The 69,986-nt window shown below is 46.4% G+C and overlaps 1 protein-coding gene and 1 long non-coding RNA gene across 3 annotated transcripts; one reads left to right on the top strand and one right to left on the bottom strand.

Moving 5' to 3' along the window:
- Positions 1-15,091: 15,091 nt before the first annotated feature.
- On the top strand, positions 15,092-27,636 carry LOC146045519 (uncharacterized). The gene is made up of 3 exons (XR_014465456.1): positions 15,092-16,347; positions 16,945-17,048; positions 27,421-27,636. It is a non-coding gene; the product is annotated as an uncharacterized LOC146045519 (long non-coding RNA).
- On the bottom strand, positions 15,134-49,766 carry SPI1 (Spi-1 proto-oncogene). Of its 2 annotated transcripts, none has more exons than XM_083164394.1 (5): positions 49,534-49,766; positions 25,409-25,517; positions 19,945-20,135; positions 18,247-18,397; positions 15,134-16,285 (listed from the first exon to the last, which is right to left on the bottom strand). In XM_083164394.1, the coding sequence occupies exons 1-5, from the start codon at positions 49,576-49,578 to the stop codon at positions 15,969-15,971; spliced, it is 813 nt and encodes a 270-aa protein (XP_083020520.1). In that variant the 5' UTR covers positions 49,579-49,766; the 3' UTR covers positions 15,134-15,968. The 2 variants fall into 2 exon arrangements, with proteins under 2 accessions (XP_083020520.1, XP_083020521.1); XM_083164395.1 differs by having other exon boundaries at positions 15,137-16,285; positions 25,427-25,517.
- Between the last annotated feature and the right edge of the window lie 20,220 nt (positions 49,767-69,986).

The following is a 69,986-nucleotide window of genomic DNA, read 5'->3' as shown; positions in this document are numbered from 1 at the left end:
TACACTGGGCATGTGCAGTAGCTCTGCCCCTTACACTGCATGATGTGGTGGCAGCGCTATTGATCTTATTATATACCAGTGCTATTGTTGTGATCATTTCAAGCCACTTGCCAGGAGGAGGGGGGTTTCTGGGCAACCAGAAACCCCCCTGTGTTTGCCTATATAGGTCTCCCTCTTTCAGCTGTACCCGCTGTCACTGACTGTAGCTGCACGAATTGGTCAGAAATACATAGGAGGAACAAGTGTCCTACGTAAAATGACAATCACATGTAGTGGTCATTCTAGCACCCTGCATCTTTCAAAACCTGTGCAGTTCCTCTGCCCTGTGTGGGGTATCGCTCTCTGCTGCAGTGCATCTAGCACAGGTCTAGTCTGCATATCAGTGCTGAAATACAGACCACACTGTGCTGGAAACCCCAGTTTTATTGTATGTTTTATTCTTATTGATATTCTGCTCTTTCAGTAATAAAGTCTCCTATGTGTTCTCCTATCTAGCAAAGTTATACAAATTAATTCCATCCTCATTACTAGCCAAGCATTCCCCGCAGCGGGAGCCCCTGGGGCATACAGCTATGCACAGCAGGAGTATACTGTAGCTCAGCCTCTATTAAGCGGAAGTGAGCCTTGGATGGACTCCACGCCGCGATGCTGTGTGAGCTTCCAGGCTTAGCCTGTGGTTAATGAGTTATGCATTGAGATCAATCTGGCATAAAAAGAGAATCAAGAAGCACCTGACACAGGCATCCCTGGTACGGACTGCGATCTATCAGTGGCCGCACACATCTCCCTAAGGATTGAGTTATGGCCTCTATATTTAGGCTGCAGCTCACAGCTCCAACTGAAGCCTGGAATATTTTGAGCTTGCCAAGAATGGAGCGCACATCCCCTCACCCCCTCCAGCCCTGCAGCATGTGATGATGTGGTGCTACAAACAGGGATTCTGCTGAATATACCGGCCGGAGCTGTAGCAATACCCTATGTAGTTGTGCGCACCTATGGGGCCTGATTCAGAACTGTTCGCTAGGCTGCATATGTTCGGAGGCTGGCAAACAGGTAAACACCGCCCAGCCAAACGTCCGGCACCCCCGACACCTTCAAGCATGTGAGGGGATGTGTTCTCTAACCTTGAGCACGCACATTATTTCGATAATCGACAAGGCGGCAAATTTGCAGCCCTGCGTACAGGTCTGAATTGGCCCGGAAATTCAATTGCGGTTACCTTGCTGGTCACTGTTTAAATGCATGTCTGCAAAATGGCACTGTGTGTACATAGCTTATGCCTTGGAAAGAGATAAAGTGGAGATAGATACGGTACGGGGTCAATCAGCCCCTAGCTGTCATTTTTCATATACAACCTGTAACGTGACAGTTAGGGGCCGATTGGGTTTATCTCTTTATCTCTCTCTCTCCAACGCTCAATACATAGGCCCCTTCCGAGGTTTGATACAGCTGGGAATTGGTGCAGTAATAGCTGTTCCCCAGCTGTCTCCAGCTAACATTATAGAACACTGGCAATAATGCAAACAGAACAGGTGACAAATGCATTGTCCTGACCTGCAAAGCTGGCAGAGACTTCCCCAGACTCACAGCTCCCAGACTCACAGCTCCCAGACTCACAGTTCCCAAACTCACAGCTCTCAGACTCACAGCTCCCAGTCTTTACCATGTATTATAATGTTAGGATTAAACTCTCCTCACAGTCACAAATTGGTGCTGGGCCCTCTTAAGCTGGGTACACACTTCACCCGCAGACTGATCTGTCAATCAGCAGCGGTTCCTGTCCCAGCTGTACACAAGCATTAGGTCGACAGTGGGACGGACATAAGGTTTTCAAATTTTTTTTTTTTGAGCAACATGTGCCGACAGGTGGTATTTCCTACCCTACCATCCACTACCGTGTGGTGGGAAAATACAATAATGCGCGAGGCACTGTTCCTGCAGCATGGCGAGCCATTTACAGCGTCTCATATAGCGCAGCAGATTCTGTTACAGTGTCTTATATAGCGCAGCAGATTCCGTTACAGTCTCTTATATAGCGCAGCAGATTCCGTTACAGTGTCTTATATAGCGCAGCAGATTCCGTTACAGTGTCTTATATAGTGCAGCAGATTCCGTTACAGCGTCTTTTATCGCGCAGCAGATTCTGTTACAGTGTCTTATATTACGCAACAGATTCCGTTACAGTGTCTTATATAGCGCAGCAGATTCAGTTACAGTGTCTTATATAGCGCAGCAGATTCCGTTACAGTGTCTTATATAGCGCAGCAGATTCCGTTACAGTGTCTTATATAGCGCAGCAGATTCCGTTACAGTGTCTTATATAGCGCAGCAGATTCTGTTACAGTCTCTTATATAGCACAGCAGATTCCGTTACAGTGTCTTATATAGCGCAGCAGATTCTGTTACAGTATCTTATATAGCGCAGCAGATTCCGTTACAGTCTCTTATATAGTGCAGCAGATTCTGTTACAGTGTCTTATATAGCGCAGCAGATTCCGTTACAGTGTCTTATATAGCGCAGCAGATTCCGTTACAGTGTCTTATATAGTGCAGCAGATTCCGTTACAGTGTCTTATATAGCGCAGCAGATTCCGTTACATTGTCTTATATAGCGCAGCAGATTCCGTTACAGTGTCTTATATAGCACAGCAGATTCCGTTACAGTGTCTTATATAGCGCAGCAGATTCCGTTACAGTGTCTTATATAGCGCAGCAGATTCCATTACAACGTCTTATATAGCGCAGCAGATTCCGTTACAGTGTCTTATATAGCGCAGCAGATTCCGTTACAGCGTCTTACATAGCGCAGCAGATTCCGTTACAGTGTCTTATATAGCGCAGCAGATTCCGTTACAGTGTCTTGTATAGCGCAGCAGATTCCGTTACAGTGTCTTATATAGCGCAGCAGATTCCGTTACAGTGTCTTATATAGCGCAGCAGATTCCGTGACAGTGTCTTATATAGCGCAGCAGATTCCGTTACAGTGTCTTATATAGCGCAGCAGATTCCGTGACAGTGTCTTATATAGCGCAGTATATTCCGTTACAGTGTCTTATATAGCGCGGCAGATTCCGTTACAGCATCTTATATAGCGCAGCAGATTCCGTTACAGCGTCTTATATACCGCAGCAGATTCTGTTACAGTGTCTTATATAGCGCAGCAGATTTCGTTACAGTGTCTTATATAGCGCAGCAGATTCCGTTACAGTGTCTTATATAGCGCAGCAGATTCCATTACAACGTCTTATATAGCGCAGCAGATTCCGTTACAGTGTCTTATATAGCGCAGCAGATTCCGTTACAGCGTCTTATATAGCGCAGCAGATTCCGTTACAGTGTCTTATATAGCGCAGCAGATTCCGTGACAGTGTCTTATATAGCGCAGTATATTCCGTTACAGTGTCTTATATAGCGCGGCAGATTCCGTTACAGCATCTTATATAGCGCAGCAGATTCCGTTACAGCGTCTTATATACCGCAGCAGATTCTGTTACAGTGTCTTATATAGCGCAGCAGATTCCGTTACAGTGTCTTATATAGCGCAGCAGATTCCGTTACAGTGTCTTATATAGCGCAGCAGATTCCATTACAACGTCTTATATAGCGCAGCAGATTCCGTTACAGTGTCTTATATAGCGCAGCAGATTCAGTGAGAGTGTCTTATATAGCGCAGTATATTCCGTTACAGTGTCTTATATAGCGCGGCAGATTCCGTTACAGCATCTTATATACCGCAGCAGATTCTGTTACAGCGTCTTATATAGCGCAGCAGATTCCATTGCGCTTTGCAATTGGGAACAACAGTGATTAACCCCTTCCCGACACATGACGTATATATACGTCATGAGTCGGTTGCGGGGGAATCAAGCCAGCTCACGGAGTGAGCTGGCTTGAAAGAGAGCAGGTAATGACTGTATATTACAGCCAGGTACCTGCTCTCACGGCCACGAGCGGCGAGTTCGCCCATCGTGGCCGTTTAACCCTTTAAGCACCGCGGGCAAAGCGCCCGCAGTGCTTAAATAGCTGATCGGAGGGGGGGCGCCCCCCTCCGGCGCCGATCGGGGCCCCCCGCGGCGAGATCGGAGGGTGCCAATCGGTTGCCATGGCAGCCAGGGGTCTAATGTAGACCCCTGTGCTGGCCATGTCAGCATACCTATTACATCCTGCAGGATGTAATAGGAAGTGCTGAAAATCACTATGTTCAGCCATAGAGCTCTATGGCTGAACCTAGTACAGGCGATCGCGCCCCCTAGTGGTCAAGTACACTAGGGGGCCTTGTAGTAAAAGTAAAAAAAAAAAAAAAAATAAGTTTAAAAAAAAAAAATATTAAAAGTTCAAATCACCCCCCTTTCCCCATTTCACAAATAAAAATAAATAAAAAAAAAAAAATTAAACATATTTGGTATCGCCGCGTTCCTAAAAGTCCGATCTATTAAAATATAACATTAGTTATCCCACACGGTTAAAGGTGTAAACGGAAAAACATTCCCAACGCCAAAACTACGTTTTTTGGTCGCATCGCCTACCCAAAAAAATGTAACTAAAAGAGATCAGAAAGTCGCACATATCCCATAATGGTATTAGTTAAAAAAGTTATAAGCCGCAGAACATGGCGACGCGACGCAAATTAGAAAAAAACGTAAAATTTTCTATTTTTTTTTTAGTGGTAAAATGTAACGAAAACTATATAAGTTTGGTATCACCGGAATCGTAACGACCCATAGAATAAAGATAACCCATCATTTTAAACGAACTATGAACTCCAAAAAAACGTAACCAGCGCAAAATTGTGGAATTGCGTTTTTTTTCCTTTTTACCCCACATTGAATTATTTCCTGATTCCCCAGAATATTATACGGTATAGTAAATGGTACCATTAAAAAGTACAACTTGTCCCGCAAAAAAAAAGCCCTCATGTGTCTATATAGCCGGAAAATTAAAAAAGTTACGCTTATTTGAACGCGAGGAGGAAAAAAAAAAAATTAACAAAAAACGCCCGGTCGGGAAAGGGTTAAACAAACTGGGTAGAAACCGACATAGAGGTAGGAGGGCCCTGCCCGCAAGCTTACAATCTATAGGATTTCAGGTGTTGACATATGACCTGTTGACCTTCAGTGGTCGTCCAAGGGATAAGTGGTAAGTGATAAGTGTTCGTCCAAGGGATAAGCGCTGACACAAAGTCGGCATGTTTGGCTAATATTGTTTGGATTTTGCCTAGATAAATGTTGGTATCAGCTAATAATTCAGGAGTATATGTGCACTCATAATGGTGTCATTAATATTACAAAGATCATGATTTGTAGCCGGATAATTTATAGTGATTAGTTATTGTTATGTGTTTCCTGGGCGAGCTTGCTTGTGGCAATCTGGGTGATTCATACTTGGCTTCACCAAGATCTGTCCACCGCAGTATATATTATATACTGTAGAATACATCGGTCCCTGCAGAGAATTTGAGTCAACCAGAATCAGGCCCCTATAGACAGACTAGCTAAAAGCCCATCAAAATGCCGGCTTCTGCGATGTATAAGGCAGGGCTATTTTTCTGCAGGCTCCAGCAGGAACTGAGGCCCTTATTCTAGTTCACTCTTTCTGACAAAATATTACTTATGCTGTGTACACATGGGGGCGATAGGGGCTATAATCGCTGGGAATATGGTCGCAGGCGACCATAATGCCAGTGATGGGAGTGTGCCCCGACGATAAATCGCCGGGTGTGCGCTCCCGTTTTCTGCCCCATTGTAATCGCTGGTCGCAGGAGCTTGTTCCTGCGACCAGCTAATTACCTCTGCGGTACCCCCAGCAGAGGTTCCTTTTCATCAGCGACCATCTCTGGTCGCTGATGAAAAGGAGACACTGAGCAATATATCTCCCCCGTGTGTACGCACCTTAAGATGGACAAAACCATGTGCACTGCAGGTGTGGCAGGTGTAAAACCCCACCCAAATCTAATTATCTCTGCACAAGTAAAGGCCCCCATACACTAGGGCGACTTGTCCTAAGGACAAGTCAGCCCCGATTTCCCCTGAGCTTCCCGGGCAGCTCCCCGGGGGAGCTTGATAAGATTTGGCACTTGATGTGCCATTTTTTACATGTGATAAATCGGATGCGAATTATCACATGTAAAAATCCTGGGGGGGGGGGGGGTATAGTGGCAGGAGCAGGCTGGGAGTGGGGACCGTCCGGGGAGCGGCAGGAGCAGGCTGGGAGTGGGGACCGTCCGGGGAGCGGCAGGAGCAGGCTTGGAGTGGGGACTGGTCCGGGGAGCGGCACAAGATGTATTGGCAGGCAGGGAGCGGGGATCGCGGCGCAGATGCTGAGCACTGAGCAGAGACCGGGGGCGCGGTGGGAGAATAGAAAGAAATCCTTTTCAAAAGACTGGGTGGCCGCTGAACTCAGCCAATCAGCGGCCGACCCGGTCTTTTGAATAGGATGGTTTCTATTCTCCCGCTCGCCGTGGGGACCGCAGCGGGAGAATAGAAAACCATCCTATTCAAAAGACTGGGCGGCCGCTGATTGGCTGAATTCCCAGCCAATCAGCGGCTGCCCAGTCTTTTGAATAGGATTTATTTCTATTCTCCCGCCGCGCCCCCGGTCTCTGCTCAGTGCTCAGCATCTGCGCCGCGATCCCCGCTCCCTGCCTGCCGCTACATCTCGTGCCGCTCCCCGGACCACTCCCTGCTCCTGCCGCTCCCCGGACCGGTCCCCACTCCCAGCCTGCTCCTGATGCTCCCCCAGACGGCTTCACATGATTAATCTTATGCGCAGCCGGTCCGACATCTGGATCTGATCCGGTGCGCACGGGACCGCGCATCGGATCAGATCAGATGTCATACCCTACGCAATTTGGCCAATTTCACCCAATTTCTCTGCCCAATCCTCCAGAATCAGGTGAAATCGGGGTCAAATCGCGTAGTGTATGGGGGCCTTAACACCTGCCTCACCTGCAGTGCACATGGTTTTGTCCATCTAAGAAATATTTTGTCAGAGTGAACTAGAATAAGGGCCTCAGTTCCTGCTGGAGCCTGCTGAAAAATAGCCCTGGTATAAGGTGTGCGCAAATGAAAAAGAGACTATGGTTGTATGTAAAGAATATTTTGCTAAAAGAATGTTTGATTACAGTTCATGTTTAACACATGTTTAACATGCTACTGACATGGATGCACTACCAGAGCGTAGGAAAGGGAGTGGATGGCTTCAGTGTAGAAAGTCCTGGGTTGCTGATGGATCCACAATGTCCTAGGGATGGCCATCGACCATCGATGATTTAAAATCATCGATGGTTTGTGGCCGATGTTAAATACTTTTGCCATCGATGTGGGAGTACCAGATAGTTTACCTACATCGATGGCAAAGGAGTAACGATGTTTCCTCAAGGTGCCGGGATCACGGAGCATAGCTCTGCCCCCCGACACCCAGAAGTCCTGCCCCCGAGTTCTGATTGGCCCACGAGCCATTCAGTCATTAATAAGGGATGACCATCGATAATTAAAACTATCGATTGTTATCCATTAAATAGTTTGCCACTATCGATAGCTGGGTGCAGAATTGCCATAGATGGCAACCATCGATGGCATTTGCACCAATGGCCATCCCTACAATGTCCTGCACTTTTTACAGGTGAACCATTGACCTTTCAGTGAAGTAGCCAAAGATATGGGAATCACATGGGGAGATATTGGGGCTGGCGATTCTGATGAATGACATCCTCCACAGCCAAAAACATGGCAGAGTTGGTGGCAACGTGCTTCTGCCCGGGCTGTGGCAAGTCCTTGATGCTTTCGAGTCCCGCCTCATAACGCTGATACCACCGGAATATGGTGCACTGTGCGAGACATTGCTCTCAGTACACCGTCTTCATCCTGCAATACATTTCCGAAGCATTTGAAGAAATAGTTTTGCGCGATCGGATGTATGATGGATTCCTCTTCGCACTGATCCGGAAAGAAGAAATGCGAAGCTGTTCACTACACATGCACAGCTGGAATAAACTCCACGCCATCTTCCGGCAAATAAATTAACCCCCTCCAATTAGATACAGCAAGAGTCTCCTTATCATTTGGGCACACCTTATACTTTCACTTCGAGCTGTGGCCGTTTTTTACTTTCACTTGGAGCTGTGACAGTTTTTAGCCCAAAATCTATCCACCCCATCCCCAGTCCCTGGGGGAGATTCTCTAAGCGAAAAATGCGGTAAAAACCCCGTTATCAGGGTTTTTACCGCATTTTGGGATGCTGTAAGCGGATGCCCCATAGAAGCCAATGGGCTTCTACCGCAACCCCGCGCCGACCCCCCGCCGCCCCGCATCGCCCCCTCACCTGTGTCCGGGCAGCACAGAGCTGTGCTGCCCGGACCTGTGACCTCCTCCCTGCACTGATCCTCTTCCGGGTGCAGGGAGGAGGAGAGCCCGGCGCAGCAGCAGCAGCGCCGGGTGTGTGAGGGAGGGGGGAGCCGCCGGGACCTGCTGGGACCCAGCGACTCTCACCGCAAAGGACAGCTCTTAACGCAAGAGCTGTCCTTTGCCTTAATTATCGCATATGTTACAACATATGCGATAATTAAATATGCGATGGGCGGCGGAGGGGGGCGGAGATTCTTAGAGAATCTCCCCCCCCCTATCTGCTCCTACCTCCAATCTCTGTCTTCACAGCTCCCTCTTTTCATATTCAGCCATTTTGAAACAGATCGGTGTCCCTGCAAAAATTGCTTTCACTTTCTGTTATGACATCTTTTAGCACACAAAGGAGTCATTTAGTTCGTCGAGTGGCCTCTAATAGTCAGTGGCGGTACTTCACCTCATAGAGGTGAGGAGTAGTTAGCCTTTTATATACACATAGAGATTCATTCTTTGAATTCTTATTGTGCATCTATATTTGGGCGATTATCAATATTTCCTTCAGTGATTTTGTGCTGTGGGAAACCTGAGGTAAAAAGTCCCCCGTGGACACTGCCATGGTATTTTATATGCATTTTGGAAGTGGTAAACATTGTAGAAATACAGAAATACATTCGGGGCCTTATTCTAGTTTAGTCTTTCTGACAAAGGGCGAGATTCTCTGTTACAGAAATGCGGTAAAAATCCCGTTATCGGGGTTTTTACCGCATTTCTGTATTCTCTAACCTCCCTCCGCAGTGTCACCGCGGAGGGAATCGCCAGCAAAAGCTGGCGGTTCCCTGCAGAAGCCTATGGGCTTCTTACCGCAGCGGTGTGTGAGGGATCCGTCACGGATCCCTCCCAGCATGCCCTGCGGCCGGCGCGTCAGTCTGCGCATGCGCAGATGGACTCCCTGGTCATAGACCCAGAAGTCCAGCAACGGCGCTGCATCGCAAGGGACAGCTCTTACCGCAAGAGCTGTCCCTTGCGTTAATGACCGCATATTTTAGAGAATATGCGGTCATTAGAAATGCAGTGGCCGGCGAAGAGGGCTGCGGATTTTAGAGAATCCCGCCCAAAATCCTTCTTAGATGGACAAAACCATGTGCACTGCAGGTGGGGCAGATGTAACTTGTACAGAGAGAGTTAGATTTGGGTGGGGTTTTACTTCAAAGTGAGATCTATATTGCAGTGTAAAAATAAAGCAGCCAGTATTTACCCTGCACAGAAACAAAATAACTCACCCAAATCTAATTCTCTCTGCACCTGTTACATCTGCACCCCTGCAGTGCACATGGTTTTGTCCATCTAGGAAGGATTTTGTCAGAAAGAGTGAACTAGAATAAGGCCCTCAGAGTGCACAATGGCATCTCGTCTCGATGTTAGACCACAGGAATTGCCAGTTGGAGCTTCCCATTTATCCCAGGACGGTGGCCGGAAAAGTGTCACAGTGGTTTTTCTAGATCTAAGGGACGACAACAGGTCGGTGAATCACACAACAATGACCCGCGCTCCCTGTTGTCATAATGACATGTGGGCGGTGGGGAAATTGCCTAACTTGTTCAAACTTTCCAGATGTCTCAAGAAGGATTGTGAAAGACTTACAGATCTCTCTGTGTGCAAACAGCGTAACCCCAACCCCCATGGCCTGTGACATAGCTTGCCGCAGCTGAATTAATGAGGTTTAGGGGTAACTATACAGCCCCTTTCACAATCACCGGTTCTCTAGATTTAAAGGGGCAATACGATTAACTACTAAGGGGCCAATTAAGATAAATTTGTTATCGGCCAAATTCGTAAATTTACCCCTTAGAGTCTGGAAGATATTATAGATGAGGGGCCGGGAGAGTTTACCTAAACAGTAGACTATTAATCATTATTAATCATTAGCCGCGTCGGCTGCAACCAATAAGCCCACGCCCAGACTCCCATTGGCTAGTCTCAAAGCAGTCTGGGAGTTGGCGTAGGAGTGTGTGAAGCATGCTGATTCCTGATGCCACATGTATTTAGCGCTACCAATCCTTGGGGTAGTCATCGAGATGTTGGAGAGGATACATGTCTGCAGAGAACCACGATGGCTCCCATGGTGATGCTACAGTGTCATGTGTATAAGGGGCTCTCTTTTGTGCCATAACATGAATGATGGACACTACTGTGTGGCGTAACATGAGTAAGGAAGACTACTTTGTGGTGTAATGTTAATAAGGGGCACTACTGTATGGTATCATTCTGAACATTGAATGAGTTTAATGCTTGTAACTCAAGCTGTACAATAAGTCCCACTGAAATCCCACTTCATCACTTATCCATCGGCCAGGATGTCTCTATTTACACCATTGCCATAGCTGGGACATCATTTAGACAAGGCTGCAGCATAATACAAATACTGCATCCCCTGACTCGCTATCCCAATCATTTTTATGATGATAATAACAAGTGTGTCCGTTGATAAACTTTTCCAGCCAACGCTGTGGCAAGAGCCTCATTCTCCCCATGTTTCTCCATTCTCTACTGCTGATCCTTCCCCCAACAGGCCGACTTCTCACAAACAAGTGTGTCAGAGAATCACAAGAAAATGCAACTGTGGTTCTGGGAGCTGAACTGTGGGTCTGTGTGGTGTTTGTCATGGTCACATTTCTCAGCAACACAAAATGCACCGTCTGGGGGTTTTGTGTCTGTAGAGGTTTCTTCCAACTCTTTCAAATGGGTAAAACATTTCTATTTATGATAAGATATGTTGTAACAATTTGCTTATAACTAAATATAGCTGAGATGGGCCAGCAGAATGTTCAGGAACACATGACCACACACATTAGGGGCCCCTACACTCCCCCCCCCCCCCCCCCCCCAACCCCCACATTGCGTACGCTGCTGCTGGTACTTGCCTGGGGCGCTGACGGGGCTTGCACCGGCCCTGTATGTATATATGTATGTATGTCCTGTATGTATGTATGTATGTATGGTCTATGTGTGTATTGTTTGTTCGTATGTATGTAAGTACTGTATGTATGTATGTATGTGTCTGTATGTATGCTGTGTGTATTGTATGTTTTTATGTATGCATACCTCCCAACTGTCACGATTACAGCGGGACAGTCCCGATTTTCGGGTCCTGTCCCGCTGTCCCACCCACGGCAGGCATTGTCCCGCTGCGGGGGGTGGCAGTTGGGAGACCCCCCAATCTAATAGAATAGACCCCCTTTTCGGACGCTCGCGCGAGTGTCCCTATTTCCCCAACTCAGAAGTTGGGAGGTATGTGTATGTATGTATGCAGTGTGTATGTATGTATGTATCAGTGGTGCAAGTAGAAAAAATGTCTTAGTGGTACTGTGCCGTGGGCCTTAAATGGGTGTAGTTAGGGGCATGGTCAGGGGCTTGGTCATATGACACGAAAGGGAGTGGCCACATGACAAAACTTTAAAACACAATGACATAATGCACATATTTGCCCCCACAGTGCCAGATATCATTTACCCCCACAGTGCCACACATATATGCCCCCACAGTGCTAAGTATGCCCCCAGTGCCAGATATGCCCCCACAGTGCCACACATATGCCCCCACAGTGCCAGACACATGCCCCACAGTGCCAGACACATGCCCCACAGTGCCAGATATGCCCACACAGCATACCTCCCAACTGTCACGATTTTAGAGGGACAGTCCCGATTTTCGGGTCCTGTCCCGCTGTCCCACCCGCGGCAGGCATTGTCCCGCTGCGGGGGGTGGCAGTTGGGAGACCCCCAAATCTAGTAGAATAGACGCCGCGCGAGTGTCCCTATTTCTTCAGGTCAAAAGTTGGGAGGTATGCCACACAGTGCTAAGTATGCCCCCAGTGCCAGATATGCCCCCACAGTGCCACACATATGCCCCCACAGTGCCAGATATGCCCACACAGTGCTAGGTATGCCCCCACAGTGCCAGGTATGCCCCACAGTGATAGGTATGCCCCCCACAGCACCACACATATGCCCCCAGCCATATGCCCTCACAGTGCCAGACAGTACCAGATATGCCCCCAGTGCCAGATATGCCCCCACAGTGCCAGATATGCCCCCACAGTGCCAGATATGCCCCCACAGTGCTAGATATGCCCCCACAGTGCCAGGTATACCCCACAGAGCAAGATATGCCCCCAGTGCATGATATGCCCCCCCCCCACAGTGCCATATATGCCCCCACAGGGCCCCCACAGTGCCAGATATGCCCCCACAGTGCTAGGTATGCCCCCACAGTGCCAGATATGCCCCACAGTGCTAGGCATGCCCCCACAGTGCCAGATATGCCCCCCACAGTGCCAGCTGCAGCACAACACAACTCACCGTGCTGGCTGGCTGGCCTGGGCGGCTCAAATTGTCCTGCTGCAGCCTGGTCTCTCCCCTGGGTCCCTCCAGCCACTGCCTCCCGCCGCGGCACCACTGCCGCTGCTGCTGCTGAGGGAGGGGAGGGAGAGGAAGGACAGACGCGCAATGCGCTCCCTGCACGCCGGGGCACACTCCCATCTCTGGCAATATGGTCGCCAGCGACCATATTCCCAGCGATTTCAGCCCCTATCGCAGCCGTGTGTACACGGCTTAACTGATAAGAAAGTGTTTCACCACAGGTGATGGCAATCCTACATTACCAGGGAAGCCCAGGAACAGAGCATTGTGTCCTCCTGGAGAGGGGCATGCTGGGCGGTATGGATAATGTATGATTGCCAGCACCTGTGGGGAGCTAGGTAACTGATAAGAAAGGTGTCACCACAGGTGCTGGCAATCATACATTACCAGGGAAGGCCAGGAGCAGAGCATTGTGTCCTCCTGGAGAGGGGCATGCTGGGAGGTATGGATAATGCATGATTGCCAGCACCTATGGGGAGCTAGGTAACTAATAAGAAAAGTGTCACCACAGGTGCTGGCAATCATACATAACCAGGGAAGGCCAGGAGCAGAGCATTGTGTCCTCCTGGAGAGGGGCATGCTGGGAGGTATGGATAATGTATGATTGCCAGCACCTGGAGGGGTGGGGAGAGTAGAAGGGAGGAGGGCGGTCGGAGGAGGCGCCGCAGAGGGGAGGGAGCGGGGCAGCGGTGAAGCTGCCTGAGCTCAGTGATTGCACTCAGCAGCGTAAACAGTGGCAACCCCGAGAATTTTCCGGGCTTGCCAGACTGGGCACTGAGGCACAGCCCGGAAAATTCTCGGCATTGCCACTGAAGGGGTTAATGCAGCTGGAGGTGTCTTTTACCATCAGCACAGTGATCTGACCTGCATTCCAGGATGCAGCATTGGATCAATGCACCCACCATGAGAAGGCTTGTGGCCCGCCCATCACAGAGGCCAGGAAATCTCCATTCTGTGACGAAGATCCCTGGCCTCTTCCCACTCCATAAATGGCGATGACATTGCTGTATTTCCTAATGGATGCTGTTGACGCCCACTCCTTGCCCCCGAAACCTTTGCCACAGGACCCATTCACGCATGTGCCAAAGGGGTCCTGGGCAAGTATAACAAACTGTTACTCCATAGTATACTGATATACAATATATATAGTAACCTCACTTGAATTACCCCTATAGACATTCTATTGGGCACACTGGGCAGCTGCCCAAGGCTTCACAATTCTTGAGGTCATGAAGCAGAGGCAGTTGGTGGTCATACATTCCAGCTTGAAGCCATACATTTATAGGCTGTCATCATTCTGATTGGTGGTTGTCTGGAGCTATCGGCCAATAAGAGTGCTGGCAGCCATTCACTGTATGGCAGTATGTGGAGAAACAGTGTAGGACTGCAGGATGGCACATTATAATTTTGTAATGGTTCCTATGGGTGTGTAGGGTCCCATATCCACATGGAACATTAGAAATGGTGTTCATTAAATCATCTAAGCCTGGCACTCAACTGGCACCAGCCAGAACTACTTTATATCGCAATGGCGTACGTATACCTTTGTCTTCATACAGTGGCTTATATTAGGGATGGCCATCGTTGCCATTGCCATCGATGGTTGCCTTCGATGGCAATTCTGCAACTGGCCATCGATAGTTCTAAACTATGCTATGGATGACCATCGATATTTTTACATATCGATGGTCATCCATTGTGTTTGTGGGCCTGTGGGCCAATCAAAACACGGGGGCCGGGCTTCGCGGGTGTCGGGGGGCGTTTTGCTGTTCCATCGATGGAGGGAAACCATCTGGTTCTCCCCCATCAATGGCTAAAGTATTCAACATTGCCATGAACCATCGATGATTTCGAATCATCAATGGTCGATGGCCATCCCTAGCTTATATTTCATCCTGTACAAACAACCGCGTATGCTTCCCGTGACGAGCGGGTCTGAATCGGCTCCTAATTGCTCATAATCGGGTCTATGTAAAAACTGGACCCGGACAAGACCCCGGACCGCCGGACCAGACCTGAAAATCTGCAGCCCAGAGCTTGTAGTGTCCAGTCCGGCAGTGTCCCGTCCTGGGGGTGTCTTGTCCGGGGGGATGCTTGTGATAGCTTTCCCCAGAGACATGGGGAAGGGGAGATTACAGTCCCCCCGTGTGGTCCGGACCATTCCGTTTTTTGCTACATGCCCAGACTGTACAGGGAGGCTTTATTCTCCCCCTCCTCCTCTCCCTGGGGACAGGTGTCACATGAAGCCCCCCGGACAGGATACCCCCGGACAGGTCACAGGACACCCCCCCTCAGATTTTGATGTCCGGTCCGGCGGTCCTGGTTCTTGTCTGGGTCCGGTATTTACCCATACCTATCCCAATCTCATTCTGTACTGGAACATACGTGGTCTATATTAAATATTTACCAAAATAATGGCATTCTGCAATACTCCGATCTACATTTCATTCCAGAAGAAATTTTCAAATGTTTTTATTTTTTTTATTAACGCTGATAAAAATTCTCCGTCATTGTACTTCTCCGGTAAAATATTACACCATTTTTTTTTTATATATATAATGCTGAAATGAATAAATGCTTTCAGGTACCCCTCATACAGTATATTCCTCATCTCCTACTGAGTGGTAAGATGCTGATTTCTCACTATACCACACTCCAACAAGTAGAAAAATAATTACTATAATATTAATATTTACAAGTACATGTTTTCCTCGACTGAACAAAGAATTGGATTCTTTCGTACCAAATGAATACGTAAGGTCACTTCCGTGTTGTACATGTAGAAGTATACACAGTCAAATTAGTATACAGGCTGCCATCAAAACTTTTGGGGCCCTGGACTGCCAGAAAGGGAAGGCCTCCCCCCCACTGGGACCACAGCAGCAGAGCAGGCAGCCATAGGGCCAGTCTAGAGCAAGAAGCCAAAAAGGCACAGCACCAATGGCATTTCAAATTTGGAGCCTGCTATGAGCCAATAGGAGATTGTGAACTGACAGCCAACCAGGAGCTGCCACTGCAGTCACTTCTGATTGGCTGCCTGTCTTTGAGCTTTGATTGTCTCTAGGCAAGTGCCAATTAAAAATGCCCACGGTGCTGCACCTTTATGGCGGTACGGGACAATCTACACTGCTGCCACCCGGGACCCCTTGCAGCCCAGGGCTCCAGTCCCAGCAGTCTCTCCCTGATGGCGGCCCTGGATGTATAGGCCTTCTCAATGATGAAAATGCTTCCGGCCCGTGTACATTTTGTGCAGAACCTCCCCGCTGAACTGGTAGGTCAACTTCTTCTTCACCTTTCTCACTTCTCCAGTCTTGCCATAGTTGCGAAGTGCTCTAGCCATTTTCTGATAGGTCATCTTCTTACGGTTGCCTTTTTGGATACCCCACCGGTGTGCAAGGGCTTCTTTGTGCTTGGAGGAGAATTGAAATGTCCCTTTGTCTTTATCCACCCACCAGATGCTGTCTTTCATGTCCCCGCTTTGCAGGAGCTCTAGGAGGAACTGATACAGTCTGATCTTCTTCTTGTTGCCTGTGATATAAGAGGTTAAGATCTGAGAAGATACAGAGGGCTTGCAGAGAATCGTAGCTCAGGTTGGTGAACTTTGCCACCACCAGAAAGAATTTTGGTACTTGTGTAGTTTCACGGCGGTAGGGAAATCACATTGCATGCGATGCGATGGTACTTTTGTAGTTTCCAGCTTCCCCTGCCCACGGATTGCATCACATCACATCACACGCAAATCGCATGTGATGCGATTTTGCACATTTAGCACACCATCACTATCCACGTCACCCCGAAGCGTGGCTCCCAACCTGTTCGAGCCACCGAGCCCGAAGCATGGCGAGCTTAGCACGCCCCGCGAGGGGAAGCAGAAAACGAGCCCGAAGCCTGGCGAGTGCAGCGAGCTCTGCGAGGGGACACGGATTACTTGACGTGTATTCTGCGCAATGCGATTTCCCTGCCGCTGTGAAACTACACAAGTACCAGAATTTAAAAATATTTAGGAAACTAGGTCTATGTTTGCCCAGGTCAACTATCAAATATAGCGCCACACAAAGGAAAAAATAGCCTTTTTGAGGAGAAGTTGGGCTGTTTAAAAACGAAAGTGTAATGACCTTGTATGAGCCATGTAGTTGATCTGGTAGGGTTTGTGATGACCATGCCGAGCTCCTCTCTCTACTCTACAGATCAAGCTATGCACGATGACCCTCAAGTCAGAATAGAATGTATGAAGAGAGGAGCATGGTATAAGCTAGCTATAGATTTCCCTACAGAAAAGGGCCCAAACAAGGTAAGAATTATATTTTTTTGATTCTTTGAACTCGAACCAAACTTACATTTTATTTATGGAGGAATTCACTGTAGTCCAGAAACGCTTGTTTTATACTTTGTGAGTGTGTGTGTTTGTATATGTGTGTTGAACATTGTGTGCTACAGAAGTTAGACCATAGGAATATCTATAATTGTGCACATGTGCAATAGAGATTAGTCACCTAGAACAGTGATTTTCAACCTTTTTACCTTGCGGCACACTAAATAAGATTTTTTAAATTGTCAAGGCACACCATGAGATCCCCCAAGGGCAAAACACATTGGTCCTCACAGGAAAAAATAAATAAACCTATTGGTCCCCATATAAAAAAAATTACAAAAATAAAATACATTGGCCCTTTACATGAAAAGAAGAGACCAGTAAATAACAATTGTACTGGTGGTGGCTGTTAACTGGTTTGGGCATCTCTAGATCTGGGGGCACGCTTGAGAACAGCTCAAGGAACACTAGTGTGCCATGGCACAGTGGTTGAAAAACACTGACATAGAACATGGTGGGTGCCATGTTTCTGGAGACCTGTGCATGTGCAATAGAGATTAGTCACCTAGAACATGGCGGGTGCCATGTTTCTGGAGACATGTGCATGTGCAATAGAGATTAGTCACCTAGAACATGGTGGGTGCCATTTTTCTGGAGACCTGTGCATGTGCAATAGAGATTAGTCACCTAGGATATGGTGGGTGCCATGTTTGCGGAGACCTGTGCATGTGCAATAGAGATTAGTCACCTAGGACATGGTGGGTGCTATGTTTGCGGAGACCTGTGTATGTGAAATAGAGATTAGGTACCTAGAGCATGGTGGTTGCTATGTTTATTGAGACTTTATATGTGTAATAGAGATTAGTCACCTAGAACATGGTGGGTGCCATGTTTCCAGAGGCCTGTGTATGTGCAATAGAGATTAGTCAGCTAGAGCAAGGTGGGTTCCATGTTCCCTGAGACCTGTGTATGTGCAATAGAGATTAGTCACCTAGAACACGGTGAGTGCCATGTTTCCGGAGACCGGTTAGCAGTACCAGTATAGGTGGTGTTGAGTTTCCATGTAGTTCCTAGGTCAATTTAGGATCAAGTGTTCAAAGTGCAACAGAATTTGCTGCACCATATAAGATGCTATATAAGAAACTGTTAATAAGTAAGTAGTGCACTAATCAGAGACCTGTTTCTCCAAGAAGTATCCCGTAGCTTGGATCTCGGGAGTCTATCTCTCCATCTGACACTTCCAAGGGGGGGCTGCGCCTCTCATGGTCATCTTCCTCTGAGCTCGCTGGTGCATGGAACTGCACACACATGCGGGGCATATATGACACCTGCAACAAAATATAATTATACAATATCATATATATATATATATATATATATATATATATATATATATATATAGCGTGATAGGCTGGCACTCCAAACTCCATGAACGATACTTTGAGCCTGGTGCCTTCAGCAGGGTGGCGCCAGAGCAGAAACCCATATACAAGGAGGGGATAGCAGCGGCACTCAGGACTTATTCAGACTGAGAAACGACTCGTAGCCAAGACCAGTGACGTTTCAGCCCTTCAGGGCTTTTATCAAAAGTGTAAGCTGTTTTTTGATAAAAGCCCTGAAGGGCTGAAACGTCACTGGTCTTGGCTACGAGTCGTTTGTCAGTCTGAATAAGTCCTGAGTGCCGCTGCTATCCCCTCCTTATATATATATATATATATATATATATATATATATATATATATATATATATACAAACACAGGGGGCCCAGCACTCACTACAACAAACTAACTCACCTTAACATTCAAATAATCAATAAATAAATAATGGGGTTTTAGTTCATGAATTGATCAATGCATTTAAGCTTGCAGCCCATCGCCAAGGGACCCCATTCCACTGCAAGTCCTACACTAAAAACTGGTTTTCTTGGGAACCTGAAACCTGAAACCTGTGACAGCTGCCCCTTTAATACTAATTCAGGTGCTGTGTTTGGGATTGTCTCACCTTATGAAAGCCAAAAGTTACTTGGCAGTTGAGCATTAACCCAGGAAAAAAACACATGTTCATTTTAGCTATGATGTGTAAGCAGGTGCCAGGTTCCCAAGAAAACCAGTTTTTAGTGTAGGACTTGCAGTGGAATGGGGTCCCTTGGCGATGGGCTGCAAGCTTAAATGCATTGATCAATTCATGAACTAAAACCCCATTATTTATTTATTGATTATTTGAATGTTAAGGTGAGTTAGTTTGTTGTAGTGAGTGCTGGGCCCCCTGTGTTTGTATTTACTAGAGTGTGTGGTCACAGGCCACCGCACCCCACCCTGGGATGTGGGTGCTGTTTGCACCCCAGTCCTAGGAATGGCGAGTGTGTTGGTACTTCTGTATCTATATATATATATATATATATATATATATATATATATATATATATATATATATATGAGGCTAACTACTCCTCACTTCTCTGAGGTGAAGTACGGACAGTAACCACTAGAGGCCCCTCCACAACCCAAAACAGAAAATGAAAGCAATGTTTGCAGGGACACTGATCTGTTTCAAACTTGCTGTATATGGAGAGAAGGAGCTGTGAAGAAAGAGATGGGGGTAGGAGCAGATAGTGATGGGGGGGGGGGGATGTTTGTGAAAGTAAAAACTATCACACAGGAGGCTCCGGCCCGGGCAATGAGGTGGCCTGAATGGCAGCCATAGACTGACAGCTACGGAAGCATTTAGAGTCTGTCACCAGCCATGAGTCAATCAAGCTCACGGACTGCCTGTATACAATCTCCATTTGGCAAGCGTCCAGCTCTAGATAGATATTTCCATGACAGTAATGTTAGACAAAGAGGCTCCACCTACACTGTATGAAACATGCATTACCTGGTGCGCCAGTTGCAGGTGCGGATGAGGAGCGGTTATTCCAGGTTCCAGAACATGCATTTGTTCCAATTCCATGTGTCGGTACAGCTGTTGCAGCTGCGGAGGTTGTACGCTCTGCAGTTCTGTGAGCTGGGAGTCTGGAAACCCATCGAGATCCCCATGTAAGTGCGAGGGGTACTCCCAGTAATGCTCTAAGAGGGGGGCGACACTGGATTAGTATGCTGGTGTTTGCTTTACTGTATACTGCCAACCATTATCATGCCTGGGGGTTATTAGAGATGAGCGGTTTAGTTTAGCTGAAAACAAAATACACCAGAACTTTGGTGTTCCGAATCTAACCAAGGGCCCGATTCAGTCTAGTCTTACTCAGCACTGCGAAGGCCGTGGGGAGAAGGAGGCTGCTGCTGACACCAGCTCTCCTCCTTCCCAGCGGCTTGGCAACGTCTGTGTTTTCTAGAGCACTCCCAGAAAACGCTGGTGTTCCGCCCTGCAGCACCCGTCGCCTGTCAATCACCTTGCGTACAGCCGGCAAAGGCTATCCGTCGCATAGTCCGTACGCAGTGGGACCCTGTGCATGTGCACTGTGTCAATTATCGGACAGGCAGCGAAATTGCAGCCATCCAGAATGGGTCTGAATTGGGCCCCAAGTCCAGACTCGGGTCACTTTGTGGTTCCGCATCAAACCGTGTCAGGTCATCCAGATCTCAGATTGCACATTCTGGGTAGCATGTGAGTCCTTCCCTATTGATATGACACTGGAAATAACTGGACATGATGTTAATAATACTGAAGGAACAAAAATAAGCCCAAATTCCATGATTTTAGCTGGTTTTATAGATTTTTAAAGAAATCCATATACTTGAGGGTGAAATTGCCAAAACTAAAACCAAAGGGATGATTAGGAACTAAGAACAGGACCAGGCGAGAGACTCCCGATTTTTCAGGTAGTCCCCCAGTGGTTCTGGATAAATGGACAACCCTCCGGCATTGCGCCCATTTCCTAATGAACCAAGCAGAATCTACTTATTTACTTAGCACCTTTTTGGAGGATAATAGAATCTGATTTGTTGCTACGGGCAACATCCCATCTTAGCAAATTTACACCAACCTGTAGCACCAGGTGGTTCTGCTTGATAAATCTACAGTGTCTATATAGAAAGTCAATAGGCGGACACCAAAATATCGACATGCAATATGTTGACAGGGTCAAAAGGTTGAAGTGCAATAGGTCAACATGGTTAAAAGGTCGACATGAAAAAAGTAGACATATGAAACATTCGATATGAGTTTTTCACATTTTTTTTACTTTTTTATACTTTACCATCACCAGGGTGAGTGAAGAGAGCCATGCGTGGGTACGTGTCACACTAATTGGGGGTCCATGTCGACAGGTGTCGGCATTGTCAGGAAAAAATGTGAAAACTCATGTCGACCTTTACATGTGTCTACCTTTTTATGTCGACCTTTTGACCCTGTCAACCTATTAACAGTATATCTAGACACTGTCTATCTAATAATCCCCACCTGCACAATGTATACTAGATGGTATGTTACTAATGATGTAAAACCGAGGTTCCCACTATTGGGGTATTCAGTCTCGGACCATATTTCCCCCTGGCAGGAATCGGTATTCAATACTGGACGAAAATGGGCCGGGACTCGCCTACCTCAAAACTGACACTGATTAAGTCGAATGGAAATTCGACCTATTGTTGATGAAAATGGCCAATTTTTCAGCCTGGCAAAAAATTTTGGCCGAGATTAAATACCCCCCTATGTATTTATTTTATTCTCTAAAAGTGCGGACACATTAAACGATATATTACTTTGCCCATCGTTAATGATATTTTCATGCATCATCCATTCGCAGCCTCCGGCGCTGGCAGATCTGAAACACCTCGATGTATGTGCAAGGACAGGGCGGGCAGCTGGCATCGGGTGAGGTTATGAAATGCTGGGCGTTCCAATATGCAAATTGCCCAGCCCCACGCCCCTCCTCCCCTCCAGCCTGGACTTCTGTGTGCGAGCGCTGTGCAGTCACAAACAATCGGTCCCCTGTGCGAACGCGCAGGGGACCAATTGAATCTGAATAACCCCCATGGTCTGGTGTTTACACGATATATTGTTACCAATGCGCTCTCCCGCGGGATGTCAGCAATGTCAATTGCACATACAGCTCAATCCTGGCTATGGGCCAAATGTATCAAACTTCAAAAAGTGATAAAAAGGAGAGTGATAAACAACCAGCCAATCAGTTCCTACCTGTCATTTTTCAAACCCAAGAAGAAGAGGAGAAAAGGGGGTACTTGTTTCCTATCTGGGCGCCCACGGTTTTGATCGTGGGCATCGCAAGCAAAAAAATCGCGTCGGTCGCGTCGCGTGCTGACAAAAAAACGCATACGATGCGACCGACGCGATTACCACGATTTTACATAGGGAACAATGTTAAATGTCCCAATTGACCCGATTTCACATAGGGAACAATGTTAAATGTCCCAATTGACCCGATTTCACATAGGGAACAATGTTAAATGCCCCCCCCCCCCCCCCCCCCCAATTGTTAACGCCACTCCACGATCAACGTCAACCCGAAGCGTGGCGAGCGCAGCGAGCCCGCGAGGGGCGGCGGTACGCGTCCTCCGACCTTTTCATACCCCTACTATCCACTAGGGCGTGGAGTGAGAATAGAATAGTGTGGCGAGCGCAGCGAGCCACCGAGCCCGAAGCGTGGCGAGCGGACGCGGACACCTGTGAAGCCCGCAAGGGGATGTGGATACCTGTGAAGGTATCCGCGTCCCCTCGCGGGGCTCGCTGCGCTCGCCGCGCTTCGGGCTCGCTGCGCTCGCCACACTATTCTATTCTCACTCCACGCCCTAGTGGATAGTAGGGGTATGAAAAGGTCGGAGGACGCGTACCGCCGCCCCTCGCGGGCTCGCTGCGCTCGCCACGCTTCGGGTTGACATTGATCGTGGAGTGGCGTTAACAATTGGGGGGGGGGGCATTTAACATTGTTCCCTATGTGAAATCGGGTCAATTGGGACATTTAACATTGTTCCCTATGTGAAATCGGGTCAATTGGGACATTTAACATTGTTCCAGGGCCGGCGCTACCCACTCAGCAGCTCCTGCAAAGCAGGGAGGCGCAATGCTGAAAAGGCGCTGTCTCCCTCCCTGCTCTGCTAAAGCTGCATCAGACCTCACTGTCACTGCCTCCTGCACGCTGCCCACAGTGCCTGTCTGACAGCGGGCGGGCGGCAGTATAAAGAGCTGCTCCCTGCACTGCGAGTGCACACAGCCTGCACGCCGCCTGCAGTGCCTGTCTGACAGCAGGTGGCAGTTTGGACACGGACACTTGCGCTGAGGCATGTAACGCTGTCTGTGAATGGTTGGATGACATATCATGTCCGGATCCACCCCCTACCCATTGCTCCCTGCGCCTGTCAGCTGTCAATCAAATGACGAACAGGCAGCAGCGCCGACTCCCCTTCCTTCCCTCTTCTCAGTGTGCTGTGCCTGTGCCACTGCCAGTCCTCAACACTCCACCCCCTCTATCTCATCGCCTCTTCTTCCATCTCTCCCCTCCTTTCCCCCTCAGTCACGAGAGGGGTGGCCATACACGCTGCAATTGCTTTGTGCGATGCGGTGTGCACTGCAGTTGGGCATCGCATCGCACAGTACAAAAAGTATGTGCTGCACATACTTTTTGTACTGCTTTCGGATCGCATTGCACACACATTGCATACATGCCGTGTGATGCGATCTAGCCCATAACGTATGCGATTCTCGCAGCATGTATGGACACCTTTAGTGCCTGCAACATTTTGCGGACACAGCACTGAGATGGTGTATGCATACATGTACATGCACCCGAGATCCTCCATAGGATCGCATGTTGCATAGGCTCCCACAATCGGGCTGCAGCTTGTTGCAATGGCAATGTGAAAGGGCGCAAAATTTATGGTTTGCAGGAGGGCGCCGGACACCCTAGCACCGGCCCTGCATTGTTCCCTATGTAAAATCGCGGTAATCGCGTCGGTCGCATCGCATGTCATTATAATGGCATGCGATGTACACGCGATGCCCGCGATGGGCGCCCAGATAGGAAACAAGTACCGAAAAGGGGTTGCGAGATTCGATGCACGCCTAATTTTTTCACACTTTTAAGAATCAACTTTCACAATAATAAAGCTTTATTAAAAAATGTCCCTTCGTTTTTCTTTTTTTGCCTAGAAACTCCGGGGAATTCAACGATTAGACGTGGTGAAATAAAGAATTACAAATACATACTAATATCACATATTACATACAGTATATTGTGTGTGGGATAAGTTTTGAACAATTGTGAAGATGTAGTGTATTAAAATGACAGAACCTGTGTTGTGCCTTGGATATAATCTGTATGTGAGAGAGGGCTGTGAATAATTGTGTTGCTATACTGCTACTTTTGTATCTCTGTGGTTCTTTCAGGCAATGTTGCCAACTTGTAGCTCTTTTATCTGGCCCAGAGCCCAAGTTTCTCATATCTATGGAATGTGTGCATAAATGTTGCAGTTTGTATTAATATCTAGGTACTTGGCTCCTTCAGCAAGAGTCCCTATTTAGACAGGCATTACTGTGATATTGGGGGGGGGCTTAAGTTTTTGCCCTTGTCACCCCTGACTATCCGAGTGCTCACAGCTAGCTCTCCCTTCAATGAGGGGTTACTGGTAGATGTTAATTTATCTGGAGGCTCTTACACATGATTGTTATATTTTGTATTAATGTCTAAGTGCTTTGCTCCTTCAGCAAAACTCTTTATTCAGACAAGCATTGCTACTGTGGTATTGGGGCGGGCTTGGATTTTTCCTTGTCACCCCTAACTGTGCTGGTGCTCACAGCTAGCTCTCCCTTCAATGAGGGGTTGCTGGTGGATGTTAATTCACCCAGAAGCTCATGCACATTCCTATCACACTTATACATTCATTATTTATATTCAGCAAATTAGCATATTTTCTAGGCAACAACACAGGTCTGAGGGGTTGGGGTCTGACACGTGTTTCACCTATCTACAAGGCTTTTTCACCTTATGGTTGTAAAGATAGCACCCCACCTGAGAAAAGTCGAAAATAAGGTGGATTAAATACCCGCACACAAGGGTTTTACTAAGTGGAGTGCAGGTCTACCCCCTTCTTTTGCCCCCTCATTTTTCAAACCCAGCCTGGAACATGACAGATAGGAGCTAATTGGCTGGCTGTTTATCACTCTCCTTTTAATCACTTTGTGAATTTGATACATACTGGAACGATATCTTTGAAGATATATCAGTTTTCACGGAAGATATCAATTGTCCCAAAGCTCCAGGGAGTCAATGGAAACATTAACGATATTGTTCATATAGCATATTGTCTAATGCGCAGCACCCGGCTTTGTATCATGTCTACAGCACCGAGTACACTGATGGGATCTGCCATTCGTTTAAACATGCCTGATATTCTGTAATTACCGTGGCTTTCACTGTCACTGAGATAAGGGTAATAGTCATGGGGTGGACGAAAAATCTCCGTCTCATAGGGAACCAGCTCTTCTGGGTGTGCCTATGAAAGGGAGAGAGCAAGATAACACAGGTTAGAGATGGATGCAGCGGTAGATACCAAGCGCTAACACTGAATTTATTAATAGCCAATGACATTGCTCAGAACGCAGCCTGGCAACGACTTGCCAAGATGCAGGGTGACAAAACCAGGAGGTAGAATCCTAAACATAGTAACAGGCAAGAGGTACATCCTGCATCACACTAGGGATCGCCATCGGTGAAGTCGACATCAATGGTTGCCATCGATGGCGATTCTGCAAGCAGCCATCGATAGTCATTAACTATGTGATAGATAACCAGTGATAGTTTTAGCTATCGAAGGTTATCCCTTACCTTTGACTGAATGTCCTGAGGGCCAATCAAAATGTGGGGGTGGGGCTTCCGGGTGTTGGAGGTGGAGCTATGCTGCCTGTCCTGACACATTGAAAAATAAAAAGAAACATCGGTCTCCTTTGTCCTCGACGTAGGGAAACCATCTAGTTCTCCCACATCAATGGCAAAAGTATTCAACATCAGCCATAAACCATTGATGATTTCAAATCATCGGTGGTCGATGGCCATTCTACGTCCCACTGGCACTGCTACTCATAAAGGGAGAGCCACGTTTACCTAGCAGCGGCACGCACAGCACTGTAGGTGTCTTAAATGGCGATGGGATTAAAGAAAATCTGTCACAACCATTGTCCCGCCTACTGGTGATGTCACCCTGCCTATTGGCAGGCCGCAGGTTATATTGATAGAAATCTGATTATTCTGTACAATGCATGTCTGCCAGATTTTATAAAGTTGTCAGGAAAACTGTGAGAGGTTGTCAGCCATGAAGGCAGAGAGCGGGCAGAATCCCCAGGTCAGAGGTTCCCAAAGTTTTTAGAATCACGTTGACTGTGGCACCCCTAGTCCACAAGTTTCTTATTAAGTACTTTAGAAAAAAATATGAAATTAAATAAATTGTGTTTGTATTTTATCCGTAGGGTCAGTTGTGTGGTGAGGGACAGGATACAATTCTGTTTGTCCACATACGTTATAATGGGAAGCCACAAGCACTGGTTGTCACTGGTACACTGACCATAAATAATTACAATTTGTCTTGGACCACAAACCCAGAGCACCCTGCAAGGGCTCTGCAGCACCCCAGGGTGCCACGGCACCAGTGGCGTATCTATAATGGGTGCAGTGTGCACAGTACACACGGCCCATAAGTCCCAGTGGGGCCCATGACGCGCACACGCTGCACCCATTTTGGTAATCCTTCCCTCCGGAGTCACACGGCATAGTGACAGGAGCGCTGCAGAAATTGCTGGGAAAATGGTGTAGCGGGCTTTTTCCCAGCGATCTGCGCAGTGTGAGTGCTCTAGTACTGTGCCGTTGGGTCCGAGCACTAGAGTACTGGGATTCTACTGCTCCTGGAGGGAGCTCGGCTAAGGAGGTTGCACACGACCCTGTACCGCACAGTTTGGGAACCACTGCCCTAGATTCTAAACGCACATGGCTGCAGTGGAGCTGAGAGCCGGGGAACCGGTAACCCTACTTCTCTGGAGCAGGCTCCAGGACCCGGGGTAGATTTTCTGTGCACTGCCAACTCTGCCAATATCAGTTATATAAGGAACATAAAACATGAAGAAGTCCTGACCTATTATATAACTTATGGAAGGCAAATGAGGCTGCGTTAAGAAGTTTTAGGAGAATTTCTTTTTTTAAATCCAAGCAATTAAGGCGTTAGCCAGGCCCGGATTTGTGAAAGAAGACACATACCAGGACCTGGGGTGGCAAAGGCCACTTAGAGATACTCCTGTCACTATTCATATGTGAGGGCTTTTCATTTTGTGTAACGATAATAAATTCAAATATTCTTTCTATACATTGAACCATAATCTCATTTATCTCTATGTATATATTGTGTACAGATGGGATACAGTTGGGTTCATGACCACAGAAGACACAAGGAAGAAGACTGCAACATACAGTGGGCATATACTATAGACTCAGAGGCAAAGGGGGTATTCAATTATGTCCGGATTTTTCAGCTACCCTTTCAATGGCGGCCGTTCTCGGACACTTTGTTAAAAGTCGAATCTGCATCAGCAAAACATTCAACAAAACGGGCGCTGGTTCAACACAAACACGTGGATTGGTGAGTAATTTGCCCAACCATGTGTTTTCCAACCGTGACGATTTTTCCGCCAGTCGAACAATCGGAACTTTCATTGAATAGGTTCAATGCAAATTGGACTGGAAATTGGCGGTAACTGACTATTTTCCGACTGTCGTAAAAATCATCACTTATTGATTGATCGAGACCACCACCAATCACGTTACTTGCCATTCTTCTTTGCCATATTTACCATATGAGATAGAAATACAACAGACCAATACAATGCCATAACAATGAGTCAATGACCTCTGCTCAAATCTTCTAAAAGGTGCTAATAAGAAGGCGATTCTGATTGGTTGCCCAAAACAACATTCCATCTGAAATAGAATTCCCATCTTAGTACATAAACCCCTCAGTGTTTTAGATTCACCCCTGACCACCTACTGTTCCCCAGCTTTATATTCTTGTAAAATATACTTTTCCCTGAGAGACTGAGGAACTTGCATGACAGGATGAAACAGACACCCAGAGCCAGTACTGGTGTTAACATGGCCACTCCGCGCCTGTGTGGTGTTGTCATACATTGCTGAATCTGTATCGTCTTCTACCAACAGCTCTAACGTTGCCAAACCGCGGTTATCACACCATCAGCGGGAGACCAAGTGTTATCAGTTCATGTTTAAGTCACACATTGCTCTGACTGAGGGGGTCTGTGTACAGTATTACGCCAAAACCAAGTATGGGGATACAGTCATTAGGTCTACAACAACTAGCTCGACAAGCATTGGGTCCACACTACTAGGTCAACAGGCAACAAGGTCGACACCACTAGGTCGACAGGCAACTAGGTTGACATGGGTTTAGGTCTACAGGTCATTTGGTCGACACAAGCATTAGGTCGACATGGGGTTTTTCACTGTTTTTTGAACCGACCTGTGCCTGATAGGCCGTATGTCATGCCCTACCATCCACTAGGGCAGGCATGTCCAACGCTGGCCCTTCAGATGTTGTGAAACTACACATCCCAGCATGCCACAGTTTTGCTATTAGAGAATGCTAAAACTATTGCAAAGCATGCTGGAATGTGTAGTTTCACAACATCTGGAGGGCCAACGTTGGACATGCTTGCACTAGGGCGTGGTGGGAGAATAAAATAGTGTGCTGAGCATAGCGAGGCATCGTGCCCGAAGCATTGCGAGCGATGCGAGGGCGTTCGGTGCACTTCAAACGGTGTCCATGTGTCAACATTTGGGTAAAAAAACTGTGAAAAATCCCATGTCGACATTTTGACTGTCGACCTTGCCGACCTAATGCTTATGTCGACCTAATGTCCTGTCGACCTAGACACATGTTGACCTTGCTGCCTGTCGACCTAGTGATGTCGACCCAATGCTTGTCGACCTAGTTGTTGTAGACCTGACAACCCACACCCCTCCGTATGATGAAGGAGCCTTTTTATTATTATGGTAGGTAACAAAGACTGAATGCAGGAAATAAGAGAACTGGCTGCAGAAGACCAGAGTGCTCACTATTCTCAGTGGGGACTGTGGTCTAGCTGGCGTCCCCACGCTGTGTTCCCTATTTCAACATAGACACCCTAAAAAAACACGAAAAACTCATGTTCACGTTTCCCATGTCAACCTTTACAAGGTTGACGTTTTTGACCCTGTTCACCTTTTCACCATCGGCCTTTGAAACATGTCAACCGTTTGGCTGTCAACCTTTGGACCCTGTCGATCTTTTGACTGTCAACCGTTGGACCCTGTCGACCATTTAACCCTGTCGACCATTAGTGTTCGACCATATGATTATAGACCTAGACACTGTAGATCTGATATACCATAACCAGACTATACATAGAACCAATGGCCAACACAAGCCCGTGCAAGTGTTGTAGCACCATGTTTTACAGCTGTAGCTGAAGACAGAACTTGGACCTTTTCTGGGATGGAAAATGAAACTTTTTTGCTGACAAAACTGAAACAGACTTTTTATACAAATCCCCCCGGCCAAAGCATCATCCCCCCTGACTGGTCAGCATGGGCAGGGATCCTGGGGCAGTGGGGACTCCCCCATAGAAGGGGTCCCCCGCTCCGGAACTTACCTGCACATGCTGAAGCCCGGGTCTGTCCCCGATGCCCCTGGGCTGTGGACATCGGGCTGATAAATGGTGTAAAAATAGAAAAACCTATTGTGTATTGCTGTGGAACTTTGAGACTTGGAGAACCACAAGTCCCAGCATGCAGAGCCCTAAAGGGCCTGCTGGGACTTGTAGTCCCACAGTAGTACAAATAATTATATAAATACACACACATACTGTACTTACAGTAAAACCACACAATAGTGTTCCTTATTCACATTACACCATGCAGTAGTGTCCATTATACACATTAAACCGTGAAGTAATGTCCTTTTTTCACACTACTTAGCTCAATAGTGTCCGTTATTCACATTACACAGCACACTAGTGTCCCTTATTCACATTACACCATGCAGAAATGTCTGTTATTCATATTACTACATTCAGTAGTGCCCCTTATACATGTTACACCTGACCACATAGTAGTGTCCAATATTCACATTATGCCATACACCAGACAGCATAGCCCCTTATACACATTATGCAACAGTAGAGACCCTTATTAATATTCTGCCAAAATTATTCCTCATAATTATTATTCCTCCTACTCATTCATCATTATTCCTCCTCCTCCTCCTCATAATCATTTTATTCATTTCTCTCCCTTCATTCCTTCTCCTCCCCCCACCCTACCCAGGAACCTCATTCCTTTTCTTCTGTCAGTCATGCTGGTTGCTTACTCCACTGTCAATTCACTTGGTAAGTGGACAGCTGAGAATAGGGGCCTGATGGAGGTGGGCAGGGGGTGTTCGCACTCGAACGCCCTGCGTTTCCTGGATGTATCCATGGAAACGATGGGTGCACCCAGGAAAACGATGGGCCTCCCCATGCGAACGCAGGAAGGCAGAGACTGACTTTCGAACACTGAAGAAATCATACGATGGTCCACATTCTACCCTACGAATGGATGTTTATGCGAGGATATTCCCAGGGCAGCGATACATGAAAAAACAGAATCAGTCCCTAAATCCTTACACTAAACGAACCACAATTCCCCTTGTCTCTACATGAAAATAAGGGGCACACTGTGATTACAGGGATTAATAACACATTTCGGAATAGCTGTGAGTATTGTGCAAGCTCTAGAGCAGGCATATTCAAACTACGGCCCTCCAGCTGTTGTGAAACTACAAGTCCCATCATGCCTTGCCACAGTTTTGCTATTAGGGAAGGCTAAAACCATGGCAAGGCATGCCGGGATGTGCAGCTGGAGGGCCAAGGTTGGACATGCCTAGAGTATATACTGTATGCGTGCTGTATGTGGACCATAGTTGCCTACCCTCCTGCATTCTGCAGGAGACTCCCTGACATAGCAGCAATCTCCCTCTCCCCCTCATTAGTCTAGCAATCTCCCTCATGTCACCTAGCCCACATTACACTGTTACATCATAGTTACCTCCCCTCCTGCAGAATGCAGGAGACTCCCTGACATAGCAGCAATCTCCCTCTCTCCCTCATTAGTCTAGCAATCTCCCTCATGTCGCCTAGCCCACATTACACTGTTACATCATAGTTACCTCCCCTCCTGCATTCTGCAGGAGACTCCCTAACATAGCAGCAATCTCCCTATCTCCCTCATTAGTCTAGCAATCTCCCTCATGTCACCTAGCCCACATTACACTGTTACATCATAGTTACCTCCCCTCCTGCATTCTGCAGGAGACTCCCTGAAATAGCAGCAATGTCCCATTCTCCCTCATTAGTCTAGCAATCTCCCTCATGTCACCTAGCCCACATTACACTGTTACATTATAGTTACCTCCCCTCCTGCATTCTGCAGGAGACTCCCTGACATAGCAGCAATCTCCTTCTCTCCCTCATTAGTCTAGCAATCTCCCTCATGTCACCTAGCCCACATTACACTATTCACTATTTTTTGGTAAAAAAGGAATGAGAGATAGATACATTTACATTGAATCATCAGCACCATTTCCCAGCACTTTACCAAGTATAGTAGCTCTTACTAACTGCTTTGGGGCTCATCTACATTTGTATATAAGTCATTTTACAAGAGTCCTCTCAGATGTAGCAGTACACACCCACGCTTCTAGGTGCCACGTTCACAATCTATTTTCACAATCTCTCCATATTTGGAACTAGAAACGCCCTTTAAGTAGAGCATTAAACGCCCCCTCAATGAGGGTGCTTTGCAAAATTCGATTACCAACTATAATCTCCCTGAAACTAGTTTGATGTATATGATGTATGATGTGGACACAAACAAACCTGTCCCAGTACTCACACAGAAATAGATGCTATTACTTGCTCACCCTGATATACTGTATATCAGCCTTGTTAGTGGAGTAATGATTACTCGCATGCAAGGTGCTAACAAATATCTGATGGTGTTAATACCGACCACTCCACGCCTGATGGTCATGTAGCTGTGAAACCTGGCTCAGACTGCGGAAGACGCCACATTGTACTTATCACACCATCACTCCCGGCAAAGTGTTCCCAGCTTATGTGAAAGCACCGGCCAGCTGCAGCAGCACTCGGACTGACCAGCTGGGACTGTAGGACATTCACCAACTACAGCAATTACAGGTCTGGTTGGGCCATGAGCTGACCCCTAAACTCATCACTATTATTTTACTAACGCCATCAGATGGTTTGACAGTACAGAAGAACAGCCTTATAAATGTCCATAAGGCGTCTAATGCATTATTGAGATGAACCTTTTCTTTCAACTTAAACCTTGATTACCCCTAGCAGTAAATCACACGTGACACATGACCTGAAATAACGACACGGACAACCACTGCATAGGTTTAAAAAGGTAAAGGGTATTTATTGTGGTATGACCCTATTGAAAGGGATGGCCTAGAGAGCGCCTGACGACCAGCCAGTCATAAAGTTAGCAATGGCGGCGACTGCAACGCCCCAACTTGTAACTAGGGCGAGGAAACCGCCCCCATTGAATTCAAAGCACAGCCTGCGCTGTGACTGTCTTGCCGCCCCTCCTAGGGCCTAATGAGGACAGTTCTAAAAGTGTCCTGCGTCCCCCCTTGGGGGCAGAACTCACCAGCCTTCCTGGCAGAGGGTGGCAATACCTCACAGTGACCACCTGTACTTCAAACTGGACTGCTGATCGAGAGCGCCCTCCCGCCAATTAAATTAAAATTGATGAGAGCCAAATTTGGGTGACGGCCAAAAGGCCATGTGGTAGGTTAGCACAAGGGAGGGAGGGTGGGAATCCAGACTCAAGAGGAAGATGGATCACCTGACTACCTCTTATATACCTCCACCTAAGCTACCACCCCTTCTACACCTGATTGGCTACCCCATCTACACTGCACTTCTATGGTGACACTCTGATTTCTATCTTTGTCATACCATCCCAAACTGCACCGACTCTTATATTTCCTCATGCCTAGGCAGCCCTCGCTCTCTCTAATGCTGTCCTGTCACTTTTCCACTGGGTATGGGTCATTGGATCGACCACCGAAGGGCAACAGGTTGACATGGGTAAGGTCGACAGGGTCTGAAGGTTGACACCAGCATTTGGTCGACAATGGGAAGGTCGGCAGTCAAAATGTCGACACGAGTTTTGTCCTGGATGTCGATACAGTCGTCATGGACACCGTCTAAGTGTACTGCATGCTTGGGGCCCTGTAGTGCATGGTAGGGCATGAAATACTGCCTGTCGGCACATGTCGGCTCAAAAAAAAGTGAAAAATTCACGTCGACCTTTGACTGTCAACCTTCCCATTGTCGACCTAATGCTTGTGTCGAACTTCAGACCCTATCCACTTTACCCGTGTTGACCTATTTTTAGGTGTCGACATTCAGTGGTCGACCCAATACACTGACTGTATACCCTTCAATTCACTACAGTATCTGGTGGTCTCTCCGTCCCTACCTAAACCTCTGCACAGTGTTATTAAAATAATGTCAGACAATGGGTTAGACCAGTGGTTCCCAAACTGTGTGCCGCGGCTCCCTGGGCTGCCTCGGGACACTTGCAGGGGTGCCCCGGGTTGGTGGTCCAGGACCAATTCAAAGTATTTATGGTTAATTATTTATGAGCAAAACCAGTGCTGGCGGCTGCCAGTCATAAATTGAGTACAAACAGAAGCAAATCCTGCCCTTTACCACATAACTGACCCTCAGGATCACATATATACTTAATGTTGTATTTATTCTGGTTTATTTTTTGTTTGTTTGTGTTTTTTTAGCCTAGAGGTGCCGTGAGAAAATTCTGATACTGTAGGGTGCCGTGATTCAAAAAAGATTGGGAACCCCTGGGTTAGACAATTATTGTATAGGGGATTATTCTGGTTCACTCCTTCTGGCAAATTCCTGACAAAACCATGTGCACTGCAATATCGATCTCACTTTGAAGTAAAACCCCACCCAAATCTAACTCTCTCTGCACAAGCAACATCTGCCCCACCTGCAGTGCACATGGTTTTTTCCATTTCAGATGGAATTTGCCAGAAGGAGTTAACCAGAATAACCCCCACAATATGCTGTTTCTGCTACAGTTTTATTACACTAGGCAACAGCCAAAAAGGATCCTACATTAAAAAAAACAACCAATTCTTACTGATTTCTATGCGCTGAACACGAATATGATGTTTAAAATTGTTTATTAGTTCAAATTCTGAAGATCCTTAGCGATGAACTAAGGCAAAAGTTCCCAGGACTCAGTGAAGCGAAAATCAAGGAGGGATCTTTGTTGGACCACAAATAGGAAATCTCTTCAAGGACAAAGATTTTGATAGTATCTTAACAAGTGATGAGACGACTGCTTGGAACGATCTTCGTCTGGAAGCACAAAACCTTTTCGGAAATAAGAAGGCAGCAAACTACGTTGAACTGGTTGGAATTATGATTTCCTCATATCAGACACTTGGGAGCAATATGTCTTTGAAGATGCGTTTTCTTCATTCTCGCTTAGATCCCCCCCCCCCCCCCCATTTAGTGATGAACGCGGTGAGCGTCTTCACCAGGATATTTCTGAGATGGAGAAGAGATACCAGGGGAAACGGAATGCTTCAATGCTAGCAGAGTATTGCTGGACACTTGTCAGAGATGCCCCGGAAATAGCGTACAAGCGACTTGCAAAACGAAAGTGGCATTAAACGCAATGTTTCGTATTATTGTTGTTCTTGTGGATGTATATTATGCCCCTTTCTCACTGCAGGTCTTAAATGGAAAATTGAAGTTTTTTTCCCATTTCTAAACGTTTAAGGCTGCAGTGGGAAAGCGCCAGAGTTGAATTACCGGTTAAAGTTAACTGGTATTTCAACCCGTTTAAAAAGCAGTGTTTTAAACATTTCAAAGCCATTTTTTCTGCAATGAGAATGGCTCTGAAACTGTATTTAAGATCCTACACTAGTCTTCCCCATATTAGACATGCGCATATCTAAAGAGCCGCTAATTAAATATGTGCATATTTAATGAACGGCTCCGCTATTTCCCATTCGCGGCAGGGACCCCCGCCGATGAAATGACAATCTCCTAATGGACCTTCCTCTGCTTCCTCCTCCTGAGCACGGACGCACTGCCCGGATCCCCAGTGCCCCCCCTGTCTGAGCACCAGCCTCCTTCTGCATGATGCTTTCAGCAATCAGCCTGGGACCTGCCGACTAGCAGCCCTTGAATGCCCGCTGCCTACCCTGCCTACCATGCTGCCCCGCTGCCTGGATGCATGGTACCAGCTGCAAGGTACCAGGGGAGGGGGGGGGGTCAAGCTACCAGGGTAGGGGGGGGTACCAGGGCATGGGGGAGGGGGTACCAGGGCAGGGGGGGAAGCAAGGGTACCAGCTGGCAGGTACAGGGGAGGGAGGGGGGTCAGGACAGGTACCAGGGGACACGAGGGGTTTAAACGGTATTACTGCAATGTGAATGGAACTTAAATGGTATTTAAAACGGTAATCTACTGCAATGTGAAAGCTAGTACCGTTTTAAATACCGTTTAAAAATACCGGCTCTTTAAACGGCTTGGCAGTGGGAAAGCAGCATTAAGCTATTTGTTTTGGAGAAAAACAAATGTGAATAACTATAAAACAGCAACAAATCTTTCAATTTCATTGTAATTTTTTGTTTTCAGCACCCTAAATTCTATTAATAAATATACTGTATGCAATTTTTAGGATCCCAAAAAAAGTTAAAATTTGTTGTCTAATGTTATGGATTACCAGACCTAAATACATACCACTGCTCAGGCTATTTGGCAGCATTGTGGAGGCACAGAGTGATGGGAGGAGTCTAATATACCATAACCCATCACATCACACGTGTAGTCAGCAGACAGCACATACATGGCAGCATTGTGGAGGTACAGAGTGATGGGAGGAGTCTAATATACCATAACCCATCACATCACACGTGTAGTCAGCAGACAGCACATACATGGCAGCATTGTGGAGGTACAGAGTGATGGGAGGAGTCTAATATACCATAACCCATCACATCACACGTGTAGTCAGCAGACAGCACATACATGGCAGCATTGTGGGGGCACAGAGTGATGGGAGGAGTCTGATATACCATAACCCATCACATCACACGTGTAGTCAGCAGACAGCACATACATGGCAGCATTGTGGAGGTACAGAGTGATGGGAGGAGTCTAATATACCATAACCCATCACAACACACGTGTAGTCAGCAGACAGCACATACATGGCAGCATTATGGGGGCACAGAGTGATGGGAGGAGTCTAATATACCATAACCCATCACATCACACGTGTAGTCAGCAGACAGCACATACATGGCAGCATTGTGGAGGCACAGAGTGATGGGAGGAGTCCGATATACCATAACCCATCACATCTGTAGTCAGCAGACAGCACATACATGACAGCATTGTGGGGGCACAACATGATGGGAGGAGTCTAATATACCATAACCCATCACATCACATGTGTAGTCAGCAGACAGCACACACATGGCAGCATTGTGGAGGCACAGAGTGATGGGAGGAGTCTGATATACCATAACCCATCACATCACACGTCTAGTCAGCAGACAGCACATACATGGCAGCATTGTGGAGGCACAGAGTGATGGGAGGAGTCTGATATACCATAACCCATCACATCACATGCGTAGTCAGCAGACAGCACATACATGACAGCATTGTGGAGGCACAGAGTGATGGGAGGAGTCTGATATACCATAACCCATCACATCACACGTGTAGTCAGCAGACAGCACATACATGGCAGCATTGTGGAGGCACGGAGTGATGGGAGGAGTCTGATATACCATAACCCATCACATCACACGTGTAGTCAGCAGACAGCACATACATGACAGCATTGTGGAGGCACAGAGTGATGGGAGGAGTCTGATATACCATAACCCATCACATCACACGTGTAGTCAGCAGACAGAACATACATGACAGTATTGTGGAGGCACAGAGTGATGGGAGGAGTCTGATATACCATAACCCATCACATCACACGTGCAGTCAGCAGGCAGCACATACATGGCAGCATTGTGGAGGCACAGAGTGATGGGAGGAGTCTGATATACCATAACCCAGGGGTTCCCAATCTTTTTTGATTCACGGCACCCTAGAGTTTTAGATTTTTTTCACGGCACCCCTAGGCCCCAAAAAAATTAATTAGAATGGGTTTATCTGTGATTCTTAGGTTCAGTCATATGGTAAAGGGCAGAATTTGCTTCTGTTTGTACACATTTTATTATTGGCAGCCACCAGCATTGCTTTTGCTCATAAATAATTAACCATTAATAATTTGAGTTGGTCCTGGACTACCAACCCAGGGCACCCCTGCATGTGTCCCGAGGCACCCCAGGGAGCCACGGCACACAGTTTGGGAACCACTGCCATAACCCATCACATCACACGTGTAGTCAGCAGACAGCACATACATGACAGCATTGTGGAGGCACAGAGTGATGGGAGGAGTCTGATATACCATAACCCATCACATCACATGTGTAGTCAGCAGGCAGCACATACATAGCAGCATTGTGGGGGCACAGACTGATGGGAGGAGTCTAATATACCATAACCCAGGGCTGAGCAACACCGGCCCTCCAGATGTTGATGAACTACACATCCCAGGATGCTTTGCAGTAGCTTTGCTATGTGGCCATGCTGAAACTGATGCAAGGCATGCTGGGATGTGTAGTTCATCAACATCTGGAGGGCCAGTGTTTTCCAGCCCTGCCATAACCCATCACATCACACCACACGTGTAGTCAGCAGACAGCACATACATGGCAGCATTGTGGAGGCACAGAGTGATGGGAGGAGTCTGATATACCATAACCCATCACATCACACGCGTAGTCAGCAGACAGCACATACATGACAGCATTGTGGAGGCACAGAGTGATGGGAGGAGTCTGATATACCATAACCCATCACATTACACGTGTAGTCAGCAGACAGCACATACATGACAGCATTGTGGAGGCACAGAGTGATGGGAGGAGTCTGATATACCATAACCCATCACATCACACGTGTAGTCAGCAGACAGCACATACATGACAGTATTGTGGAGGCACAGAGTGATGAGAGGAGTCTGATATACCATAACTCATCACATCACACGTGTAGTCAGCAGACAGCACATACATGACAGCATTGTGGAGGCACAGAGTGATGGGAGGAGTCTGATATACCATAACCCATCACACCACATGTGTAGTCAGCAGGCAGCACATACATGGCAGCATTGTGGAGGCACAGAGTGATGGGAGGAGTCTGATATACCATAACCCATCACATCACATGTGTAGTCAGCAGACAGCACATACATGGCAGCACTGTGGAGGCACAGAGTGATGGGAGGAGTCTGATATACCATAACCCATCACATCACATGTGTAGTCAGCAGACAGCACATACATGGCAGCATTGTGGAGGCACAGAGTGATGGGAGGAGTCTGATATACCATAACCCATCACACCACATGTGTAGTCAGCAGACAGCACATACATGGCAGCATTGTGGAGGCACAGAGTGATGGGAGGAGTCTGATATACCATAACCCATCACATCACACATGTAGTCAGCAGACAGCACATACATGGCAGCATTGTGGAGGCACAGAGTGATGGGAGGAGTCTGATCTACCATAACCCATCATATCACAAGTGTAGTCAGCAGACAGCACATACATGGCAGCACTGTGGGGGCACAACATGATGGGAGGAGTCTAATATACCATAACCCATCACATCACATGTGTAGTCAGCAGACAGCACATACATGGCAGCATTGTGGAGGCACAGAGTGATGGGAGGAGTCCGATATACCATAACCCATCACATCTGTAGTCAGCAGACAGCACATACATGACAGCATTGTGGGGGCACAACATGATGGGAGGAGTCTAATATACCATAACCCATCACATCACATGTGTAGTCAGCAGACAGCACATACATGGCAGCACTGTGGGGGCACAGAGTGATGGGAGGAGTCTGATATACCATAACCCATCACATCACATGTGTAGTCAGCAGACAGCACATACATGGCAGCATTGTGGAGGCACAGAGTGATGGGAGGAGTCTGATATACCATAACCCATCACATCACACGTGTAGTCAGCAGACAGCACATACATGGCAGCATTGTGGAGGCACAGAGTGATGGGAGGAGTCTGATATACCATAACCCATCACATCACAGGTGTAGTCAGCAGACAGCACATACATGGCAGCATTGTGGAGGCACAGAGTGATGGGAGGAGTCTAATATACCATAACCCATCACATCACACGTGTAGTCAGCAGACAGCACATACATGACAGCATTGTGGAGGCACAGAGTGATGGGAGGAGTCTGATATACCATAACTCATCACATCACACGTGTAGTCAGCAGACAGCACATACATGACAGCATTGTGGAGGCACAGAGTGATGGGAGGAGTCTGATATACCATAACCCATCACACCACATGTGTAGTCAGCAGGCAGCACATACATGGCAGCATTGTGGAGGCACAGAGTGATGGGAGGAGTCTGATATACCATGACCCATCACATCACACGTGTAGGCAGCAGACAGCACATACATGGCAGCATTGTGGAGGCACAGAATGATGGGAGGAGTCTGATATACCATAACCCATCACATCACACGTGTAGTCAGCAGATAGCACATACATGGCAGCATTGTGGAGGCACAGAGTGATGGGAGGAGTCTGATATACCATAACCCATTACATCACATGTGTAGTCAGCAGACAGCACATACATGGCAGCACTGTGGGGGCACAGAGTGATGGGAGGAGTCTAATATACCATAACCCATCACATCACACGTGTAGTCAGCAGACAGCACATACATGGCAGCATTGTGGAGGCACAGAGTGATGGGAGGAGTCTGATATACCATAACCCATCACGTCACACGTGTAGTCAGCAGACAGCACATACATGGCAGCATTGTGGGGGCACAGAGTGATGGGAGGAGTCTAATATACCATAACCCATCACATCACACGTGTAGTCAGCAGACAGCACATATATGGCAGCATTGTGGAGGCACAGAGTGATGGGAGGAGTCTAAAACAACAGACAATACAACAGATGTTTCAGACTCCTTGAATCACTGACTGAGATCAACCTGATGGTCACAACATGGAGTCGCGACCCCATGCTGAGAAGGTCAGGACCCACAGTTTGAGAACCGCTGCCCTAGCCTACTGGTATTGTAGAGGCACATTGATGGGTTCTTATGTGACATCACTCTATATGCAAATGTATTTATGAACAGTGAGTTGGCCTTACAGATAGAGCCGTCCTCATCTAGCCCTTTAATAGGATTACTCTGCTAATCCCCTACTCTATGTATTGTATTGCAGCTGAGAACAATAGGCCATGGCTCACCATGGCTCACCATGGCTCTCCAGAGGAGGCTGGCTGGGGAGGGCTCCATCTGTATATCATATTGCATAGTATAAAATATGCAGTGGCTGCTCTGGGGTTTTTGACACCCGATGTGGCCAAGAGACCCCGGCTTGGCCATGCAGGGTCACCAAAGAGATGTCACATTGTCTATCCACCTCTATAGAAGGGATGGCCATCGGCACATTCCCCCATTGATGGTTGCCATCGATGGCTTTTAAAGCAGGAACCATCAATGGCTATAAAACATTCTACCTCCTACCCACCGATGGTTCCTGCCATCGATTTGCCACGCATACACAGACCAACGGGACAGGCAGCCCCGTCGATGCGGGCGGCCTGTCCAGCCGGGATATGCGCGCATGCGCAGAAGAATCTAGCTATCCATCAAGTTTAAGGTTCTTCTGTGCATGCGCGCACCTCCCGGCGGGGCGGGCTGCCCGCGACAACGCCACTGAATACAGCAATGCTGCGCCCCCAACCTTACCAGCACAAGCCATCCATCGATGGCCTAAAACTATTCGACCCTCCACTGTCAATGCCCAAAACATGGAGCACTAGGTTCCAACCATCAATGTTTTGGGAACATCGATAGTCGATGACCATCCCTATTCTATAGATCATCTTTTACTAGATATCAGTCCGTCAAAATGGCGGAACAGAACATTATAACAGTAATGTCAGCGCCGGTATCTGTGAGCGGCCAAATGGAGCAACACTTGAATTGCCCCATGTGGTTCCATCTAGTGGCCACGGGGGCACCAAACACTTGTGCTTCTGCCTGTAAGAAATTACTTTGCTGATTGAGCATAATGGGGGTTATTTTGGTTCACTCTTTCTGACAAATTCCTTCTTAGATGGACAAAACCATGTGCACTGCAGGTGGGGCAGATGTAACTTGTGCAGAGAGAGTTAGATTTGGATGGGGTTTTACTTCAAAGTGAGATCTATATTGCAGTGTAAAAATAAAGCAGCCAGTATTTACCCTGCACAGAAACAAAATAACTCACCCAAATCGAATTCTCTCTGCACATTTTACATCTGCCCCCCTGCAGTGCACATGGTTTTGTCCGTCTAAGAAGGATTTTGTCAGAAAGAGTGAACTAGAATAAGGCCCAATGTTCTGTGTAGAGAATACAGATAGAATAACTTGTTATATTCCAAATGTGTAACTCCTGATACACATAGCAACGTCAAAGTTGCAGCTGCACAAATCAAACTCCCAATTTAATGAATATTGCAAAAAATTTTGCGTTTTTAGCGAGGTTCTTCGCTTATTTATGGCCATAAGTAACAGCTTGCCCACCGCGTCCAGGTGACCTCATTAGTCGGGCAACTCCCTAACATTTTGCGGGGTACAAATCTAGGGCACAGGGCACCCCGAAACGATTGTGCCCTAGATTTGTACCCCCAAAATGTTAGGGACATGCCCGACTAATGAGGTCACCTGGACGCGGTGGGCAAGCTGTTACTTATGGCCATAAATAAGCGAAAAACCTCGCTAAAAACGCAAAATTTTATTGCAATAGTTGCACCTGCAGCTTTGACTTTGTATGCAGTTCTACTGAAAGGTCTCCGCATGGTTGCACCTCTCAATTGGTGTGCACCCCAGGACCCCACCCCTGTAAACATAGCAACGTACCAGCTTTATAGTTGCATTTATCAAGCACATTCTATAAAATATTGGTAGAAGAATATTAGTTGCTATGGGCAACTACTCTACACATAATGACTGATATGAGGCACAGTCTAATCAATGTAAGTTTTTCACAATTGTTTTCATTTTTTGGAATTTTTAATACTTTACCACCCACGTGGACTACAATTGGGTGCGGTAAAGTGCCGAAGCATGGCAAGCGAAGCTGACTAATTGGGTCAGCTGTTGAAATTGACACAAACGTGAAAAGCTTATGTCGACCCTTTTTATATGTCGACCAGTTTAATTTAAACTTTTTGACCATGTCGACTATTTAAAAAAAAAAAACAACACATGTCGACTTTTTGACCGTCGACATTCCCAATGTCGGCCTGATGATTGTGTCGAGCTTTTGATTCTGTTGACCTTAGGCATGTCGACGTTTTGTATGTGTCAATCTAAAGCCTGTCGACCTTCAGCGGTCAACCCAATGTATGTCGACCTAACGACCGTTTCCCCTATATCTTCCCATCTTGATACTTTCCTGTAAACACAAGAGTCACTACAGAGATGATGGGGCCCTCGGTCTATGGTTGGAATAAATGCTGAGCTCATGATGTCTTGTGTTCCATTACCAGGTGGCCTGTTCTGTGACTCACAGCTGCTGCAGCCAGATTTGTCCTCAGGAACAGTAATTATCAGCAGTCTGTACATGCAGACGTTAACAACGAGTTGTGCAACATGTATTTTCTTACACTAGTTTATCATATACTTTTCATCGATCGACAGTAAGGGGAAAATTTACTAAGATGTGAAATACACTTCACAGGTCATGTTGCTATGGCAACCAATCAGATCCTTTCTACTATCTGCTAGAGTGTGAAAAAGAAATAAGAAGTAGCTTCTGATTGGTTGCCCATAGCAACATGACCTGTGAAGTGTATTTCACATCTTAGTAAATTTCCCCCTAAGTCTCTGGAAATAATGAGCCTGATTTAGCTGCAGTTTTGCTAAAATATGCTGGGTGCCACCCAGCACAGGCAGAACCGCCAAGTGTGCAGTTCCACCAGTGGCGTAACCACAATTTTTGTGCCCCCGCTGAAATTTCGGCAGCGTATCCCTCACAACAAAGTTAACCCCCCCCTCCAAAAGCCACTGTAGCAGTACAGCTGTACCTCTGTGGTCCCGGCTCCCCTGTCCGGCCCTGGCTACTACAGCGTCTAATGTAAATGAACCATCACAAAATGTCCACCCCCATACAGCAGACTGTTTTCTGCTGTATGGGGGCGGACATTTTGTGATGGTCCGTTTAGAATAGAAGCTGTAGTAGCCAGGAGCGGAGAGGGCAGCCGGGACCATAGAGGTACAGCTGTACTGCTAAAGCGGCTTTTGGAGTTAGAAGCAAAAGCGCCTCCCAGGCTCCGGCCACCGGCCACAGAGGCGACAGGTGAGCTCATGGCAGGCGGCAGTGGCAGCGGAATTACAATAGCTCCGCAGCCCCCGGCGCCCACACCTATACAGTGCCTCCCCGCCACCTGCGGGACTATTGTTACGCCACTAAGTTCCACCCTGCACTGCAATTACATCGCAGAAATTTGCATTTCTATGTTAGCGCCCACAGGGCCACCATTTTCTGGCTCGCATCAGCTACCTGTGGGGGTCATGCAGCCACCGTAAACCACCCCGAAAACGGTCCGGACACACCCGTGTTGTCTGGCCCACCCAACACCGCATTGCCACCCACAATGGCGGCAACTACTGAATCAGGCTCTATATACAGTATGTACCCATTTTAAGGGAAATTAAAGACAAGGGGCGAAATGTAATAGGGTGTGATTTTTTAGACGTGTAATTTTTGGGCAAAAACATTCCAGTTTGCACATGTTCTGAAAATTGCACATTTAGTAGGGTGCGAATTGCGGTAAAAAAATCACACCTTTTTGAAATGCGCACATTTTGACCTGGCGATTTTTGGTCACACTTCAATTCGCATCCAGATGTTTTCCCATTATAAGGTCTACAACTCGCAAATGCAATAGGGTGCGACTTTTTGGTAAACATTTCCAAAAATCACAAAAAAAAATTGACCAGGTTCTGACTGGTGAATTTGACAGAACCATGTGCAGATCATTGAGATATGTACATGGTTCGGTCTTAAAATATGTTTAAAAGTTAAAATGAAAAAAAAAAATGGCGTGGGGCCCCCCTCCTGAGCATAACCAGGCCCGGGCTCATTGAGGCGGACCTGGTTCCAAAAATATGGGGGACAAAAAGTGTAGGGGGTCCCACGTATTTTGGAACCAACACCAGGCTCCAACAGCCCGCGGTGCCACAGCCGGGGGACACTTTTAACATAAGGCGTTCCACAAGTCCCAGCATGCGGGTTAGGCCTGCTGGGACTTGTAGTTTAACTGTAAAAAGCAATGTTTATTTTTTTATTCTACATGTATCAGCCCGGCGTCCACCGCCAAGGGACGCCGGGTACTTCAGCCCTCGACGGCCTAAAGTCCGGTGCTGTCCCCGGCGTCCCCAGGCGGGGACAGTCCTAATAAGGGGGTCCCCACTCCCCCAGGTACCCCATCCAGGGCTGACCAGCCATGGTGAGCATGGTAGGGCTGGGGGACCTTACGTAAAAAGTGTCCCCCTGGCTGTGGCATGACACCGCGGGCTGTTGGAGCCCGGTGCTTGTTCCAATATGGAACATGGTAGTTAGGAACTGGTTGGTTGATACTTTTTCTCTTTGTCGCTGTGTGCTGATCGATCATGCTGAAGTGTTCAGAGCGATCTAAATATCACTACGGCAGGGCCCGCCGCCTTTTCGGCCATCTCCGGCGGAAATAAAAGTCAGTTCAAAGTGACTATTACCAAAGTGGAGAAAAATCATTTGACCATCGAATTATTTCTATACCCTTTGACCGCATGCGGGGGGATATAGGCGATGGGTGGCAGGCGTTCAGCGAAGTGGCACTGACCTGTTTGAGTATAGGCAGTCTGGTCCGAATTAGGCCCTATTTGTAATTTAGCTGAACTCATAGTTATGCTGGGTACACACCTATAGATTTCTCTGTCCAATCTGTCTGATGTGAACAGAAATCTGGTCATGAATGGAATCAGATGACAATCAACCATTTGCTTCAAAAAGCTGCAAAATGGACAAAAAGTATTATTTGGTCAAATCTGTTAGATTAACCCTTTGAGTGCCAAGTAAACGTGTCAACCATTTTTATTCATCATAATGACCTGTAATGTTACCTTATATAGGAAATATAATCTATTTTTACACCACATTTTGTGTTTGAATTTATATAACAAATGTGAGAGACACTGCCATCTTTAGTGGATATTTTGAACATCTCTCACAGAGATACTGGCACTCAAAGGGTTAAATGAATGTAACCAATTTGTCTAATTGAACAATGTCTGTTTTCCAGCATATGAGGACAAATGACTGTCATTTTTACCAGTACATTGCCAGATGTTTGTTCCCACCAGACAGATTGGACAGATAAATCTTTAGGTGTGTACCCAGCTTAACACACACAGATGCATGACCGGCTGCTTTGGTTTGCCAATTTGCTGTGTGGTGATACAAATAATCAATTTCCAAACCACAGTAATTAGTTTCCCTTGGCCAACTTGGTTGTTTGCAAATTGATTGTCTTTAAATCAGTGCACAAGGACCAGATCATACACCAATCCCAATCAGCAATAGGATCATTCAGAGATCAATCAGACATGGCTGAAAAATGAGGATGGAAGATGACCATCATCTACCTATGGGGGTTATTCAGATCTGTTGTGCAAATTCACAAGCCGATCAATTATCGAATGACTGCACATTTGTACAGATCGGAGACAATATCTGTTCTCTTGGTAATATGATTAATAAAGTTACTTAAAAACAAAAAAAACAATCCCGTGTCATCCTCTTTTATCTTGTATGTATATATATATATATATATATATATATATATATATATATATATATATATATATATATATGTACACTACAGACCGGCAAGGAAACCAGTGCACCCACATTAGTGTATTCAGAGCTTTACCCATATTCCTATATTTAAATTGACCAGAGGGAACTGCTGTATATGGCAGTACAGTGCAGTATATAGAGTGGCACAAGGTAGCACATACAGCATTATACAGTGTCTTCAGTATTACTAATTCCCTTACCCATTACCCTCACTGCACCCTTGCCCATTATCCTCACTACTCCCTTACCCATTACCCTCCCTGCAGCCTTGCCCATTACTCTTACTACCCCCTTGCCAATTACCCTGCCTGCACCCTTGTCCATTATCATGCCTGCACCCTTGCTCATTGCCCTGCCTGCATTTCTCCCTGCACCCTTGCCCATTACCACCTGCACCCTTGCCCATTACCCTCCCTGCACCATTACCCATTGCCCTGCCTGCACTCCTCCCTGCACCCTTGCCCATTATCCTCACTATTCCCTTGCCCATTACTCTCATGACCCCCTTGCCCATTATCCTCCCTGTACCCTTGCCCAGTACCCTCAATACTCCCTTGCCCATTACTCTGCCTGCACCCTTGCCCATTACCTTCCCTGCATCCTTGCCCATTACTCTACCTGCACTCCTCCCTGCACCCTTGCCCATTAACCTCACTATTCCCTTGCCCAATACTCTTCCTGCACCCTTGCCCATTATCCTACCTGCAACCTGATCCGTTACCCACACTCCTCCCTTGCCCATTACTCTCCCTGCACACTTGCCCGTTACCCTCACTATCCCGTTGCCCATTCACCTCCCTGCACCCTTGCCAATTACCCTCCTGCACCGTGCCCATTACCCTCCCCACACCCTTGCCCATTACACTCCCTACATTCTTGCCCTTTACCCTCACTACTCCTTTGCACAGTACCCTCCCTGCACCCTTCCCCATTACCATTACAATTTATAACATTCCCGAATACACTGCCAGAGATCAGTGTAAAATAGTTATTATTACTTGCAGCACATAAAGTAATACGTTATATAACACTGGATGGATTTACATCAGGCGCCAGGCTAATTCTCAAAAATCCAGTTTACTATTGCAGCTTCCTGTAAAACTTTAATGTTCTTCACACATAAGAGACAGCTAATTATATTATCACATTATTATCATACTGAATACTGTTGCTTGGTCAAATATAGATTAATGATTGACCAGCATATCCCCTGTTTCCCAAGCTCCATCCTCAACACCCCTTACAATCCGGGATTTAGGGATATCCTTGCTTGAGCACAGTTAGTTGACTGACTGCTGGATATCCTTAAAACCTAGGACTTTGAGGAGAGGGTTTAGAAACACTGCCATAGATACTTAATAACATTAATTTCCCCATTTGTCCTGTACTGCTGCACCTCAGACACGGAGACACGAGGTGACTGTCCCAAGGTCACCGGTAATTGACAAAGGATCCGAACCAGGGGCCCCAGAGCTGCGATCTCTCTGATAATATTAGTCACTACATTTATTGTAAATACACTGTGATATTAGATAGATAGATAGATAGATAGATAGATAGATAGATATCAATACAGTATATATAGATATATCTCTATATATATAGATATAGAGATATATCTATATATATATATATATATTAAAATGTATAATAAGAGAACAATGATATCACCACTTTAGTATTCAGTATAAGAGCAATACACATATAAATAAGTATATAACTTAAGCAACATAAAGGGGCAGATTTATCAAAGATTGGAGAGAGATAAAGTACCAGCCAATCAGTTGTTAACTCCAATTTTACAGGCTGTGTTTGATAAATGATAGTTATAAATTGGTTGGTGCATAATCTCACTGCGAAGTTTGATAATTCTCGGTCAAAGTATTTTATAATGATACCTGCAAAAATGTGACATCATTATAATATTTCTTGAAACACGTACATGCTAAGGCAATGGCACAGGAGCCTTGCAGTAACACTGTACACTCCAAAAATGAGGGTGATATCTATCCGTAGTTATGTAACATAGGAGAGTCCTCATTCCTCAGTCACTTACACCCCGCTCGCACTCCGAAGCGCCCCATGTTCTCCCCGTGCTCCCCCATTCCAGAACCCTACAGGCCGGTTAGTCTTAGTGCTGGTGCGGTGGATAAATTAGATGATAAATTCCGCTAAGAGACTAAATAGCCGCCATAAAGCACTAATACGACTCGCTAGGCGATATAAATGGTGGTTTATAAAAGGTAAGGGGTTTCAGGATACTTCATTTAATAATTACAAATGACCAAATTTTTAGCTGTGACCTGGGACAAGTCTTAGCCCCCCTAGCAGAAATCAAACTTCATTGTGCTGTAAAGTTGACAGCAGGGTAAATGGCTGAGGAGTCCCTGGCAAGTACCAGAGCCAGATACGCACACAATGTATGAGCCATGGGGTACATGCCGGCAGTATACACATGTGCAGCAGTATACACTACTGGAGATTCGCTGAGTTTTGATAAGAGATGTGCAGATCAGGTAACCAGGTGAGGCACTGCCTCCCCTGCCACAGACTTTGTACAGAGTTTTGACTATAAAAATGATTAGAATGATAAAAATAATATTTTTTTTATATATTATGTGTATTTCTGACACACGTTATAAACTCAAACCTCCGGCGTATATGTTATTATGACAGGAAAGGCTCTGCCTCACCGCATGCCGCTGGTTGATAGAACAGGGGACTGGATCCTATAAGATGTAAGTGTCGGCACTGCAGGTTATCGGAGCTAGTGAATATTATTACATCTTGTGCAGGTCACTAATTGGGTATGGGTCAGACCACTAAAGATCGACAAGGTCGTCATGGTCGTATGATCGACGCAAGCATTAGGTCGACAATGGGGAAGGTCGACATACATTTTTCATAATTTTTTTTGGGTGTCTGTGTCGACACAAAAAAAATATGAAAAACTCACATTGACCTTTCGACCCTGTCGACCTATGCATGTGTCAACCTAAGCTCTGTCGGCCTTTAGTGGTCGACATAATGTGTGTTGACCTTCATACTACCGTCCTAGTATCCCCACATGCACACATAGCTCGTAAAGTTGATATATGTTTAACAAGGCCACATAGAACCCAATGGTGTTTCAAAGGTTCATATGCCAACATTATATACTGTAGAGAGGTCTCAAGTATATATATATATATATATATATATATATATATATATATTATACACACACACACACACATACTGTACATCCCTAGGGGAATCTTTCCCAGGAGTAGGCCACTAGGCTGCCAGGACCCGCCGGGCACTCACCGTGGAGATGAGGGTAAACCCATCCATCCTTCCAGCTGGTAACATCCAAAAGTCTGGTAGCCAGGATCTCCTCTGTGCCTCGGTGCCTCGTCAGTGAGGTCCCCAGGAGCAGGTGTCTGGAGGGACAGGGGGGGGGATGAGCCACCTGTGTGACCCCCTTTGTGTGTATGAGGAGGGAGCACACGAGACGTCCCTGACACCGATAATGAGGTTTTTCCTTCTTTCTCAATGCAAGTTCCTGATTTGTATAATCAGCAGAGAGCTGGTCACATATATACGTAACATTACTACATACTGTAAGTCTCCGAGGCACGTCACAGGAAACATCCTTTCTGTCTGTGGGCACCCGATCCCTCCCCCAGGCTACATGGCAGGGACCTTGGCCTAAGCCCATTGTTAAAGTATACTTTTCCCATGTGGAACCGGTGCCTATAAGGAAAGACTGTAAATATATATTTCACGTAATGAATTGTACATGGGGTGACTCTCGGGGGTCACGCAGGTTTGGCTGCCCAATACTACTTTACAAAAACACCGCAGAGACCATGCGGATGGGTTCTAATGGTGACAAGCATAAGGTCAACAACTGGAACGTCGACACTCAAAACGTTTTTTTTTTTGCAGGTTTTTTACCCGAATGTCGACACAGTCAACATGGACACCATCTAAGTGTACCGCTGCGCTCGTCGTGCTTTGGGCGCGTTATTTTATTCTTCCACCACGCCGTAGTAGATGGTAAGGTATGAAATACCGCCTGTCAGCACATGTCGGCTCCCCCCAAAAAACATTAAAAACTCACAATGACCTTTTGACTGTTGACCTTCCCATTGTCAACCTAATGCTTGTGTTAACGTTGCAACCGTGTCGACCTATTCCATGTGTCAACCTAAGGCCTTTGGCCTTTCGAGCCAATGCATGTTGACCTTAATAGGGTGAACCTAATGACCATACCCCCTCTCCCCTGCAGACAGGGCATTGACACCCTGGCATTCAAGGGAACAATGATTCTCTAATGCTGTGTTCTCATTGCCGCCCCTGCAAAATCCCGGGTTTTTGTTCCCATGTTTTTGGCGGGGCACAGAGCATCTCAGCTCTACAGACCCCATTCATACTGCACCTTAGACCCGGGAAATTCCCATGTCTGCCCCGTTCACACTGCTTCCTCTGGTATGCCTGCCATCAAGTGTGTGGCATCGAAGAGCAGCTTTGATTGGATGTTTAAAAAGCTGCTTTGAGCAATGCAATGAACTTGCTTTTTTGCATTTTGTGAGAAAAACCCGGGTCTAGCCTGTTCACACTGCCACACACCCATGTATTAGCCAGGAAAAACCCTGCAAAAAAAAACGTGTGTAATTCCCGGGGCATAACACCCGGGAATTTCACAAAGACCCTTTCACACTGAGACAGGACACAGGAAATTACTGCTTGCCCTGGCAAAAACCCGGGTCTTGCGGCAGTGAGAATGGGGTATTACAGCAGATGATTGTTCTGACTGACATTACAGATACATAAATACCGTAGACGGCGTCCAATAGGAGAAGCCCTGGCTGGTTTTCCAGCAGTGATACTGTTTACAAATATTTCAAATAACAGTTTGATACAAATGTGTTTCCTTTCCTTGTGTACCGTTAGGACATTTGTACAGATAAATAAATACAATGTTTGCATAGGCAAACGCAGGGGGGCGGGGGGGGATTTGGGTCTGATTGCCCAGAAATCCCCTTCCTCTTGGCAAGCGCCTTAAATTATGACAACAATAGCACTGGTACATAATAGGATCAATATAACTGCCACCACATCATGCAGTGTAAGGGACAGAGCGGAGCTGCTGCACATGCCCAGTGTACCAGCTTCTTCTCCCACAATTACTGTATGTGTGGATCTGTATGTGTGGAACATCGCAATGGACCAGAGAGCAGCTGGCAGGAGGAAGAGACAGGAGCCTTACCATTTAAAACTAAGATTGTGAGCTTAGAAAGTGCAGTACTGGTTCTATTATGTTTATGTATTTATCAGGGTTGCCGACTTTTGTAATCTCCTCCCTGGGAGAAGCCCGGAAAGTAGACTCTTAGCAGGAGTCAGGGGGCGGGGCTTAAGCATGCCATCATTAAGCCCCGCCCCCCATGATGTAAACTGACCCGCTTTGACAATTTCCTCAGAGGGGGCGGGGCTAAAATGGCGCAATTATGCCACTTTAGCCCTGTCCCCACCACGGAGATCGGCAGATCTGGTTATTTAAATGGCGAGGTGAGGGGGAGGAAGCCGCAATCAGGTGGGGGGGAGCAGGGGTCCCCCAGTAACCGGGAGGGTTGCCTATCTTTCCGGGGGGTGACACGATTTTCTGGACCCTCCCGGCCATTGCGGGAGGGTAGGCAACCCTGGTGTTTATATATTATGATATGTTTAACTTTTTCCTGACCACTTATCTTATTTAAATGTTTGAAACAGCCTATACTATTGACCTGGGGTAGCCAACCCTAGTCCTCGAGAGCTACCAACAGTGCATGTTTTGCAGCTCTCCTCACAGAATCACAAGTGAGCTAATTAGCTCCATCTGTGTATGTTTTAAAATGTGTCAGTGATTAATGAGTGCAGCTGTGCAGCAGCTAGGTTGTCTGGAAAATGTGAACTGTTGGTAGCTCTCGAGGGCTAGGGTTGGCTACCACTGCTATAGACCATCTGTATGGTTAAATATTAATACCTAGAATGGTTTTTCAATAAAGGGGGGGGGGGGGGGGTAACCCATTAAAGGGCGTGGCGGGTCCAGGGTTTGCGTTGTATGTTGCAGACTTACTGGAGCTGGGTGCCCGGATCCAATGGCCAGCCCCTTTTAAAAAAAACATGCAAGATTGGATGAATGTTCAGCATTGTGATTGGCCAGGAAGCCCAGGAACCTCTACGATGAAGCTGGTCCAAGCAGCTTCCTCTTTCTAAGCAAGCATCTTTGGGAATTCGTTGCACTGTGGGGTCATCCTAATCCCAGTCTTTTTGACTGGAGATGGTTCAGCTTGTAGCATGTACAATTTATCATATTTTATTTATTCCTTTGAGTGAGTGAATTTGTCAAACTAGGTGTGAAAATTGCCAAGCAAACATTTGTATTCACCATAATGACCTGTAGGGCGAAATTTAATAGGATGAGAGATTCAGAAAGTGAGAGATTTGCTAAGAAATCTCGAGGGTTTTTTTTTTTTAAATCGGCAATCATTTACACTGCAAAACCAGTTTGATTTTGCAGTGTAAGTGATTGCCGCTTTAAAAAAACCCTGGAGATTTCTTACCAAATCTCTCGCTTTCTGAATCTCTCATCCTATTAAATTTCACCCGTAATTTTGCCTTATATGGGAAATAGAATCTTTGGTACTCTTTACTTAGAAGGGCGCCCATCTCGGGCATCTCGGGGATTGAATGCACTAAAAAATCGGGTGCGATCAACCGACGAGATGCCCGAGATTTCCCATAGGGAACAATGTTAAATGTCTCAATTGACCCGATTTTCCTGTTCAATGCCTCAATTGACCCAATTTTTCCATAGGAAACAATGTTAAATGGGCCACAGAGGCCAAATAGGCACCCTGAAGTGAATAATGGCCACCCGAATTGTTAACGCCACCCCACGATCAACGTCAACCCGAAGCGTGGCGAGCGCAGCGAGCCCGCGAGGGGCGGCGGTACGCATCCTACGACCTTTTCATACCCCCACTATCCACGTCGGCGTGGAGTTGAGAATAGAAAGTGTGGCGAGCGTAGCGAGCCACCGAGCCCGAAGCGTGGCGAGCGCAGCGAGCCCCGCGAGGGGACGCGGATACCTTCACAGGTATCCGCGTCCCCTCGCGGGCTTCACAGCTGTCCGCGTACCCTCGCGGGGCTCGCTGCGCTCGCCACGCTTCGGGCTCGGTGGCTCGCTGCGCTCGCCACACTTTCTATTCTCAACTCCACGCCGACGTGGATAGTGGGGGTATGAAAAGGTCGTAGGACGCGTACCGCCGCCCCTCGCGGGCTCGCTGCGCTCGCCACGCATCGGGTTGACGTTGATCGTGGGGTGGCGTTAACAATTTGGGTGGCCATTATACACTTCAGGGTGCCTATTTGGCCTCTGTGGCCCATTTAACATTGTTTCCTATGGAAAAATCGGGTCAATTGAGGCATTGAACAGGAAAATTGGGTCAATTGAGACATTTAACATTGTTCCCTATGGGAAATCTCGGGCATCTCGTCGGTTGATCGCACCCGATTTTTTAGTGCATTCAATCCCCGAGATGCCCGAGATTTTTTACTAACGATCCCCACGATCAAAATCGTGGGCGCCCTTCTAAGTAAAGAGTACCGAATCTTTTTTTACATGACGTTTTTTATTTGAATTTATATAACAAATTTGAGGCATTTTTAGCGAATATTTTGATCATTGAGATGTTGGCACTCAAAATGTCAAGGCCTACACATATTTGATATTGAATTTAACACAAATGGAAATCCTTATTTGTAATCTTGTTTGAACTGAAGACCATTATACAGTGTAGTAATTCTTTAATATTTTGGAAGGTATCCAATTACATGTAATAAAACAGTAGAAAATAAGAGGTTTTTTTTGTTTTCTTTTTTTTTTTTACGATTTTTTCCCTATGTTGCACCCATGATTTTCTTTATGGGGTATCCAAAACAGTCTCCTGTGCATTTTTTTAACACACTTGTTCAGTGAAACCTGTGTGTTTTTGCGTCCGCAGCCACAAAAAGCCAGCACTTATTAGGGTTTTTGATAATATTGATGAAAAAAGTTTTTTGGGGGGAATTGTGTGGCGCTACTTCAGGTTAATTATAGATTCCTTAATACTTATCTTTTTAGACGGTGATGTGTAGTGGTCTCCCTTCTCTCCTCTTTTGTTTTTCGGTCTCACAGATTGATATAAAGGGGGGTAAAAGATAAGAGGACGTATTTTTAGCGTGATGTTATTAGATGCTTATCTTTAAAGAATTTTCAACGTAAATTTTCTGTCTAGAAGGATTTTTGTCCCAGTTCTGAGGTGTTCCTACCTCACTTACACATAAATGCAGTGAGGCTAAGCCTATCTGGGTTTCTTTTTGCTAAAACGGATCGTAAGTCTCCGTGGATTCGTACCTTACTTACGTAAGAACGATTAAAACCTCTCGCATCAAGGTATCTTTACAGTATACAGGTGCTGTCTGCGATCCCTCCACATAAAAAATAATTCTTCAGGTGTGTATAAATGCGTACCAATACTCACGATGGTATTCGTGTGATCCCTCTTATAAAGGTTTCTTTTCCAGTATGTCAGTTTCAAGGTTTTTATTTTTGACATAAAATTTTAAAAAACATAATAAAACTTGTTTTATAAAAATTTAATTAATCAACTGGTGGAAGGGCAGTTCCGTTCCTCCCAGAGAAGGCAGGGCATGGGTACAGGGCAGCAGACCGGTAAACAGACTCTGTACAATAAAAAACCTCTGTCCTACCTTACTCCCAGGAGGGAAAGGGTTCTTCTGCCAAAAAAGCAAACCTCCAGCAGGAAAAAAGACATCAAATGAAATAGCAAGTCCTCCTGCCAACGCGTTTCGAGATCCACATCTCTTTATCAAGGCCTTGATAAAGAGATGTGGATCTCGAAACGCGTTGGCAGGAGGACTTGCTATTTCATTTGATGTCTTTTTTCCTGCTGGAGGTTTGCTTTTTTGGCAGAAGAACCCTTTCCCTCCTGGGAGTAAGGTAGGACAGAGGTTTTTTATTGTGCCTTCTCTGGGAGGAACGGAACTGCCCTTCCACCAGTTGATTAATTACATTTTTATAAAACAAGTTTTATTATGTTTTTTAAAATTTTATGTCAAAAATAAAAACCTTGAAACTGACATACTGGAAAAGAAACCTTTATAAGAGGGATCACACGAATACCATCGTGAGTATTGGTACGCATTTATACACACCTGAAGAATTATTTTTTATGTGGAGGGATCGCAGACAGCACCTGTATACTGTAAAGATACCTTGATGCGAGAGGTTTTAATCGTTCTTACGTAAGTAAGGTACGAATCCACGGAGACTTACGATCCGTTTTAGCAAAAAGAAACCCAGATAGGCTTAGCCTCACTGCATTTATGTGTAAGTGAGGTAGGAACACCTCAGAACTGGGACAAAAATCCTTCTAGACAGAAAATTTACGTTGAAAATTCTTTAAAGATAAGCATCTAATAACATCACGCTAAAAATACGCCCTCTTATCTTTTACCCCCCTTTATATCAATCTGTGAGACCGAAAAACAAAAGAGGAGAGAAGGGAGACCACTACACATCACCGTCTAAAAAGATAAGTATTAAGGAATCTATGATTAACCTGAAGTAGCGCCACACAATTCCCCCCCAAAAAACTTTTTTCATCAATACTATTTAATTGGGACTTTAAGGAATAGTCTCTATTTTTGGATATAGGCAGGCAGCAAGACTTCAGCAAGAAGCGCCAAGGTTCCTGTGTTTTTCTCACACACACTTTTATACAGGGTTTTTGATAAGCCTGCCTGAGGCAGGTGAAACAATATCCCTTATAAGCCACCGATTGTGTCGGCTTATCGGGGCTAAGAGAATAGATCAATGATTGCGGGTGATTGGATATAACGCCCTTAGTTTACAGTATATTCTACTTTCACCTTGTTGTTCTAGAAATATCACTTTCTGAATCTATCATTAAGCACATATCAAAGCCTCTGGTTTAAAGGTCCACTAACTCCTCCTAAAATAAATGTATTTTTATATAAAGAAGAGATTAATAATATTTATTGATATATTGTGCAAGGATGTAAGAGAGGATTAACAACTGGTGACCGTTTGCAGGATCCCTGAGGAGGCAGTCCACTACTTTAGAAAGCCCATTTCTCTGTTGACCCAGCACTTCCTGTGTGACTTTAAAGTACACTGTGGGTACTCTTCAGCTAAGTACCGTACAGCCATATATCACTCTGACACTCCAATAACATAGTCGCATACAGAGCCGGCCTTAGGCATAGGCAAACTAGGCAATTGCCTAGGGCATTTGGAATGCCTAGGGGCATCAGCAGCTTCTTCTGATTAAAATGATATGCAGCATGCCTATATTCTGTGTGCGAGTGAGGCTGTATCTGCATATGAAATAGTGTATTCATGGAAATCACTGTAACATAGCATTCCGTATGCAGGTACAGCCACAGTCGCACACAGAATATAGGCATGCCGCACATCACTCCAATCATTGGAAGCTCCTTGTGTGTGCTGGTCATAATGATGCAAATAAGATGAATTTTCAGCAAAAAAGGCACCCAACGTTAGCAGAACTGGCCAGGAGCTGCATGGCCTATTGAGTCAAGATGTATGAGGAAACATCTGTATCCAAGCAGAGGCAGAGGTCACGGTGTTAGCGGCTGTGCGAGTGCTGTCTGCGGGTGGGATGGTTGTGCAATAGTGTACGGCATTATGTGTGTCATGTATAAATGCATAAATAATGTGCGACACATGTGTAACATGCATTATGTGTGTCATGTGTATAAGGGCATTAATAATGTGCAAAATGTGTAAGGGGCATTATGTGTGTCATTATGTGTATGAAGGGCATTATTAGAGGTTGGCATAATGTGTAAGTGGCATTATGGTTATAAGGACAATAATAATGTGTGTCATGTGTAAGGGGCATTACTGTGTGGTATTATCAGGGGTGGCGAGAGAAAGGGGTAGGGGGTACAAATTACCCAGGCCAAAGTCTGATGGAAGGGCCCAGTGGGGGCCCCAGGCCCCCTCCCCTTAAGTGACAGCAGCAGCTGCAGCTCTTCTCCTCTGCCCAGCATACAGATGTAGCGGGATTCATCTTTGCAGGGGATGGCGATGGCGACGCCAGCCGCCATCCCCTGCCCCGCGCCATCTGTATGCCGGAAGGGGACGCGCTCGCATGAGGTGCGCGCGCGTCCCCTTCCGACGGTGCTGCCCTCGGTCGCCTGGTGCCCACACCGGGCGACCGCACCCCCCCGCAGTGCCCTCGGGTCCCCCCCAGCCCCCTCGAGCGGGAGGCGGACAGTATTGCGTCCGCCTCGCCGCCTGGATACTGAGACGTGCGTGCGTGGGGAATGCACGCGCGTCTCAGTCAGATGGAGCGCCGTGTTGCTGGCGGATCGCCAGCAGCATGCTGCTGGCGATTCGCCAGCAACACTAAGGCCGGCTCCATCTGTACAATGCTTTGTGCTGGGTTGCAGTGTGGCCATGGAGGTGCTTAAAATGCAATATTTTCTCAGGATTTTTTTCTAAGGGTATAATGTGAATAATGTGAGGAGTAATGTACATAAGGTAAAGTGGTACTACTGTGTGATGTAACGTGAATAAGGGACACCATTGCATGATATAAAGTGAATAAAGTTGCACTACTGTGTGGCATAATTTGAATTGGGGGTACTATTGTGTGGCCATGCCCCTTCCCAGCAAGAACACACCCCTGTTTGGGTTGCGCACCAAATGTGTGCGCTGTTTCTATTTAAAATATTGCGGGTAGGGGCACCAAACTGATGACTGTTATGATGAGGGTTGATGGTGCTGGGAAAGGGGAGCAGGGTCAGAGGCGGAACTAGTGGCGGTGCTAGGGGGCACCAGCCAAAATCTTGCCTAGGGCATCATTTAGGCTAGGGCCGGCTCTGGTCGCATATGCAGACCCCAGACTGACTCAAAATCTCTAATTAGAACAGGTCATATCAAATCTATTGAAGAAGCCAAAGAATGCTCCGGTTTTTAGTTTGGTTGGAATCTTAGAATGTCCTCAGCTAATGTATAAGGTGGCCATAATGAAACCCCGCTAGCACTGTCACTATATCGCTACCTCCATTTTGACAAACATTTCACAAAAACCTAATGATAAAATACCATATGAAAGTTACTGGGATACTCAATGTACTGTAATGTATGGAGGCCACTGGGACGCAGCCTGTACAGTGGTGGTCACTAGAAAGCTCAATTCACTTAATGGCAGTCACTGGGATGCTGTGTGTACTGTATGGTAATTACTGGCATGCTCTGTACTACAGTATGTGACAGTCAATGTGATGCTGTATTGTGTGGCGGTCCTTGGGAAGCTCAGTGTACCGTTTGCTGATTAATTAGATGCTGCCTGTACTGTATAACCACTGTATGTCTTGTTGACACCATTTCTATGACTACCTGTAGATATGTGGTTGCGTGGTTTCTTAGCTGCGTGATTGTCAAGTAAGTTTTTGGTGCCATGCCATTTAAATGACATGACGATTACACAGTGGTCCTTCATATAGAGGTGCAGGAGGCTGCAGTCTGGCTGGAACAGTTCCTTGTTTCTGCGGCCACAAGTTCCCATTTTCCTACTCTCACCTTTAGTGGCGTCAGAAGAAGGAACACAGGTAGCAACCAAACTTTTCACCCAACTTCCCCTTTGATACAGAACAAGAATACTTATAGGAACAGCTACATATGATGTGGCAGCAGATGTTTCTCCAGGCCTTAACCCTTCTCTGATATAAGGCCACGCAGCCTGGCAAGTAGTTCAGATCTAATAGGGGCTCAGATTCAGAGATGGACAGAACATTGGGTGCAATCGGCGTGAGCAAAAGAGTAACCAACTGGGAAAAGCCATGCTGCACTGCAGGTGGGGCAGATGTAACAGGTGCGGAGAGTTAGATTTGGGTGGGGTTTGCTTAAACTGAAATGTTAATTTCCGTATAAAAATAAAGCTATGTGGGCTACGACTATAAGTAGCCAGTATTTACCCTGCGCAAAACAATATAAATGTATTTTCTCCCCTTGCCTGGCAAGGCAGCGGCATTCTTGTACTCTGGCTGTCTTCTTCCTGCATCATACCCAAAGAGTGCAGTGCTGTTTTAAAGTTGTTGTTCCACCTAGTGGTTTCAGCTTCTTCTACCAAGTTTGTTGTGTGTGTGTGTGTGTGTGTATCAGTGCACTGGACCAGGGAGCAGCTGCCAGGAAGAAGAGACAGGAGCCTTACCATGAGGTGGGAGAACTAGTGCTTAGAAAGTGCAGTACCGGTTCTATTATGTTTGTGTATTTATTATTGTATGTTTAATCTTTTCCTGACCACTTACTTATTTTATATAAATGTTTAAAACAGCCTATATACCATCTATAGTGTTAGATATTAATTGTGGATTGCATTTGGAAACCCCCCCTCTGGAGATCCTGTGTTTCCCGCTGATATTGATTGATAGATAGATAGATAGATAGATAGATAGATAGATAGATAGATATTTCCACTTGCCACATTTGTTATTGTTATTGCACCACTGACTGATGGTCATCTCTTCTATGTTATGACTGATTTGGGCGTGAGACCTCACATGACTCCCTTCCAGCTCCCACCCTGATGTATTCCATCGGAATGATCTGGATTAGTGCAGTGCTTGGTAAATCCCTCTCCCCAAATAGTCTCAGTATCATGTGAATGTTGGAGCTCACAGGCCATTACCTACAGTATGTGTTTGGGAAATCCCCAGCACCAATAGACAGACATCGGCGACAAAGCACCAGACAGAAGGAAAATATTATCATACAGAAATCAGGTCCCATTCAATATCCCTGTATCTATTGCGGTTCCATCCAAGGACTGGCAGAGTTCCACACAGATCGGCATAATGCATCAAAGTACTAAGGAAGAAACTCTATAAAATATTCCTCAATAATACATTATAGGGCTGTTTAAGGGTAAGGGGCAAATTTTGATGAGGGGCAAACATTATTTCGTTTGCATGGAGGGCAAATGTTCCGTGGGCGTCCAGCAATGTAAATACTGCCCAACTCTAAATTTAAATTGAACTTTAGACCATGACCCCATCACACCTCTAAGTTAGGTGGAACATTAAACAGCTACCTTCACCCCACCACCACCACCAGGGGTAAATTAAGGGGTTATGCTGATCCTAGGCATAACATAAGAGGTCCACCCCCCCCACCCCCCCCACCCCCCCACACACACATACTTTCCTACCGTTCCGGAATGGCCCCTGGGGTGTCCGTGGAGACCTGGTAGTAATACCGTCACTGCGCAGCAGGGGTGTGTGGCCACAGTGATGCAATCACAATGGTCATGCCCCCACTCAAGGCTCATTTGGTGAGCTTCACCTCCTGTCCCCTTTTGCATCATGCCCCACATACTTCCTAGAGCTGGCTGCCATCAGAGGGAGCAGCATAAATGTTGGCAACCCTGCCGTAACTGCCCAATCCATGTCAGGGCCTCCCGAATGCCAAAGAGCCTGATCCATACCTCCCTCCACAATAACAATTTATGGACCAATGCCCCATCCCCATTCCCCACCCCTTATCAGCATTACACAGTGGGGGGGGAGCGTGGCCACGATGTTGCAATTTCAGAACGGTGTGCCCCTACATATATATATATATATATATAGAGAGAGAGAGAGAGAGAGAGAGATACAAGGAGAAGGGTCTTCAAGCCATCCTCCCAACAGTCCAGGTTTTCAGTATATCCATTCGTGGCCACATGTGGCTTAATTATCACCTCAGTCCATTTGAATTAACCATCTGTGCTGGCGATACTAAAAACCTGGACCGCAGTGGTGCCTAGAGAGCCACTATTGGGCAGGCACAACATACATGTATGGCATACGACTGTAATATACATAGAACAGGACAAGTCCATCTAATATATCGGCTGTATGGAAAATGAGAGACATTTGTGGGCTGAATTGAGTCATCATTTGCCCAGAGCGGCTGCAGACTCCACACCACAGGACATTTTGTCACAATATGACACACTCCGATCTTTATGCTCATTTCCAATGGTTATACAAATGTTTCACAGCTTGTCAGCGTTCAGAATGTCTCAATAAAACTTATTGAAGGCAAACTGGAAGCCTACGAGCCCCAGAGGAAAATGGCCGCAGCGGATGATGGGAGTTGTAGCTACAAACGCACATAAGCCAAAAACAGGTGTGTCAGGAATAATTCTAACAGGTCATTGACTTGGTCCTTACCTTACAGGATGCTGTGTTCCAGGGACAGCTAATCTTGTCACCTCTGCCTGGCTGCACTCCCAGAGACAGGCCCAACCTTAGCAATAGGCCCAGTCCAGCTCTCCAGCTGCATGTTGGGGATACTCTAGATGCATTGTTTGATTAAAGGGGGAAGTGCTCTGACTTATAATTACATAAGCAGAGAACACGCTTCTCCGAGCTCCCATCCTTCTAATGCAGAAGGAACTTATCACAAACTTCATGCAAAGTTCCTATCACAATATAAGGAACATTCCACTGTGTGGAACCTAGTGATCATCAAAGTGATCAAAAACTATATGGATAGTCCCTGCGACAGTGATGATCAGAGCATCCTAATAACCACCATAGAATACTGAGAGCATCCTAGCCACCGATGTACAATACAGATATCATCCTAGTAGATGCCATGCAATACAGATCATGCTAGTGTCCACCATGCAATACAGACAGCATTCCATTTAAAATCATATACTACAGAAAGCATCTTAGTGACCACCATAGGAATCAGAGAGCATCCCAGTAAATGTCATTTATTTAATATATTACATTATCATCCATTCAAGACAGGGAGCTTCCCAGTGATCACCAGACAATATTCCCTCATCCTTAATGAAGATCTTCTTAAAAATAAAAATAAACTCTTCTGCAATATCATTACAGCCCCATTAGACCCTTTTACAGCCATTAACACCTTCACATCCATTATTAATTTTCCTATACATCCTCAATTAATTCTATTCATATTCATTAACCCCTCATTAACTCCTGCCAAGCTGAAAATCTGATGCCCCCCTCCACTAACATTGCCTATCAAACGATTGCTACTTTAAAACGTCGGCCAGACTGGTTAGGACTCTGCCGATGCCTGCTGGTCACAGGCTGTTACAGAATCGGTATGAAATCCCGGGGGTTGGAATCCCGGCATTCAAAATCCAGACGTCGGAATCCCGACCGCCGAAATCCAGACAAGGGGGGGACGTGGATCGAAACCCCCCCCCCCCCTGCGGGCTCACTGCGCTCGCCACGCAGCGGGCCCGGTGCCTTGCTATGCTCAACACACTCATTTATTCTCCCCCTATGGGTGTCGTGGACACCCACGGAGGGAGAAAGTGTCGGGATTTCGGCGGTCGGGATTCCGGCATCGGTATTTTGAACGCCGGGATTCCGACAGCCCGGATTTCAACTGCATCCCGGCTGTTACATCTGCCCTAGAGAAAGCTACATTATTCTGAGCTGAAACAAGATTTGGGCAGGTCCATCTGGTACACTAGTGGGTACAATGGTATGTCAGCCAGTGGCTGTGTACAGATTCACCAGCCATGACAGCGTGAAAACACCGACCAAATCTAATGGTAGGTTAATTGGCTTCCAACTACTGTAAAATGAACTTGTGTGTGTAAGTGTGTGCATGTGCATGTGGTTAGGGCAAACTGGATGGGCCAAGTGGTTCTTATTTGTGGTGGGTATGGATCATTGGATAGACAAGGCCGACAAGCATTAGGTCGACACCACTAGGTCGACATTCATGAAGGTCGACATGACTGAATGTCGACATGGGGTTAGGTTGATGGGGTCATTCGTTCGATAAAAGCATTATTGCGACATGGGAAAGGCCAACAGTCAAAAAGTTGACATGGGGTTTTTCACTTTTTCCCCCAGATGTCAACACAGTCGACATGGACACTAAAAAAGTGCACTGCATCTCCTTGCATGGTTTCCTGCGCTCGCCATGCGTCAGGCGCGGTATGTTATTCTCCCATCACGCCCTAGTGGATGGTAGGGCATGAAATGCTGGGGGTTATTCACATTCGCACGGAGGACTGATGTTGTGCGTCGTTGCATTTCTGCAGCCTTGCGAATCAACCAGAATAACCCCCACTGACCGTCGGCAAATGTCGGCTCCAAAAAAAAAAAACCTTGTCGATCTTTTGACTGTTGACCTTCCACATGTCGACCTAATGCTTGTGTCAACCTAATGACCCTGTCGCCAAAACCCCATGTCGACCTTCAGTCACGTCGACCTAATGCTTGTAGTCTTAGTGACCGTATCCCATTTGGAGTCATATTCTATGTGGACACCATGTCGACTATTACCACCTTCGTTATCGGTAGGATGTGGGTGGACTTTCTCTTCCAGGAGGCCATGGGGCGCCCCAAAAATTCAGGACGGTTCTGTACATCCAGGATCATGGGGGATTGTAGTCCGTGTGCGTGCAGCGTACCCCATATTGTTATATAGGTGACCGTGTAATGCTACGTGTTATATACAAGGGCATAACTACTGTACATAGGTGCAGGGAGTGTCGTTCCTATGGGGCCCACAGCTGAAAGGGGCCCCTTTATCTGTCACATGTTACATGTGCTATATACATTTTTCAGGGTTGGCTGGTACATAGTGGCCCATCCAAAGTGTTGCTATGGGGGCTACAAACATCTAGTTACACCACTGGTTATATAGGTGACTTGTGTAATGCTTTATCTTCATTCTAGACACATTGCCGTGATAGGAAGCCAATTCCTCCCGGCCATGTGGTCCTGGTGATTCTGTGTGCCCAGAAACCAGAGCAGATTCCAGCAGGTCTTATCTTATTCTGACAGCTTCCTTCCATGACCACAGCAACCACAGCTGTCCTCAGCCAATGCACATGCTTGTACTCTGCCCAGTATGGAACACACCTTCAGCTAGAACAGCCTCTGAGCACAAACAAGGCAGGACACCCAGACTGAGAGCGGGGGGGGGGGGCATCGATAAATGTAAACTTATTTCAGCTAAGTCCCTCTCTCCATCGTGGGGCAAATATGTTGCATTCTAGTTAAACGCGGGCTCCGGAAGTGTACTTTCACTTTGAGCTGTGACAGTTACTTTCAATTTGAGCTGTGACAGTTTTTAGCCCACAAACTCTCCACCCACCCCCCAGTCCCTATATGATCCTACCTCCAATCTCTGTCTTCACAGCTCCCTCTCTCCATATCCAGCAAGCTTGAAGCAGACCAGTGTCCCTGCAAAAACTGCTTTTACTTTCTGTTATGACATTTTTTAGCACACAAAAGAGTAGTTTGGTCCATCGAGTGGCCTCTGGTGGTCAACGGTGGTACTTATATATACAGTCCAAAAGCTCTGGCACTCCCCCAGGCTGAATCACTACATTTTCTTACCCGGTGCCTTCCTCGTGGTCCTTTGTATTCCAGGGGCGGCAATCACGGATTTCTTCGTGAAATAAGTTCAAAATGTATTGCATGCAACTGATGAAAAAGCGAAGATACCTTTGAATCGTTGATATACAACAAGTGTACTGTCTTTATTACACTACAAGCCATCCTTGTGTGCCGCCAGCTACAATTCGTATGATATTTCCTTGTTATCCCAGTAAGGTAAGGAGGGCACCGGACGCAGTTCCACTGCTGAGACACAGGAGTGCCGGTCAAAATGGGATTCAGAGGGCGCTAAGTTTCCAGTATAAAATTAATAAACCAACCCATATGTTATCCGTTGGATGCACATACATTGGATACTTACCCATGTGAGGATTTCATCCCTGACATATCGATAGTGTAATCAATTAAATGGCTGTATTTCTACCCCTGATGAAGTCATACTTTTGGCGAAACGCGTTGGTTAGACATTGTCCTTTGATGATTGTTCTATCAACACTCTGAGGAGTCCATAATATTGAATTGTACTGGAATATATATGCACAGTGTTATACTTTTAGAGTATTCTTATATTATAACTTAGTGTCCTCTGAATCCCATTCTCTTATATATATATATATATATATAAGTCTGTCCTTGTTTCTGGTATAATTTGCCAAAGATGGCAAAACTTTAGGTCAGGAGGCACCCGCTTCTTTCTCAATGTTGTACTGCAATGCTGTGTTGAAATAGGGTCTAACTCAGACCTGTTAGCAATTTTTGGACAAAACTATGCTGCACCGCAGATGGAGCAGATGTAACAGGTGCAGAGAGAATTCGATTTGGGTAGGTGTGATCAAACTGAAATTTGAAAACTGCAGTGTAAGACTAAAGCAGCCAGTATTTACTCTGCAAAGAAAAAAAATAACTCTACCAAATCGAACTCTCTCTGCACCTGCAGTGCAGCATGGTTTTGTCAATCTAAAAAATGGCAACCTTGCTGAATCAGGCCCATAGTACGCAGATTCTCCTGTATTCAGGCTTGGCCTATATCGGTGCCGGTCTATAGCAGCGGATGCAACTCTCTGGCTGTTTTGGGCAGAAACCTTGTGATTTAGTTTATTTCAATAAAATAATAAAAAAAAAAAAACTATCTGCTCATATTTTTAAATTGTATTTGTGATGAGTAAGAAGAAAATTCCATATTTTAAATCCTTCCAGCCATTGTTTGCTGTGACCAAACCACACTTCTGCTTTTTGCGAAGGCTGGATTGCATAAGTAAGTAGCACGATGAGTCAGGAAGCCTCAACCACTCCCCCCCCCCCCCCCCCGCCCCCACCGCGTTATCTCCCCCTTCCCAGGATCAGCTAGTCACAGAATTATTTTTTTAATCCTATTAGCAAATAATAGATTTCTGTTATGTTGTTTCAGGGACACACTGGACAATAATTCTATGGATTAGATATAGTAATATTTACTTTTTTAGGGTTCAGTGAAATTATATTTCCACCAAATCAACATCATTTAGGGGGGGTGAACAGCTCCATACACGTTAATAAATAAAATCGTTGTGGGGGCATGCCCTGCGCCCTGTTAGTACCTCTGTCTCCCGTAAATAGACACGGTGCAGTGCATCTGCTAAGCAATGACGGAGCCACCGCACCCTGGTACCACCCCCTTGCCTCCACATAATCCCAGCACCACCCTTCCCAGTTGAGCAGTCCTTTCTCCTCTCTCTCCTAGGAACCAAGCCTAGGATGGAGAGTTAAGGCTTGCTGGGGGATAGGTGGGTCAACATGGAGATGATGAGTGAGGTGTCGAGGCTTTGATGGAGGTACCAGAGCATGGAGGTGGATCTTGCTGTTGGAAAAATAAAGCTATATTGGGAACATCGGAACTTGATGAATTAGTGCAGACCAAGTTCCTGAGCTTGGACCCAGACAATGGGTCTAGAAGGAGGTGGTTTTGGTTAATAGATCTACACGGCCAAATGAAACAGCCACCGAGCTTGACGGCCATGCGGGATGCCAATGAACTCGGAAGGTTTTTAAAGGGGCAATTGTTTACAAGGTATGGCTTTCACTTGTAAGTGAATGCCCCTTTAAAAAAAAACACACACACACAGTTCGACCGGCATTGTCACACCAGGGGTCTGAATCGGCGAGACAAAGACCTCTGGTGGGGGTCTAGATCGGTATTGGAACCGGGCAGGCTGTAGGAGACCCTTGTGCATATGAGCACGACAGTGCACCCAGAGAAAGAATCAGGCAGCAGGTAAAATACAACAGGTTTATTGAAGGAAGATGGTACAAGCAGTTTGTAAGCGATGGAATGATAAATGACAGTCACTGATAACGTGAAACAGAACTACTTGCACCGATATGGATTCGATGGTGGTCATCGGATGGAGTATGATATCCGGAGTATCGGACCAGGGATGCGGAGGTGATGGAAGCTGTGGAATCCGGATGGAACTGATGGAGACAGCAGAGGATAACCGGAGTATTGGTCAGGATCGATGGCGGAACATCGGAGCTAGGCTGAAGCTGGTAAGTGGATCTGCGGCAGGTGGAATCACAGGTGACGTCACAGGGGACCTAGATGGCACAGGACAGGAGACCCGGCTCGGACACAGGCGATGGTGACCCCGATATCGCAGGCGATGGTGTCCCCGATATCACAGGCGATGGTGAGCCCGGATGGACACAGGCGATGCTGAGCCTGGATGGACACGGCAACCTGGATGGTACACGGCAACCTGGATGGAACACTGCAGCAGGAAGAGAATACCAGCAGACAAACACTTGCATAGCAGGATGACAAATGAAGCACTAGCAATAAGATGAGAGCTCCCAGGATACTTATACCCATGGCTTGGCCTGGATTGGCCGGGCAGGTAACCTGGGAGATCAACTCATTGCCAGATTGGATGAACCAGACATGTGACTGACAACATCATGGCAGCCACCATGTCTGGCTAAGGCGGGAAAGTGTGTTTGGAAACACCATGCTTGTGGCCGGGAGCAATGGCGTCGGCCACGGAACTTGCAGGGCAAAGGATACTGTTACTGCGGGTGAGGAGAGCGGTGCACCGCGCAGCCGCAGACTCAGCAGCGCTGAGAGGACTGCCAGATCACTGACACGGAGGTGCGCTGCGCTCAGGATGCCGGCTGTATCGGAACTTGTAACGCAAGCTGAGCCTGCGCAGGCACCAGTAAGATGGTCTGCTCTGCTTTAATACCCGGATCGTGACAGGCATCCCGCACTGCTGTCACACTTGGAGGCTCTTATATTAGGCGAACAGCCGACATATAATAGGACATAGCCAAAATGTCATGACATGATCAAATGGTTGAAATTGTCAAAAAGTTGACATGAAAAAGGTCAAGACTTGAAAAGGTTGATGTGAGTTTTTCTTAATTTTTGTCATTTTTCGGACTCTTTCATACTTTACCATCCAAGTGGACTACAATAGAGAGCGGTAAAGGGTGCCGAGGGAAGCGAGGGTACGCGTTACACTAATTGGGTGGTACGCTTTAACACCCGCTGCCCGTTTTCTGCATTTTTACTAATTGCATATGCACTAACATATGCGATTAGTAACGCAAGGGACAGCTCTCGCCATAAGAGCTGTCCCCTGTCGCTGGACTTCCGGGTCTGAGACCCGGAAGCCCCTGTGCGCATGTTTAGAGTGAGGGGCATGCTGGGAGGGATCCGTTCATCCCGATGTGATGTCAAACACATGTGACTTTCCCACTTTTCATCCAATTTCCTTGGCCTGATCCATCAGAATGGGATGAAAAGGGCCCAAATCGCACTAGGGTGTGGGCGTATTAAGCTGAGGATTTGTTTTAAAAAGATTTATACATTAAAAAAAAAAAACTTTATCAGATCTGCATATTTGTCAATACAATGATACTGAATTATTTAAATAGCGATTATATAAAAACAATTTTTTTTTTTTTTAAATGGACAATTTTGCATTGTGTTCCTGCGGAGATTGGCGCTGAGATGAGCAGGTACCCGCTGAAGCCTTAATACAAGCAAAACAACTAAGATGAGAAAATTCGGCCGGAAGCGAGCACGTCTGAATCATCCCATAAAATTCAATCAAAACTTTGCAATTTTTTACATCCTTAGGTGTCGAAATGGACCTGCTGCTACAGTTTAACAGTTCATCTTGAAATAATGGAGACAAATGGCGAGTGAAGGCAGGCAGAAGTGAATTGACCTCAGTATAGTAGTGCACGTTGCATAGTACCAGTTATAGACCATTCCGGGAAGCTATGCAGAAGTAGCTACCGATCACGGACTCGCCGATAAGGTTTATGTATGACGCTACAAAAATGTGGCTCCCAGGGAAGCCTGTATATTGTCCAATAAGGTATTTAAATGATTGTCCTTGAGTATGAAGTGTCCCTGAGGATCCCAGTTGCAGTGTTTAGCATCACAGCCTAAGGCCCTCATTCTGATTTGCGCGTTCGCACAGGGGAGCTATGTTTTGCAACTGTGCATGTGCATATCTGAGGATGCCCACGGAGGCGGGGAAACGCGTCATTGAGCAATCCTTTTATCTCCGGAATACAGGAGGACCTGGCTTTGTTACTGCAAGCAGCTGATTGATTCCAAGACAACTGTTTTCTTTGTCAAAATAAGGAGCTTGGGCTTCATAGAATCTACAAAGCTGGACACAGCCAAAAGGTGCATACAAGCCGGCCCTTACATCGCAGGTACACGGAGGCCAGACTATATCCAGAGAGTTGATGTCTCTCCTATAGTGGACTATAAACATCATTCATCCACCTCCCAATGGGGAAATATATGATTGTGAACAACAACAGCCCTTACATATAACTGCTGGGACTTGTACTGACATCTTGCTGCGTCACAATTCTGGCTTATTAGCCCAGACCCTTTTAATTACATTTTAATGAATTCTGTATAATATTGTATAATTCTTATCACTGGCCAGTGAATTATAGTGTAATAAATATGTTTTTATTTTTATACATTGTTTCTAGCGAATATTATGTGTTTTTTTGTTCTGTTTTTTTGCATTTCTGGGAAGTAGGCATTTCCTATAACAGATGCTGCTGGAACCTGCTGCGTATCTTTATATATTTAAAGAGTATATGTACGCAACAGTGTATATGGTCTACACCTATATATAATTTATATTAGTTACAGTGTTTTTTGGGGGTTTAGCGCCGATACTTTTTGTGTCCATGTATTTACCTGATCAGGTCTGAACCCGGGCCCATACAGCTGAGCCGACTGAAAGCTGTCAGTGAGTAATGGAGAACTGCAC

Source organism: Crinia signifera, chromosome 11, assembly GCF_055691185.1.
Source record: "Crinia signifera chromosome 11, ASM5569118v1, whole genome shotgun sequence".
NCBI classification, from domain to species: domain Eukaryota; kingdom Metazoa; phylum Chordata; class Amphibia; order Anura; family Myobatrachidae; genus Crinia; species Crinia signifera.
This window is presented reverse-complemented; position numbering and strand designations above follow the sequence as displayed.

Bases quoted from the DNA above. Each gene is read 5' to 3' on its own strand.
- SPI1 (XM_083164394.1), bottom strand. From the start codon at position 49,578: ATGTTACCAGCTGGAAGGATGGATGGGTTTACCCTCATCTCCACG. The intron at 25,518-49,533 runs GTGAGTGCCCGG...TCCCTTTCATAG, and splicing joins GGTTTACCCTCATCTCCACG to GCACACCCAGAAGAGCTGGT. The intron at 20,136-25,408 runs GCATGTTTAAAC...CCCCCCTCTTAG, and splicing joins CGGTAATTACAGAATATCAG to AGCATTACTGGGAGTACCCC.